The 72,089-nt window shown below is 46.8% G+C and overlaps 1 long non-coding RNA gene and 1 pseudogene across 1 annotated transcript; both read right to left on the reverse strand.

The window, feature by feature from the left end:
• Positions 1-17,927: 17,927 nt before the first annotated feature.
• On the reverse strand, positions 17,928-19,403 carry LOC123935801 (annotated as a pseudogene).
• Positions 19,404-31,289: 11,886 nt separating this feature from the next.
• LOC123935909 lies at positions 31,290-47,457 on the reverse strand. Its single transcript, XR_006817036.1, has 3 exons — positions 47,448-47,457; positions 36,241-36,244; positions 31,290-31,326 (listed from the first exon to the last, which is right to left on the reverse strand). It is a non-coding gene; the product is annotated as an uncharacterized LOC123935909 (long non-coding RNA).
• Between the last annotated feature and the right edge of the window lie 24,632 nt (positions 47,458-72,089).

Consider the following 72,089-nt stretch of genomic DNA (forward strand, 5'->3'; position numbering starts at 1 on the left):
CTCAGCGGATATCAGCAATCATCAACATAGTTTAACAGAGTGACTACCGGGTTGGAGGTTCTGTACTCACACAAATCTTCATGTCCGCCTCATCGACAATAGTGGGTGAATTCTAGAATCCTTGGGGAAGTCTTGTCCAGGTGAGCTGGCCTTGGAACCATTCCTGTGGGTCGGACCATTCAAAAGCAAAGAGGGGCTGAGATTCCCTTGCTTAAGATATGCTGAAAAATGCATCTTTGAGATAAGCAATGAAGAAAATTCTGCTCCTGTGTCCACAAAAAATCAATTGATTTCCCCCACACTTCAATTTTACCCAAGGTTTGGAGAGGGGCTCTGAACTATGGCCCTTTCAGTCTCTGGTGGCCAGCATTGCCCTCTTCCTTTAGGGGCACTCCCTGGCCCAATGTACTTTTTCCTTACAGTAAGCACAGTGATCTGAATCTAAGTCTTCCTGCCTGTCTTCTCTGTGCTTAGGCTTTTCCTCCCAGTTACCATCCCCTACCTAGCTCATGTAATGCCAAAACCTTCCTTCCATGAATCCCTGGTGTTAAACATCTTTTCTGCTATTCCCACTAACTCAGATTCTTTCCTTCAAATCCTTCCATTTTCTGAAGTTTCCTCCCTATATCTGGGGCTGACTGACTGGCAAAAGCAAGATTGTCTAAACGAGCTGTCATACAACTTCTCTGAAATTTACCTCAAGTTGTCTAGCTTAGGTAAACAAACATTTACTTTTACATCTCTGTAAGTTACAGATAACTTAAGAAAATTTTCCCTAGTCTGGAAGAGCAAACATTATAGAACCAGTAATGTTTAAAATAAGACAAAAGGTCAATCTTTCAGTTCATCTAGTCCCATGTTTCTAATTCTGGTTTAGTCTGAATGAAGCTTTTATTCTGGAAATTCTTACCTATTTCAGTTCCAGGATTTTAACATATCAAAGATCTGTCTTTGTCCTGAAAGTCTTCCCATATGAATTCCCTTTAAGGCGGAAGTCATACAAGAGAATTTTTAGAAGGCAAATTTATGAATGAATTAAGCACAAAACACGTTCACCAACAGATTTCAAAAGCACAAACCCAGTTCCAGCAACCAACACTCTAGCATTTTATCCCATTTGGCTAAGACGTAGAAGTCCAAAAATTTAATTCAATTTGTCATCCAAGCAACCCTTCACAGTTTCAGGTTACCAAAGAGTTTGAGAGCTACTTTAACAATTATGCATTAAAACACTGAGACAGACAATTAATCATCAGTTTAGTCATCTCTTTGTTAACAGATTTCACATTCCACCTGGGCCTACTACACCATGCTTTCCAGCCAGAAAGAGGGAGGGGCTAGGCAGTCCACATCAGGACACAGAAGACAGGAAGTCCCTGAAACAAAGGGAGTTTAGGCAGCTGCTTGGGAATATTCTTTAAAGTCTCTGTCTCTAGTTAGACTAATCTCAGTTGGCTCCAGTCATAGCCCTTAACACACGAAGTGAGTGAGGGAGAAGCCCCCCATCTATTATAAGGAACAGAGAGACGAAAGTCAGAGTCCCCTTACTCTCTGCTTGCCCCATTCCTTCAATCACACTAAACAACACACACACACACACACACACACACACACACACACACACACACACACACACACACACACACACAAGACAAAGACAACTGCAGGCCCAGCAGTCCTGCCTCTGGTGGGGATTTTCTAGGGGGACTCAAACCAACTGACTGCCTATGGTGGCTTGAACCCACTGGCTGCCTTAGGGTACCACGAATGCCCTGGTGACAGCTTAGGGGGACTCTAAAGCCCTGAAACAGTGGGGGACTCGATCCCCCGGTGACCGCTTAAGGGGACTCAAACCCCCAGAGACCACCTAGGGTGACTGGAACCACCAGAGTCTGCCTAGGGGGACTCAAACCTACTGGCAAGCCCCAGACCGCCCAGGGTGACTCAACCCCCAGGCAATCCCCTGAACACCGAGGGGGACACAAACTGCCTGATGATCCCCTGACTTCCCAGGGGCACTTGAACTCCCTGGCGATGCCCCAGTGGAGAGAAGAGGCGTCCCCACACCCACTCCAGCCCTGCGGAGCTTGGTGGCTTCCAGCTTCTCCCCGGTGGGCCATACACTGGAGCTCCACAACCAGACAGGATCCCATGTTCATACCTCTGGAGGCTTTTCCCAGAAATTCTGATCCAGGCTCAGTTCTTGTCGTTTAATCCTGAATGAGCCCCCAGTGTTAGGGTCTGTAATCAAAGGAACGAGTCTGATACAAAGTGAAGGTCAAGCAAAGCTTTCTTTTGTGCCAAGCATAGAGAATCAAACTGACCGGTCAGGGCCATCTCTTGCAAAGATGCGACTCCTCCCTACCTCACAGACTAACTTTTATAGGGTAAAGGCCATGTGGTTGAGCCTGGCTACACACAGGTGGCCAATGAGATTACAATCCACAGAGAAAACTGCAAAGTCTTGTTAGGTCACACACGGGTGGTCAACTGAATTACAATTCACCCTAGTAGATATATGCGTGCCCCACTGATTAGATGTCTCTAATGGCCTGACCCACCCTTGTACCTGGGCTTTGTTACCTGGGAATGGTAGCTAGGGAGACAGTATGCACGCCCCAATGATTGGCTCTCTCTACCTGGCCTGATCCACCCTTGTATCTGGGCGTTGTAAGTAAGTTCCTCTGGGAGAGGGAGGGACAGTCTAAGTTTACTGCATAAGATCAATCTAAACTTACTGCATAAGGTCAATCTAAGTTACTGCATAAACAACAAAATGGCTCCCTCTGATTAAGTAGGCCCTTTTAGTTAGGGTAAGGGGTGAGGTGATGGCAAGCCCAATCTGCAGACCCTGAGGACAGCTCCCAGTGATTTGAAATTCAGGTGGCTGGGAGGTAGTAGTGCAGGATTTTCTGACTCAGTGGTGTGTCTAGGAGGGCAATGGAATGTAGGGGTGGCCTCATGGGGCCATGGGAGAGTCTTCCTCTCTGGGGATACTGTCCAGCTCCCTAGAGTTAGGTGTCTTTCTGTGGGAAGGGACGAGTGCTGTTTTCTTTCTCAAGGGTCCCGCCCAAACAGGGATTCCAGAGATGGGTTCTGGGTCCCGGTGCCTGGATAATCCCACCGAGGCTTAGGATTTCAGCCTAGGGGCATGGCAGGTCCTATATGGGGGCTACTGGTCCAGCTCCCGAGGGGGCTTGTTTGAAAGCGAGCTGAGGCTGAGGGTGACAGTGCCTGTTTGTGCTCAGGGCAACCCTTCTGAGTGGGCATGGTCTCATGGGCCATGCAGCTGGCTCCACTCTAAGGTTTTGACACCCATTCCAACAGCCAGGTTTCCTGCCATGGGGAAGGAGGAGTACACTTTTGTGCTTCAGTTACTCCCATAGGCAGGGATTTGACCTAAGGTCTGGTGACAGATGCCTGAATACCCAGGTTGGGTAGAGATGATGGTCTCGGATCATGGCAGGTCCCACCTGCAGGATATGGGGCCTGCTATCTGGATGGCTGACTGAAGGTCGGGGCTCAGGCTGTGTCAGACAGAGCATTAGTGCACAGTGTGGCCCATGATATTGGGATGCCTTCGAGGACCGTGCAGGTGGATTCTCATGTGGGATATCTGGGCAGATCCATAGGGAACTTTTTTCTGGTGGGCAGGCAGAAGGCTGTGTCATGTCTCCAGAATGAACAGTCAGGAGGGCTTGTGGACCAGGAGTGTGAGGACGGAAGTCTGACAACACAAACTATGGTTCAGTTCAGTACCAAACGTGTGGCAGTTCCAATGTGCAGCAGCTGATTCGAGATCTCCAGCACCTGAGTAAGTGCAAGTGTCAGATGTCCACTCACACTGGAGTTTGTCTATGATGACCGACGAATGGAAGGGTGGCCTCATGAGGCCATGGTTGTTTTCCCACGCTGGGGCTTGTGATCTGCTCCAAACAGCAAGGTGTCCTTCTGCACTAAAGGGGGCATCCAGTTAGATGGCCCAGGGTCCCCCATATGGAAATATTGGATAGCAGAACTTCAGCATGGATTCTTGGAAAGCCCACCTTTCATTACCGTTGCAGCCGAGGAACATGACGGTTTCGATCTCCTGGCTCTGGGGCGAAGTGCCAAGGGGGTGAGTTTACAGGGATTCTCATGCTGATGGTTCACAATGCTGGTTTGTGTCCAGGGAGACCTTAAAATGTGGCGGTGGCTCAGGGAGCCTGCAGGATTCTCCTACCCGGAAAGTTTTACACAGCTCCAAATAGCAAGCTTCCCATGTTGAGGTGAGAGGTGTTCTGTTTTTTGCCTCAGGAACACCCATATGCTTGTATTCGAAAATAGGCCTATGACAAGTATTACCTGGAAACAAAAGCTAGGGTTCAGATTAGCACCTCGGGGTAAGTCTGGTTCAATCATCTGTCTCTGGGGACAGTATCATACATTCGCTCAGGCTGGGGTTTGCAACTATAATGGGTCTTGAATGATGGGGTGGCCTCATGAGGCCATGGACGATTTCCCACTCTGGGGGTTGTGAGCTGCTCTAAACAGCAAGGTTTCCATCTGCCAGACAGGCGAGTCCTGTTGGATGGCTCAAGGATGCCCCATATGGAAAGATTTGCGAGTACGGTTCTAAGGATAGATGCTTGGAAACCGCACCTCGCATTCCCATTGGCTCCTAGAGACAAAGCAGATTTGATCTGCTGGCTGTGACCGAGCTCCCCAGGGGGCTGAGTTCAAATGGACTCTCTGAGGATGGGTCATAATGCGGGTTTGTTTCCATGGAGACCCTGGAATGTGGTGGTGGCTCAGGGTCCCTGAAGGTTTCTCCTACCCAGAGGGTTTGACACAGTTCCAAATAGCAAGGTTCCCCTCTGGAAAAGAGAGGTGTTGTATTTTGTTCCTCAGGAAACACCAATATGCTGGTATTCGAGAACAGTCCTCTGAAGAGAGATGCCTGCAAACCTAAGCTAGCGTTCAGATTAGGGCCTAGGCCCCTGTCTGGTTCAATCCTCTGTCTCTGGGGACATCTGTCTGGGAGTCTGAGTAGAGGGAGTGGCTCAGGCTTTGTCAGAAAGCACCTATTGGTCCAGGGATGACTACACAATTGGGATGACCTCGGGGACCTTGTATCATTCTCCAATCTGTAGAGTTGTGTCAAATGGAATGGGCACAGTTTCCTCGAGAGGGCCGGCATAGTCCTTCGGTGTGCCTCCAGAGGCCCCAACCTGGAGGGTGTGTGGGTCAGGGCTGTGGGGATAGAATTCTGAAAACACAAACTCTGGGTAGGTTTCAGTTTGAGGGTATGGCAAGCCCAATCTACCGACCGTGAGGGAAGTGCCTCAGGAGAAGATATAGGGACAAGCAGTAGCTCAGGCTTTTGTCTCTGGATTTTGTGTTAAGGATGGCCATGGAATTGAGGTGTGGCCTCATGGGCCTTGGATGATTCTCCCTTTCTGGGGATTTGGCCTGGCTCCCAAGAGTTTGGGGTCATTCTGTGGGAATGGCGGGGTCCTGTTTTCTGTCTCAGTGGTCCCTCCAAGTGAAGGATTCCAGAGCAGATCCCCAGTTACAGATGACTTGGTAAACCTCACCTTTGGATAGGATTGGGGCCTCGGGGCATGGCAAGCCCGATATACAGGCTGTTGTTCCACTACCAAGAGACCTCATTTGAAAACAGGGCTCAGGCTGAGGGTCACAATACGTGTTTGTGCCCAAACTGGCCCTCAGGCATGGGTGTGGCCTCATGGGCCATTGCAGGTTTCTCCTACTTTGAGTGGTTGACTTTGACGCCCATCCCTACAGCAAGGGTTCTTTCCATGGGGTGGAGGAATTCTGATTTGTGCATCAGGTTTCCCCACGTACAGGGATTTGAATAAGGTCTAGGGACAGATGCATGAAAACTCAGGTTGGGAAGATATGATGGCCATTGGCCATGGCGGAACCGACTCCTTCATATGTGGCAGGCTGTCTGGGTGTCTGACTGGAGGTCTGGGCTCAGGCTGTGTCAGAGAGAAAAGTGCACAGGGAAGCCTAGGAATTTGGGGTGCGGTTGAGGGCCATGCAGGTTGATCCCCATTTGTGGTTTCTTGGCAGCCCTATAGGGCACTTTTTTCTTCTTGTGTACAGGCAGAGTTCTGCGTTGTGGATCGAGAATTCCCAATCTGGAGGGCGTGTGGGCCACGAGTGTGAGGACTGAAGACGGAAAACTCAAGCTAGGGTTACATTTTGGGTTGAGGGTTTGGCAGGCCGACTCTGCAGAGGCTGAATCAAGATATCCAGGATCTGAAGTAAGGGAGAGTATCAGACGTTGGATCAGTCTGGAGTTTGCAACCATGACGGCCCCTGAATGGAGGGGTGGCCTCATGAGGCCATGAAGTTTTTCCCACTCTGGGGGTTGTGAGCTGCTCCAAACAGCAAGGTTTACTTCTTCAGGACAGGGAGTCCTGTTGGATGGCTCAAGGCTGCCTCATATGGAAAAATTCCAGAGCATGGCTCTAAGGATTGTTGCCTGGAAACCCCACTTCACATTCTCATTGGCTCCTAGGGACAAGGCATATTCAAGCAGCTAGCTCTGGGGCGAGGTCCCCAGGGGACTGAGTTGAAATGGACTCTCATGCTGATGGGTCATAATGCAGGTTTGTGTCCATGGAGACCCTGGAATGTGGCCGTGACTTAGGGGCCATTCAGGATTCTCCTACTCTGCAAGTTTGACATCCATCCCAACAGCACGTTTTCCTGCCATGGTGAAGGACGAGTACTGTTTTGTGCATCATGTTCCCCCATAGGCAGGTTTTGAGATAAGTCCTGGGGACAGATTCCTAAATACCCAGGTTGGGTAGGGGTGACGTCCTCTGGTCATGGCACATCCCATCTACTGGATATGCGGCCAGCTATGTGGGTGGGTGACAGAAGTCGGGGCTCAGGCTTTGTCAGACTGAGGATTAGTGCATAGGGCAGCCTATGAAGTTGGCGTGCGGTTGAGGGCCATGCTGATTCATCCTCCTGTGTGGTATCTGGGCAGCCCCATAAGACACTTCTTTCTGATGGGCATGTGGAAACCTGTCTTGTGGCTCTCGAATTCCCAAACTGGAGGTCTTCTGGGCCAGAAGTGTGAGGATGGAAGTCTGAAAACACAAGCTAGGGTTAGGTTCAGGGCCGAAGGCATGGCAGTTCCAATGTGTAAAGGGCTGATTCGAGAAATCCAGCACATGAGTAATTGCAAGTTGCAGAGGTTCGTTCATGCTGGGGTTTGTGTCCATGATGGCCAAATAATGGAGGGGTGTCCTCATGAGGCCATGTAGGTTTTCCCATACTAGGGCTTTTGAGCTGCTCCAAACAGCAAGGTTTCCTTCTATGGGACAGGCTGAGTCCTGTTTGATTTCTCCAGGGTCCCCCATATGGAAAGATTGGAGAGCAGAGCTCTAGGCATGGATCCTGGAAAGCCCACCTCACATTAGGATTGCAGCCTAAGAACATTACAGGTTCAATCTGGTGGCTCTGGGGCTAAGTACCAAGGGGGCTGAGTTGACATGGAGTCTCATGCTGATGGGTCACAATGCTGGTTTGTGTCCAGGGAGACCATGGTATGTGGATGGTGGCTCACCAGCCATGTAGGATTCTCCTACACTGAGGGTTTGACACAGCTCCCAAGAGCAAGGTTTCCTTCTGGGGACAGGAGGGGTTCTTTTGTGTGGGTCAGGGACCACATGTTGGAGCATATGTTGGTATTTGAGAACAGGCCTCTGGAGAAAGATGTCTGAAAACTTAAGCTATGATTCCAATGAGGTTCTAGGGGCATGTCAGTGTAAATCTTCTGACTCTAGGCCCAATTACCCAGATGTCTGCCTGGAGATGGGTACTCAGGTTATGTCACAGTGCGCATTTTTGTCCAGAGGGCCTAGGAAATTGGGGTGGACTCAGGGGCCTTGCAGGTTTCTCCTAATCTAGAGGGTTTGAACAACTGTGACAGGCAGAGTTTCCTTCAGGAGGGCAGGCACAGTCGTGCAGTGTGGTTGCACAGGCCCTTGGTGGAAGTCATGTGGGCCAGGGCTTTGGGGACAGAAGTCTACAAACACAAACTCAGGTTAGGATTAGCAACGAGGTGATGGCAGGCCCGATCTGGAGACTCTGAGGGAAGCTCCTCGGGATCTGAAATAAGGGCTAGTGGGAGGTGGTTGCTCAGGCTTTTGTCTCTGGATTGTTTAGTCTAGGATGGCTGGGGAATGTAGGCCCCTCATCGGGCCATGGAAGATTCTCCCTCTATGGGGATTTGTCCAGCTCCCAATAGTTTGGTGTCATTCTGTGGTAAGGGAAGAGTCCTGTTTTCCACCTCAGGGTTCCCCCCAAAACAGTGATTCCAGAGCCAGGCTCTGGGTCCGGATGCTTGGAAAACCCCCCGAAGGATAGGATTTAGGCCTAGGTGCATGGCAGGCCCAGTATAGGGTTCCTGGTCCAGCTCCCGAGGGAGCTTGTTTGCAAACGTCCTCAGGCTAAGGGTCACAATGCCTGTTTGTGCCCTGGGTGGCCCTCATGAGTGGGCGTAGTCTCAGGGGCCATGCCGCTGGTTCCCACTCTGAGGGTTGGACACTCATACCAACTTCAAGGTTTCCTGCCATGGGGAAGGAGGAGTACTCTTTTATGTTTCAGGTTCCCTCATAGCAGGGATTTGAGCTAAGGTCTGTGGACAGATGCCTGAATACGCAGGTTGGGTAGAGATGATGGCCACGGACCATGGCAGGTCCCACTTGCGGGATATGGGGCTCGCTATCTGGGTGGCTGACAGGAACTCTGGGCTCAGGCTCTTTCAGACAGAGCATTAGTGCACAGGGCAGCATATGATATGGGGGGGCCGTCGAGTGCCATGTTGGTGGATCCTCATGTGGGGTTTCTGGGCAGAACCATAGGATATTACTTCTTTCTGGTGGGCAGGCAAAAGTCTGCGTTGTGGTCCTAGAATTCCCAGTCTGGAGGGCTTGCGGGCCAGGAGTGTGAGGACAGAAGTCTGAAACAGAAGCTAGGGTTAGGTTCAGGGCAGAGGTCACGACATTACCAATGTGCAGTGATGGGGTCCGTTATCAATGGAAGAAGACTGAGATGAAGTTAATGTTTTGCAAAGCCTTATTCTGTGCCAAGCATTGAGTCTCTCTGGCTAAGAGAGCCCTAATAGTTAAACAGGTTATAACATTAAATCGGCCCTAACATGCAATGGCCAATTCGAGACCTCCAGCACCTGAGTAAGGGCGAGTGCCAGCTGTTCACTCACGCTGGAGTTTGTGTCCATGATGGCCAACTTATGGAGGGTTGGCCTCAAGAGGCCATGGAGGTTTTCCCGCGCTGGGCCTTGTGAGCTGCTCCAAACAGCAAGGTTTCCTTCTGCGGGGCAGGGGGAGTTGTTTTTTATGGCTCCAGTGTCCCCATGTGGGAAGTTTTGATAGCAGAGTTCTCTGCATGGATGACTGCAAAGCCGTCCTCGTGTTACCACTGCAACAAAGGAACATGGCAGGTTCGATCTGGTTGCTCTGGGGCTAAGTACCAAGGGGACTGAGTTCACATGAAATCTCATGCTGATGGGTCACAATGCTGGTTTGTGTCCTGAGATATATTAGAATATGGCAGTAGCTCAGGGGCCATGCAGGATTCTCCTACCCCGAAGGTTTGACACAGCTCCTAAGAGGAAGGTTTCCTTCTGGGGATAAGAGTTGTGATGTGTTGTGTTTCAGGGATCACATGTTAGACTGTATGTTGGTATTTGATAACAGGCCTTGGGGACAGATGCCTGCAAACCTAAGCTAGTTTTCCGATAGATCCTAGGGGTATGTCAGGTTTGATCTTCTTCTCTGGGACCTTTTACCTGGGTGTCTGCCTGGAGGTAGGTGCTCAGGTTGTGTCAGAGTGTGCATTTTTGTCCAGAGTGGCCTATGAAATTGGGGTCGGCTCAGAGGTCTTGCAGGTTTCTCCTAATTGGTAGGCTTTGGACAATGGGGATGGGCAGAGTTTCCTTTGGGAGGACAGGCACAGTCCTGCAGTGTGGCTCTGGAGGCCCCATCATGGAGGACATGTGGGACTGGGCTTTGGGGACAGAAGTCTGCAAACACAAAGTTGGTTTAGGGTTAGGGCTGAGGTGATGACAGGCCCAATCTGTAGCCCCTGATGTGAGCTCCATGGGATCGGAAATTGGGCACAGTGAGAGGCGGTAGCTCAGGCTTTTGTCTGTGGACTGTGTGTCTAGTATGGCTGCGGAATGTTGGGGTTGCCTCATGGGGCTACTGAAGATTCTCCCTATCTGGGTATTATGCTCAGCTCCCAACAGTTTGATGTCGTTCTGGGAGAAGTTAAGAGTCCTGTTTTCCATCTCAGGTTTCCCCCCAAAACAGGGATTCCAGAGACAGCCTCTGGGTCCACGTGCCAGGAAAACCCCACTGAGGGTTAGGAAATGGTCCTTGGGGTTTGGCACCATGGCCTAGTATTTGGGCTCCTGGTCCAGCGACTGAGTTGGCTTGTTTGAAAATGGGCTCAGGCTGAGGTTTACAATGTGTGTTTGTGCCCAGCGTGGCCCTCATGAGGGAGCGTGGTCTCATGGGCCATGCAGGGGGCTCCCACACAGAGGGTTGGTCACGCATTCCAACAGAAAGGTTTTCTGCCATTGGGAAGGAGGAGTAGTACTCTTTTGTGCATCAGATTCCCCCATAGGCAGGGATTTGAGCTAAGTTCTGGGGACAGATGTCTGAAAACCCAGGTTGGGTAGAAATGATGGCCTTGGGCCATGGCAAGTCCCATCTTCTGAATATGTGGCCAGCTATCTGGGTGGCTGACAGGACATCGGGGCTCAGGCTGTGGCAGACAGAACATTAGTACACAGGGTAGCCTATGTAATTTCGGTGCCCTTGAGGGCAGTGCAGGTTGATCCTCATTTGAGTTTTCTGTGCATTCCCATATGCCACTTTTGCCTTCTGAAAGGCAGGCAGAGTGCTCTGTTGGGGCTCCAGAATTCCCATCGTGGAGGACTTGTGCCCCTGGACTCTGGGGACTGAATACTGGAAACACAAGCTAGGGTTAGGTTAGGGCCTAGGGCACAGCAGTCCCGATCTGTAGAAGCTGAGGCGAGATCACAGGCATCTGAAATAAGGGGGAGTGTCAGACATCTCCTCAGGTTGGAGTTTGTTTCCCTGAGGGCTGCATGAGGTAGGGGTGGCTTCATTAGGACATGGAATTTTTCCCAGTCTGGGAGGTTAGACAGTTCTAAACAGCATGTTTCCTTCTGCAGGACAGTGGGAGTGCTGTTTGATGGCTCAGGGCCACCGTATGGAAATATTCATGAGCAGAGTCTATGTACAGATGTCTGAAAACCCCACCTATGGTTCCCATTGCAGTCAAAGGATATGGCAGGTCCTACCTGCTGGCTCTGGGACGAGTGACCCAGGGGGCTGTGTTGGAAAAGAGTCTCATGCTGAGGGTCACAATGCGGGTTTGTGTCCAGGGTGACCTTCGAATGTGGAGGAGGCCTCAGGGCCCATGCAGGATTCTACTACCCTGAGGATTTGACCTAGCATCAAATAGCAAGGTTTCTGATGGGGCCAGGAGTTGTTGGGTTCTGTGGCTCAGGGATCCCCCAAATGTTGGTATTTGTGTCCAGACCTCTGGGGACAGATAACTGAAAACATAAACTAGGATACAGATGAGAACCTAGGAGCATGTCAGGTTAAATCTTCTCTCTCTGGGGCCATCTACCTCAGTGTCTGATGGGAGGTTATTACTCATGGTGTTTCAGACTGCGCATTTTTGTCCAGCGTGTTCTTCAAATTTAGGTTGGCCTCAGCTGCCTTGCATGTTTCCCCTATTCTTGAGGTTTCATGAAGCTCTAAAATGCCCAGATTCCTTCTGGAGTGCAGGCACAGTCCTGTGGTGTGACTATGAAACACCCAGGCTGGAGGGTTTGTGGGGCAGGATTCTGGTGACAGAAGTCTGAAAATGATAAGTAGGGTTAGGATTAGGGCCGAGGATATGGCAGGCCCGATCTGCAGACACTGAGGAGAGCCCCACAGAATCTGAAATTAGGGTGAGTGTGAAGTGTAAGCTTAGGCTTTTGCCTCTGGTTTTTGTGCCTAGGATGGCCACGGAATGTAGGAGTGGCCTCATGGGTCCATGGAAGATTCTACCTCTTTGGGGTTTTGCTTAACTCAAAATAGCACGGTGTCATTGTGGGGGAAAGGAGGAATCCTGTTTTCTGATTCAGGGTGCCTCTAAGGAGGGATTCAAAAGCAGGACTCTGTGTGTGGGTGCCTGGAAACCCAAACTTGGATTAGTCTTTGGGCCTAGGGTCATGGCAGACCTCATATGTTGGCTCTAAGTCAACTAACAGAAGGGGTTTAGTTGAAAACGTGGCTCAAGCTGGGGATCACAATGCTGGTTTGTGCCCAGAGCAACTCTCAACTGTGGGTGGGGCCTCAGGAGCCATGAAGGTTTCCCATACTCTGAAGGTTTTAACCCATGCCAATAGCAGAGTTTCTTGCTGCGGGGCAGCAGGACTTCTGATTGTGGATCAGGTTTCCTAAATGTAGGTATTTGATACCAGGCCTCTGGGGATAGATGCCTATAAACCCATATTGGGTAGAGATGATGGCCTAGGGCCATGGCAGGCCCTACCTGCTGGATATGCGGCCAGCTTTCTGGGTGTCTGATGGGAGGTCTGGGCTCAGGCTGTGGCAGACAGCACATAAGTGCACAGGGCGGCCTATGAATTTGAGGAGCCCTCGAGGGCCGTGCAGGTTGATCCTCATTTGGGGATTTTGTGCAGTCCAATAGGCCACTTCTGCCTTCTGAAAGGCAGGCAGAGTGCTGTGTTGGGGCTCCAGAATTCCCAATCTGGAGGGCATGTGCAGCAGGACTCTACAGTATGGCAGGCCCATCCTGGGGAGGCTGAGGTGAAATTACTGGCATCTAATATAAGGCTTAGTGTCAGATGTCTGCTCAGGCTGGGTTTTTTTTTCTATGTGGGCTGCCTAATGTACTGGTGGCCTCATGAGGCCATGGAATTTTCCCAGTCTTGGGGTTGGACAGCTCCAAACAGCAAGGTTTCCTTCCTCACAGGGGACTGCTGTTTGATGGCTCAACGCTCCCCCATATGGAAAGATTCAAGAGCAGATTCTAGATATGGATGCCTGAAAAACCCACCTAGGGTTCCCATTGGAGATGAGAGATATGGCAGGTCCTATCTGCTGGCTCTGGGGCGTGCTACCCAGGGGGCTCTGTTGAAAAGGTGTCTCCTCTTGAGGGTAACATTGTGGCTTGTGTCCAGGACGACCTTCGAATGTGGCATTGGCCTCAGGGGCCATTCAGGATTCTACTACCCTGGGGTTTTGACACAGCTCCAAATAACAAGTTTTCCTTCTGGAGACAGGAGGTGTTGTGTTCTGTGTCTTGAGATGCCTCAACTGTTGGTATTCGAGAGAAGGCCTCTGGGGACACATGCCAGACAACCTAAGAGTGGGTAAAGATTAGAGCCTAGGGTCTGTCAGATTCAATCTTCTCTCTCTGGGGCCATCTATCTGGGTGTCTGATGGGAGATAGTTGCTCAGGATGTGTCAGATATGCATTTTTGTGCAGAGCGTCCTATGAAATTGGGGTGGCCTCAGGGGCCTTGCAGGTTTCTCGTATTTTTGAGGTTTCTTGAAGCTCTAAATGGCCCAGCTTCCTTATGGAGGGTCGGCAGAGTCCTGTGATTTGGCTCTGGAATATCAAGGCTAGAGGGTTTGTGGGGCAGGACTCTGGGGACAGAAGTCTGAAAACACAAACTCTAGTTAGGATTAGGGCTGAGGGTATGGCAGACTGGATCTGCAGACCCTGAGGTAAGCCCCTTGGGATCTGAAATTAGGACGAGTGTGAGATGGAAACTTGGGCTTTTGCCTCTGGTTTTTGTGTCTAGCATGGCTGAGTAATGTAGGGGTGCCCTCATGGAGCCATGGAGATTCTCCTTCTTTGAGGGTTTTGCACAGCTCCAAATAGCATTGTAATTGTGGAAAAAAGGCAGAATCTTGTTTTCTGATTCAGGCGTCCACATTAGGAGGTCATCAAGAGCAGGGCTCTGTGTGTGATTATCTGGAAATCCAAACTTGGGTTAGGACTTGGGCCTAGGATCATGAAGGCCTCAGAGGCTGGCTCTAGTTCGAGCTACCAAGGGGGCTTAGTTGAAAATGTGGCTCAGGCTGAAGGTCACAATGCAAGTTTGTGCCCAGGGTGGCCCTCAACCATGGGTGGGCCCTGATGGGCCATGAAGGTTTCTCATACTCTGAAGGTTTTACACACATCCCAATAGTAAGGTTTCCTGCTGGGGGCAGGACAACTTCATTTCCTGGATCATGTTCCTCCCTATGGAGTGATTTTAGACTGGCCTCTGTGGACATGCCTATGAACCCAGGTTCGGTAGAGATGATGGCCTAGGGGCATGGAAGGTCTGATATGGTGGATAGATAGCCAGCTACCTGGGTGGCTGACAGGAGGTCGGGGCTCAGGCTGTGGCAGACAGAACATTAGTGCACAGGGCGGCCTATGAAATTGCAGTGCCATTGAGGGCCGTGCAGGTTGATCCTAATTTGGGTTTTCTGTGCCATTCCATAGGTCACTTTTTGCCTTCTGAAAGCAGGCAGCATGCTGTGTTGGGGCTCCAGAATTCCCAGTGTGGAGGGTTTGTGTACCAGGCCTCTGGAGACGGAAGACTGAAAACACAAGCTAGGGTTAGGGTTGGGGACTAGGGCACAGCAGTATCGATCTGCAGAGGCTGAGGTGAGATCACAGGCATTTGAAATAAGGGTGAGTGTCAGACGGCTGCTCAGGCTGGAGTTTGTGTCCATGAAGGCCACCTGATGTAAGAGTGGCCTCATGAAGACATGGAGATTTTCCCAATCTGGGGTTTGGGCACAGCTCCAAATAGCAAGGTTGCCTTCTTCAGGACAGGGGAATACTGTTTGATGGCTCAGGCTTCCCCCGTGTGGAAAGATTCGAGAACAGAGTCTATGTATGGATGCCTGAAAATCCCATCTAGGGCCCATTGGTGCCGAAGGACATGGAAGGTCCTATCTGCTGGCTCTGGGGTGAGCTCCCCAGGGGACTGAGTTGAAAAGGAGTCTGATGTTGAGGGTCACAATGCGGGTTTGTATCCAGGGCAACCTTCGAATGTGGCTGTGGTCTCAGGGACAATGCAGGATTCTACTACCTTGAGGTCTTGATAGAGCTCCAAATAGCAATGTTTCCTTCTGGGAATTAGAGGTATTGTGTTCTGTGGCTCAGGGAACCCCCAAATGTTGGTATTCGAGACCAGGCCTCTGGGGACAGATGTCAGAAAACCTAAGCAAGGGCTCAGATTAGAGCTTGGGGGCATATTAGCTTCAATGTTCTGTCTCTGGGGCCATCTGCGTGGGTGTCTGACAGGAGGTTATTGCTCTGGCTGTGTCAGACTGGGCATTTTTGTCCATGGCGTCCTACAAAATTGAGATGGCGTTAGGGGCTTGCAGGTTTCTCCTAAACTTGAGGTTTCTTGAAGTTCTATAAGGCCCAGCTTCCCTGGGGAGTCCAGGCACAGTTCTGTGGTATGGCTATGGCATACCTAGCCTGGAGGGTTTATGGGGCAGGAATCTGGGGGCAGAAGTATGAAAGCACCTGCTGAGGTTAGGATTATTGCCAATGGTATGGCAGACCTGATCTGCTGGGCCTGCGGCGAGCTCCTATGGATGTTACATTAGGGTGAGTGTGAAGTGGAAGCTCAGACTTTTGCCTCTTGCTTTGGTGTCTGGGAAGGCTGTGGAATGTAGGGGTGGCTTCATGGGGCCATGGAAGATCCTCCCTCCTTTGGGGTTTTGCACAACTCCAAATTGCATGGAGTAATTGTGAGGGAAAGAAGGAATCCTGATATCTGTTTCAGCGGTCCCCATAAGGAGGGATTTGAGAGCTGGGCTCTGTGTATGAGTGTCTGGAAACCCACAATTGGGCTAGGATTTGGGCCTAAGGTCATGAAAGCCTAGGGTCATGGCAGGTCCGTTCTTGGGGGTAGGTGGCCAGCTACCTGGGTGGCTGAGAGGAGGTTGTTACTCAGGCTATGACAGTCAGAACACTAGTGCACAGGGTGGCCTATCATCATGTGGGTTTTTTGTGGAACCCCATAGGGCACTTTTCCCTTCTGGTGGGCAAGCAGAGTGCTGCATTGTGGCTCCCGAATTCCCAATCTGGATGGCTTGTGGGCCAGGAGTGTGAGGACCGAAGTCTGAAAACACAAACTAAGGTTACTTTTAGGGTAGATGGCTCAGCAGTCCCAATCTGCAGAGGCTGAGGCAAGATCTCCAGCATCTGAAGTAAGGGCGAGAGCTGGACTTTGCTCAGGCTGGAGTTTGTGTCCATGAATGGCCGCTGAATGGATCAGTGGCCTCATGAGGCCATGCAGGTTTTCTCAATCTGGGGGTTGTTTGTTGCTGCAAACAGCAAGGTTTCCTCCTGCAGAACAGGTGGAGTCCTGTTTGATGGCTCAAGTGTCCCCTTATGGAATGATTTGAGAGCAGAACTCTATTTTTGGATGCCTGGAAACCCCACCTCGAACTTCCACTGGCGCCTAGGAACTTGACAGGTTGGATCTCCTGGCTCTGGGGCTAGACACCGTCCAGCTCCCAATAGATTGGTGTCATTCTGGGGGATGTTAGTCTCACTTTTTTCTGTCTCAGTGATCCCCTAAGAAGAGGGATTCCAAAACAGGGTTCTGGGTATGGGTGCCTGGAAATCTCCAACTTGGGTTAGCATTTGGGCCAAGGAGAACGGCAAGTCCGATATGCGGGCACATGTTCTGGCTACTGAGGGCCTTATTTGAAATGGGGGCTCAGGCTGAGGATCACAGTGTGTGTTTGTGCCAAGGCTGCATTCAAGAGTGGGCATGGCCTCCTGGGTCATCCAGGTTTCCTCTGTTCTGAGGGTTTTACACCCTTCCCAACAGCAAGGTTTCCTGCCACGGGGAAGGAGGAGTTCTGTTTTCTGCATTAGGTTCCACCATATGCACAGGAATCTGAGATAAGGTCTATGGACAGCTGCCTGAAAACCAAGATTGGGTAGAGATGATGGCCTAGGGGCCATGGCAAGTCCATTCTGCTGGATATGTGGCCAGATCTCTGGGTTGCTGATGGGAGGTCTTGGCTCAGTCTGTGTCAGACAGAGCAGTAGTACACAGGGAGGGTTATGGTATTGGGGTGTCATGAGGGCAATGCAGGTTGATCCTCATTTGGGGTATTTGAGTAATCCCATAGGGCAGTTTTTTCTTTTGCTGGGCAGGCAGAGTGCTGCGTTGTGGCTCCAAATTTAGTGTGCAAATTGTTCTTTCTATTGGGAGGACTACTTGATAGTCAACTTGTAATTGTCATAGTTTTCCAGGTCTTAGCTCTTGAGTTGGGGTTATATAGGAGTCAAAGTTTAGGTCTTCATAATCTGTGTACTCATAAGTTCAGTATCATTGGTAACCCATAGTTTTTGTGGTCAAGGAAGGATTATTGATCTCATCTATAATATAGAGGATTTGTTGTGAAGATAAAGCAATTAAAATTAAAGTAATAGCAGGTAATATCATTCATATCATGTTCTTGAGCGTCTATAGTGCAGGTATGTGTTAGTTTAGTAATTAGTATTAATGAAATGATGTAGACAGCAAGAGAGCTGATTAGGAATATGATTATTAATGTATGGTCAAGGAAGTGTAATAGTTCTTCTATAATAGGGGAGGTTGCATCTGGAAAACCTATTTGGAAAGGGTACGCCATAGAGATATAAAGGACTTCCACATATAATTTGACTTTGACAAAGTCGTGTAATTTTTACTAATATTTCTTTATTGAGAAAGATATAGTGGCTATGATATTGGCTTGAAACCAATTCTAGGGGGTTGGGTTCAATTCCTTCCTTTCTTATTTTGGTAATACTTAGTCTGGCTCTTCGTATGTGTGATATGGACGAGGGCATCTATGTAATCATTCAATGTTTGTTGAAGTAAGTTCTCCTATTATCACCTCTTGTTGGGATGTGAAGGTTTCTCAGATTATGAAGATTATTAATATTACTGCCGTTAATGAGATAAATTAACCCATGGAAGACACCATGTTTCATGTATAAGAATCTGGATAATCGGAGTATCGTCGAGGTATTCCTGATAGGCCTAGGAAATGTTGAGGAAAGAATGGTTCATTTACTTCTACAAATATAATTGAAAAGTGGATTTTTGCTCAAATATCATTTAGTGTGTAACCTGTGAATCAATGGACAAACTCACCTATGATTACAAACACTGCCCCCATTGAAAGGACATAATGGAAATGTGCTACCATGTAGTATGTATCATGAAGAACAATATCTAATGATGAGTTTGATATTACAGTACCTGTTAAACCACCCACGGTGAATAGAAAAATAAACCCTAGTGCTCATACTATAGCTGGCAATCATTTAATATTCCCTCCATGTAGAGTGACCAGTCAGCTAAATACTTTTACTCCCATTGGAATTGCAATGATTATAGTAGCTGAGGTGAAGTACGCTCGTGTGCCAATCTCCATTCCTATGATAAACCTGTGGTGGGCTCATACAATAAATCCTAAGAAACTGATAGATATCATTGCTCAGGCTATTCCTATGTAGCTGAATGGTTCATTTTTTCCTGAGTAATAGGTTACAACATGTGAGATAATTCAAAATCCTGGCAGAATTAGAATATATACTTGGGATGTCTAAAAAGTCAGAATAAGTGTTGATACAGAATAGGGTCTCCTCCTCCAGCTGGGTCAAAGAAGGTAGTGAGTAGTATGGTAATACCAGCTGCTAGAACTGGTAATCATAAGAGTAGAAGTACAGTTGTGATCAGGACAGATCATAAGAATAAAGGAGTTTGATATTGTGATATTGCAGAGAGGTTTATGTTGATAATGATAATAATAAAGTTAATGGTTCCTAGGATGGATGAGACACTTGCCAGATGTAGGGAGAAGATTATTACGTCTATGGATGCTCCTGCATGTGGTAAATTTCCTGCTAGAGGAGGGTACACAATGCATCCTGTTCCTGCACCTGCTTCTACGATAGATGAAGCTGGAAGGAGAAGAAAGGAGGGGGGCAGAAGTCAAAAGCTTATATTATTTATTTGTGGAAATGCTATGTTGGGCGTGCCAATTGTTAAGGGTACTAATCAGTTTCTGACCTCCAATCATAATTGACATTACTATAAAGTTATAGTTATATACTATATAATTATTGCAAATGCATAGGAGGTTAAAATTACGTTGTAGATTTGGTCATCTCCTAGTAGTGCACTTGGTTGGCCCAATTCAGCACAGATTAATAGGCTAAGAGCAGTGAATTAGTACAATTCCAGCTCATGCACCAAATAAAAGGTAAAGGGTCTTCATGATTTATGGAGAATAATTATCACTTTATGAACATAGGTAAAATGGCTGATAAAGGCATTAGACTGTAAATTAAAGAATGGGGATTTTAGTCCTCTTTTTGCCAAGCTCTGTGGTGAAATATCATGTTGAATTGCAAATTCAAAGAAGCAGCTTCGACCCTGCCTGGGCTTCTCCCAACCTTTTTTTTTTTTTTTTTTTTTTTTTTTTTTCTTTGCAGCAAGAGAAGTAGTTTGAAGCCAGTTGACTAGGGTATTTATTTATTTATTTATTTTTATTTGTTTATTTTCAGCATAACTGTTCATTGCTTATTATAATTTAATTTAATTTATTTATTTTCAGGGTAACAGTACTCGTTGTTTTTGCACCACACCCAGTGCTCCATGCAATATGTGCCCTCTCTATTACCCACCACCTGCTTCCACAAACTCCCACGCCCTGCCCCTTCAAAACTCTCAGGTTGTTTTTCAGACTCCATAGTCTCTCATGGTTCATCTCCCCTTCCAGGTTCCCTCAACTCCCTTCTCCTCTCCATCTCCCCACGTCCACCGTGTCTTTGATATGCTACACAAATAAGTGAAACCATATGATACTTGACTCTCTCTGCTTGACTTATTACGCTCAGCATAAACTCTTCCAGTCCCGTCCACGTTGCTACAAAAGTTGGGTATTCATTCTTTCTGATGGAGGCATAATACTCCATCGTGTATATGTACCACATCTTCCTCATCCATTCGTCCGTTGAAGGGCATCTTAGTTCTTTCCAAAGTATGGCGACCATAGCCATTGCTGCAATAAACATTGGGGTACAGATGGCTCTTCTTTTCACTAAATCTATATCTTTGGGGTAAATACCCAGCAGTGCAATTGCAGGGTCATAGGGAAGCTCTATTATTAATTTCTTGAGGAATCTCCACACTGTTCTCCAAAGTGGCTGCACCAACTTGCATTCCCACCAACAGTGTAAGAGGGTTCCCCTTTCTCCACATCTCAAAGATTGCTTCCTGTCTTGCTAATTTTGGCCATTCTAACTGGTGTAATGTGATATCTCAATGAGGTTTTAATTTGAATCTCCCTGATGGCTAGTGATGATGAACATTTTTTCATGTGTCTGACAGCTATTTGTATGTCCTCATTGGAGAAGTGTCTGTTCATATCTTCTGCCCATTTTTTTGATAGGATTATTTGCTTTGTGTGTGTTGAGTTTGAGGAGTTCTTTGTAGATCTTGATTATCAGCCCTTTGCACTGTCATTTGTGAATATCTTCTCCCATTCTGCGGGTTGCCTCTTTGTTTTGTTGACTGTTTCCTTTGCTATGCAGAAGCTTTTGATCTTGATGAAGTCCCAGAAGTTCATTATCGTCCTCACTATCATTTTTATTTTTTTAGCTTTATTTTATTTTTTCAGTGTTCCAAGATTTATTATTTATGCATCACACCCAGTGATCCATGCAATACATGCCTTCCTTAACACCCAACACCAGGCTCACCCAATACCCGACCCCTCCCCTCCAAAACACTCAATTTGTTTTTCAGAGTCCACAGTCTATCATGGTTTGTCTCCCCTTATGATTTCTCATGTCTTCCTTCTCCTCTCCTTCTCCCAGTGTCCTCCATGTTATTCCTTATGCTCCGCAAGTGAAACTGTATGATAATTGACTCTCTCTGCTTGAGTTATTTCAGTAAACATAATCTCCTCCATTTCCATCATGTTGATATATAAGTTGGGTATTCATTCTTTCTGATGGGGGCATAATATTCCATTGTATATATGGACCACATCTTCTTTATACATTTGTCTGTCTGAAGGGCATCTTGGATCTTCCCACAGTTTGGTGACTGTGGCCATTGCATCTATGAACATTGGGGTACAGATGGCCCTTCTTTTCACTACCTCTGTATCTTTGTTCATATCTTCAGTAGTTAAATTGCAGGGTCATAGGGAAGCTCTATTTTTAATTTCATAAGGAATCTCCACACTGTTTTCCAAACTGGCTGCACCAACTTTCATTCTCACCATCAGTGGAAAAGAGTTCCCCTTTCTCTACATCCTCTCCAACACATGTTGTTTACTGTCTTGTTAATTTTGGCCATTCTAACAGGTGCAATGTGGTATCTCAATGTGGTTGTGATTTGAATCTACCTGATGGCTAATGATGATGAAGATTTTTTTCATCTGTCTGTTAATTATTTGTATGTCTTCATTGGAGAAGTGTCTGTTCATGTCTTCTGCCCATTTTTTGACAGGATTATCTGTTTTTTGGGGTGTTGAGTTTGAGAAGTTCTATTTTTTTATTTGTTTATTCTCAGCATAACAGTGTTCATTGTTTTTGCACCACACCCAGTGCTCCATGAAGTACGTGCCCTCCCTATTACCCACCACCTGTTTCCTCAACCTCCCACCCCCCCCGTCCCTTCAAAGCCCTCTGGTTGTTTTTCAGAGTCCATAGTCTCTCATGGTTCATCTCCCCTTCCAGGTTCCCTCAACTCCTTTCTCCTCTCCATCTCCCCACGTCCACCGTGTCTTTGATATGCTACACAAATAAGTGAAACCATATGATACTTGACTCTCTCTGCTTGACTTATTACGCTCAGCATAAACTCTTCCAGTCCCATCTATGTTGCTACAAAAGTTGGGTATTCATCCTTTCTGATGGAGGCATAATACTCCATTGTGTATATGTACCACACCTTCCTTATCTATTCATCTGTTGAAGGGCATCTTGGTTCTTTCCACAGTTTGGCGAATGTGGCCATTGCTGCAATAAACATTGGGGTACAGATGGCTCTTCTTTTCACTACATCTGTATCTTTGGCGTAAATACCGAGTGCTATTGCAGGGTCATAGGGAAGCTCTATTCTTAATTTCTTGAGGAATCTCCACACTGTTCTCAAAAGTGCCTGCACCAATTTGCATTCCCACCAACAGTGTAAGAGGGTTCCCCTTTCTCCACATCCTCTCCAACACCCATTGTTTCCTGTCTTGCTAATTCTGGCCATTCTAACTGGTGTCAGGTGGTATCTCAATGGAGTTTTAATTTGAATCTCCCTGATGGCTAGTGATGATGAACATTTTTTCATGTGTCTGATAGCCATTTGTATGTCCTCATTGGAGAAGTGTCTGTTCATATCTTCTGCCCATTTTTTGATATGATTATCTGTTTTGTGTGTGTTGAGTTTGAGTTTTTTATAGATCCTGGATATCAACGTTTTGTCCGTACTGTCATTTGCACATATCTCCTCCCATTCCGTGGGTTGCCTTTTTGTTTTGTTGACTGTTTCCTTTGCTGTGCAGAAGCTTTTGATCTTGATAAAGTCCCAAAGTTCATTTTTGCTTTTGTTTACTTTGCCTTTGGCGACATATCTTGAAAGAAGTTGCTGTGGCTGATATCGAAGAGGTTACAGCCTATGTTCTTCTCTAGGATTCTGATGGATTCCTTTCTCATGTTGAGGTCTTTTACCCATTTGAGTTTATCTTTGTGTACGGTGTAAGAAAATGATTGAGTTTCATTCTTCTACATATCGCTGTCCAGTTTTCCCAGCACCATTTATTGAAGAGACTGTCTTTTTTCCATTGTATATTTTTTCCTGTTTTGTCAAAGATAATTTGACCATAGAGTTGAGGGTCCATATCTGGGCTGTCCAATCTGTTCCACTGGTCAATGTGTCTGTTTTTAGGCCAGTACCACACTGTCTTGATGATCACAGCTTTGTAGTAAAGCTTGAAATCGGGTAACATGATGCTGCCAGTATTGTTTTTATTTTTCAACATTTCCTTAGCAATTCGGAGTCTCTTCTGATTCCATACAAATTTTAGGATTATTTGCTCAAGCTCTTTGAAAAATACCGGTGGAATTTTGATCGGAATGGCATTAAAAGTATAGATTGCTCTAGGCAGTATAGACATTTTAACAATGTTTATTCTTCCAATCCAAGAGCATGGAACGGTCTACCATCTTTCTGTGTCTTCTTCAATTTCTTTCATGAGTATTCTGTAGTTACTGGAGTACAGGTCCTTTACCACTTTGGTTAGGCTTATTCCCAGGTATCTTATGGTTCTTGGTGCTATAGTAAGTGGAATCGATTCTCTAATTTCCTTTTCTGTATTTTCATTGTTAGTGTATAAGTAAGCCACTGATTTCTGTACATTGACTTTGTATCCTGCCACGTTACTGAATTGCTGTGTGAGATCTAGTATTTTGGGGGTGGAGTCTTTGGGGTTTTCCATATAAAGAATCATGTCATCTGCGAAGAGGGAGAATTTGACTTCTTCCTTGCCAATTTGGATACCTTTTATTTCTCTTTGTTTTTTGATTGCCGTTGCTAGAACTTCTAATACTATGTTGAGCAAGAATGGTGAGAATGGGCATCCTTGTCGTGTTCCTAGTCTCAACGGGAAGGCTGCAAGCTTTTTCCCAATGAGGATGATATTTGCTGTAGGTCTTTCATAGATAGATTTTTTGAAGTACAGGAATCTTCCCTCTATCCCTATATTTGAAGAATTTTAATCAGGAACGGATGTTGGATTTTGTCAAATGCTTTTTCTGCATCAATTGAGAGGACCATGTGGTTCTTCTCTCTTCTGATTGATTTGTTCTATCACATTGATTGATTTGCGAATGTTGAACCAACCTTGCAACCCAGGCATGAATCCCACCTGGTCATGGTGGATAATCTTTTTAATGTGCTGCTGGATCCTGCTGCTAGGATCTTGTTGAGAATCTTTGCATCCATATTCATCAGTGATATTTGTCTGAAATTCTCCTTTTTGTTAGGGTCTTTGCCTGGTTTGGGGATCAGCGTAATGCTGGCTTCATAGAAAGATTCTGGAAGATTTCCTTATGCTTCAATTTTTTGGAACAGTTTCAGGAGAATTGGTGTTATTTCTTCTTTGAAAGTTTGGTAGAATTCCCCAGGGAATCCATCAGGTCCTTGGCTCTTGTTTTTTGGGAGGTTTTTGATCACTGCTTCAAACTCATTAGTAGATATAGGTCTATTCAGGTTGTTGATTTCTTCCTGGTTCCATATTTGGAGTTTATAGTTTTCCAGGAATGCATCCATTTCATCTAGGTTGCTTAGCTTATTGGCATATAACTCTTGGTAATAATTTCTGATGATTGTTTCTATTTCCTTGGTGTTAGTTGTGATCTCTCCCTTTTCATTCATAATTTTATTAATTTGGTCTTTCTTTTCTTTTGGATTAGTGTGGCCAATGGTTTATCGATCTTATTGATTCTTTCAAAAAACCAGCTTCTAGTTTCATTGATACGTTCTACTGTATCTCTCGTTTCTACCTCATTGATCTCTGCTCTAATCTTGATTATTGCCCTTCTTGCGTGTGGAGTTGTTTGATTTGTTGTTGATTCTCTGGTTCTTTAAGGTGTAGAGACAGCTGGTTTATTCTGGATTTTCCAATTTTTTTGAGGGAGGCTTGGATGGCTCTGTATTTCCCCCATAGGACAGCCTTTGCTCTATCCTATAGGTTTTGGACCTAAGTGTCTTCATTCTCATTGGTTTCCATGAATTGTTTAAGTTCATCTTTGATCTCCTTAAGCATTCTTAAGCAAGGTGGTCTTTAGCTTCCAGGTGTGTGAGTTCCTTCTGAAATTTTCCTTGTGATTGAGTTCCAGTTTCAGAGCATTGTGATCTGAGAATATGCAAGGAATAATGTCAGTCTTTTGGTATCGGTTGAGTCCTGCTTTGTGACCCAGTATGTGGTCTATTCTGGAGAAGGTTCCATGTGCACTTGAGAAGAATGAGTATTCTGTTGTTTTAGGGTGGAATGTTCTGTATATGTCTATGAGGTCCATCTGGTCCAATGTTTCATTCAATGTTCTTATTTCTTTATTAATTTTCTGCTTCGATGATCTGTCTATTTCTGAGAGAGGCGTATTAAGATCTCCAACTATTATTGTTTTCATATCAATATGACTCTTTACCTTGTTTAATAGTTTTCTTATGTAATTGGGTACTCCCATATTGGGGGCATAGATATTCACAATTGTTAGATCATCTTGGCTAATAGTCCGTTTAAGAATTATGTAGTGTCCTTCTGTATCTCTGACTACAGTCTTTAGTTTAAAATCTAATTTATCTGATATGAGAATCGCTACCCCGGCCTTCTTTTGAGGCCCATTGGCATGAAAGATGCTTCTCCATCCCTTCGTTTTCAATCTGGGTGTATCCTTAGGTTCAAAATGGGTCTCTTGTAGACAACATATGGATGGGTCCTGTCGTTTTATCCAATCTGCAACCCTGTGTCGTTTTATGGGTGCATTTAGGCCATTCAACATTGAGAGTGATTATTGAGAGATAGGTTTTTTTTGACATCATGTTGCCTTTGAAGTCTTTCTGTCTGTAGATTGTTTCTATATTTCTGTTCAATGATATTCTTAGGATTTTTTCTCTTTTATAGGACCCCCCCCCTTAATATTTCCTGCAGTGTTGGCTTGGTGGTTGCATAGTCTTTTAAGCTTTGCCAGTCTTGCAAACTCTATCTCTCAATCCATTTTGAATGTCAGTCTTGCTGGATAGCGTATTCTTGGCTATATGTTCTTCTCATTTTGTACTCTGAATATGTTTTGCCAGCCCTTCCTGGCTTGCCAGGTCTCTGTGGAAATGTCTGACGTTATTCTAATAGGCTTTCCTCTGTATGTAAGGAGCTTCTTTGTCCTAGTTGCTTGTAAGAGGGTCTGTCTTGAAACATAATTCCTCATTTTAACTATAAGGTGTCGCAAGGACTTTTGATAATCTAAAATCTTGGGAGTAAATCTCTGCCTCTAGTACATGAACGTTGTTTCCATTGGTGAGATTCGGAAAATTTTCATAGACAACTTCTTCCACTATATCTTCTAGACTTCTTTCTTTTTCCTCCCCTTCAGGGATTCCAATAATTCTGACATTGGAACATTTTATGGCATCATTTATTTCCCTGATTCTGTTTTTGTGGCTTCTGAGTTATTTGTTCCAGGCTTCCTCCTGATCCTTTCTCTCTATCTGTTTGTCCTCCAGATCACTAATTCTATCTTCTGTCTCAGTTACCTTAGCTTTAGAGAATTTAGATTAGATTGGAACTCATTGAGAGCATTGTGAACATCATCCCTGGTGGCTTTCAGTTCTGCCCTAATTAATTCTGTTTGGTCATCCATGGCATTCTCCAACCTAGCTATTGCCTGTATAATATATTTATATATATTATATATATATTATATATATATAATGTATGTATGTATGTATATATTATGTATATTATATATATATATATATATATATATATATATATATATATATATATATATAATTGTTATTCTGAATTCCTTTTCTGACATATTGTCTATGTCGATAGCCATTTGCTCTTTTGCCGAAGGTCCATCCTCGGTATTTTTCTTCAGTTGGGTATTCCTCCTCCTAGTCATTTTGGTAAGAGATGACTGAACAGATGCAGCTGGATGTATCGATTGTGGGGCAGTCAAGGTGCACCCTGGAACACTTCTGTGCAATCAAGCTTCCCCACCCAATTGAGAGAAAAAAGAAAAGAAAAATAAATAGAGAAGAAGAAAGAAAAAAAAGGAAAAGAAAAAAGGAAAAAGAGAGAGAGAGAGACAGGAAAAAAAGGGAAGATAAAAGAGAAGGCTCAGCCCAAATTTGCCCCAAGGTTAGATTTATGAAGTATAAAAACAAAAACAGACAAACAAAAAGACTGAAAAATGTATATGACAGGAGAAATATATATATATATATATATATATATATATATAAGCAAAAAAAAAAAAAAAAAAGGGAAGAACCTCATCAGAAATAACCCCAAGTATAAGATTTATATATTATCAGGACAAACACAAATTCACAGAAACACTTGCAGAAGGAAAAATTGGGAGAATGGGTATAAATTTTCAGTATGGGCGAGGAAGATTATTTTGATTCTTCCTGGTTGTATCTGGACGTTTTTGTTAAGGGACTCAACATTCCTAAGTTACAGCGGGATTAAAACTGGTTTGCCTATAGGCGTAGCATTGATTGGGGAAAGGGGATTACCTTGAAGTTTAACTCTATATGTATAGTAGAAAATAAAAATTAAAAAAGAATAAGCTAGACTAAACTAAGTTAAAATTTAAAAAGAATTAAAAAGAATAGAAATGCAAAAGAAAAACACGGGTGTATGTATCAAAAAGTTCAGGTTAGAAGGTTATTAATGAATTTGATGTACTGGACATCTCAGTGTGATGGTAAATAGGTTAAAAATTATCTGTATGTATTAAAAAAAAAAGAACCAGAATATTGGTAAAGAGTAAAAATGAAAGTTGTACTTATGAAGTAGTGGTGGTTGTTCTCTTGTAGTCTTCTTTTTTTTTTTTTCTTCCTTCCTGGTTGGTTTTCTGGGGGAGGGGCCTGCCACCTGAGTTTTCATACAGTGATGTTCCCTGAGTTAGGTCCTTCCGCTCCCCTCAAGGGGGTGGGCTCTGAGGAAACTGTTTTTTTTCAGGCTTTTGTTCTCTTGGGGGTTTATGTTCTTTCATCTACTTTCTCTCGCCTTGACAGCTTTTGATGGTTTTTGAAGTTTTAGAGGAGAGCAAACTGCACCCCGACCTCCCTCTCAGAGAGAAGCCTCAGAATGCTCTGCAGAGCTGCTGGCAGAGTCGGTTCTGAGTCATGGTCCCTGTGGATGCAGGAGCTCCTCATTGTACCCAATTCCAGGGCAGCAGTGGCTGTCTAGGCAGCTCCAGACCACCATAGAGGTTCCAAGCTGAGATCGCACACTGTGATTTTCCTGCTGTCCCAGGCTGGGAATGTCTGTTTTTTCCAGATGCCAGAGCTCCCGGCTAGCACCTACGAGCACCTGTCCCAAGGGAGGTTGTGGGATGCTCACGTTTCAGGATTGCCATCTGGCCAGGCTCCCAGCCCCTCATGGGAGCCAGACCCCACTTGTTTTCAGGCATGCTGGAGGCTCAGGCGCACTGGCAGCTCAGGGACAGAGACCTGATTTCTCAGCCACACTCTCTCTGGCTCAGCACCAGGGGAGGCTGTCCTGGGTCCCTGGACTTAGGTCCCTGTCCCTAACCGACCAGATTCCCACTATTTCCTGCCCCCTACCCCCGCGATCCTTTGCTCTTTGTTTTTTGAGTGCTTTCAACCAGACTCCAAGTTAATGCTGGTCCCCAGATGTAGGGCACTCTTGTATTTGTGTATTACTTTCCTATTGGTCGCCTCTGGTGGCTCCCTCCCCCTTTTGTTTATCTTCCGGTATCAGTCTGATGTTCCCACACTGCTTTACCTGCCACTGGCTTCTTCTGCTTCTGTAGAGATCCAGACGTGTATAATTCTGATCTCAGGCTGATTTTATGGGTAGTCGGAGTTCTTTGGTAGGTAATCAGCTCACTTTAGGGTACAGGTTGAAAGGGAGCCTCCTCCTACTCCTCCACCATCTTGACTCCCCCCTTGACTAGGGTATTTAACTGCTAGCTAAAGTTTCATGGGATGATAACCCACCAGTCTAGAAAGGGCTTAGCTTAATTAAAGTGATTTGTGTTCAGTAGATGTGAGATACACTCTTGCAGTCCTTAAGGCGAGATTCAGGTGTTAAGTGAACTGCACTTACTTAGGACTTTGAATGCCCTTGGAGTTTTTAATTTAAACTTCTAGAACAGTGTTAGTATTATTGGGATTAATGGAAGTAATATGGTCAAAGTTACAATTAGTGGGGATAAAAGAATTTCGATTATTTGTTTTCGAATTGCCATTTTATTTTTATGGTGATAACAGAGGGGAATATAGTTAGTGCTATTGCGTGTTTTAACCAAATATAAAAGTATAGGTTTAGTAGGGCTGTAATTGCTATAAATGTTGATATAACAATTATATTGCTTTTTGTGAATTTGTGGATGATTATTCATTTAGGGATGAATCCTGAGAGGGGAGGTAGGCCTCCTAGTGATAATATGATTGTTAGGATTAGTGAGGTAATTAGTGGGAGTTTGTTTCATATATGACATAGTGATAGTGTGGTTGTAGATGAACTGAGTGTGAACAGTATGAATGTTCCAAGTGTTATTGTAATGTAGATGATGAGGTTTAATATTATTATGGTAGGGTTATATGGTGTTACAGCAATCATTCATCCTATGTGGGCGATTAATGAGTATGCTAGGATTTTTTGTAGTTGTGTTTGGTTAAGACCTCCTCAGCCTGCCGCTAAAATGGATATAATAACTATGGCTACAAATAAGTTTTGATTTATAAATGGAGAGATTTGGTATAGGACCAATAAGGGGGAGATTTTTTGTCAGGTTAGAAGAATTATTCCTGATGATAGTGTGATTCCTTGGGTTACTTCAGGTACTCAGAAGTGGAAGGGTGATAGTCCTAATTTTATTGCCAGAGCTACTCTTATTATGTTTGATGCGATTAGGTTAGGGGTATTTAGTATTGTTCATTGTCCTGTCAATAGTAAGTTAATAATACTTCCTAATATTAAGAGTATAGATGCAGTGGATTGGATAAGGAAATATTTTGTTGACACTTCTATGGTTCATGGATTGAATTTTTTTATTAAAATAGGGATAATAGCTAGTATATTTATTTAGAATCCAATTCAGATTGTCAGTCAGTGAGAGCTTATTAGTACCATAATGTTTTCTGAAATGACAGTTGATATAATGATAGTAAGGATGGGAGGTTTAATTAGTACAGGAAGGGGATAAACCAACACTTTCAGGGCATGGGCCCAATAGCTTATTTAGCTGACCTTATTGTAGAATTTGATGTGAGTTTGGTAGCACGAAGATTTTTGAGTTCTTAGGATTAAGTTCAATTACTATAATTCTAGAAATAAGAGGGCTTGAACCTCTATAATCAAAATAACTCTTTTGTCAGACATATTTCTTATGTTGGGGAGGAATACTTGCTGTTATAATGGGTAAGGCTACATGTCATATGCATAGGGCTAGTGTCAGGGGGAGAATTTTTTTTCATAATAAATGTATGAGTTGATCATAACGGAATCATGAATAGGATGCTCGAATTCATATGAAGGAAGTTGTTAGTAGAAGTGTTTTTATAAACACTTTGATGGAGTATTGTTACAGTAAGTATGGGGTGTGGAATGCACCAAAAAACCAGGATAGTTGTAAGGATATTCATTATAATGATGTTGGCATATTCAGCTAGGAAAAATGGGTTAATTGTCTGGCTGCCTATTTGATGTTGAATCTGAAAACTAATTCTGATTCTCCTTCTGTTAAGTCAAATGGGGGGCAGTTGGTTTCTGCTAGGGTTGAGATAAATCATATTACAGCTAGGCGTCATGTGGGGAGGATTAGTCATAGGTGTTCTTGTGTAGTAATAAGTGTGGATAGGGTAAAAGAGCCATTTATTAATAGTACTGATAGGAGGATAATGGCTAGTGTGACTTCATAGGAAATTGTTTTGGCTACAGCTCGAAGGGTCCCAATTAGGGTATATTTTGAGTTTGAGGCTCATCTGGACCATAAAATAGAGTAAACAGCTAGGCTTGATATTGCTAGTATGAATAGGATTCCTAGGTTTATATTGATGAGAGGGTAAGGTATTGGTAATGGGGTTAATATGGTTAGGGCTAGTGTTAGGGCAAGGATTGGGGCTACTACAAATATAGTGATAGATGATGGTAGGGGTCATAAACATTCCTTAGTGAATAGTTTTATGGCATCTGCAATTGGTTGCAAGAGGCCATAGGATCCTACAATGTTTGGGCCTTTACATAGTTGTATATACCCTAGGATTTTCATTACACTAATGTTAGAAAGGCTACAATAAGTAGGATAAGTACAATTAGTGAAATGATATTAATTACAAACATAATGTTAGGAAGAAGACTTGAACCTCTGAGAATAAAAGTTTAAGTTTTATGCAATTACTGGACTCTGCCACCCTAACAAGCCCTATCTCTAGGGCTATGGAATGAAGGTGGACTATTTAGATTAAGATTATATCCTCTATTAGTCCTAAGATATTCTGATAGAATAGACCTTACTTCTCTTGTCCTTTCATACTGGGAGAAGTTGTTGTAATAGATAGAAACCGACCTGGATTGCTCCAGTCAGAACTCAGATCACTTAGGTCTTTAATTGTTGAACAAACGAAACTTTAGTAGCTGCTGCACCATTGGGATGTCCTGGTCCAACATCGAGGTCATAAACCCTATTGTTGATGTGGACTCTCAAATAGGATTGTGCTGTTATACCTAGGGTAACTTGTTCCGTTGATCAAATTTCTTGAATCAATAAATGATACTATATTTTGACTGGTTTTTATATTTGTATCACTCGGAGGTTATTTTATTCCCTGAGGTCACCCCAACCTAAATTGTTAATCCATTAATAAGATTGAATTATACCTAACTGGTGATTAAATATACTTATTATAGACTAGTTAATTGAAGCTCTGTAGGGTCTTCTAATCTTATTAGTTTATTCCCGCCTCTTCACAAGAAGGTCAATTTCACTGATTGGAAGTAAGAGACAGTTAAACTCTCGTGTGGACATTCCTACAAGTCCTTATTTACAGAACAAATGATTATGCTACCTTTGCATGGTCAAGATACCATGGCAGTTTAACTAGTGCCACTGGGCAGGCAGTGCCGCCAATACTGGGCATGCTGGAGGTGATGTTTTTGGTAAGCAGGCAGGGGTTGTGTTTGATGAGTTCCTTTTACTTCTTTTAATATTTCCTTGTTGCATACCTGTGTTGGGCTAACAATTGGTTTGCTAAGTGTTTTATTAGTAGTTTATTTTTATCATGTTGTTAACTATCAGTGGGTATTTGTTGACTGTTATAAGCTTATGCAAGGAGAAATGTTTCTTGTTACTCATAGTAGTATTAATAATAAAGTGTTATTATTAAATAGATTAGCCCAGTAGTATGTTAGGAGTTGATTTAAGATTTTTGGAATTAAGAGGTTGGGTTGTTGAGCTTGAATGCTTTCTTAATTGGTGCCTGCTCTTAGGCCTACTATGGTTTTATTTAACTTTACTCTCAAAGTAAAGTTGTATCCTTATTCTAAAAAGCTGTATCTTTTTGGTTATATTTTAAATTTACATTATAATTTTGGGAGTTGTTGGGTGAATTTAAAGTTGAACTGGGATTCTATTCTGGGCAACCAGCTATCACCAGGCTCATTAGGCTTTTCACCTCTACATATAAATCTTCTCACACTTTTGCAACATAGATGAGTTTAACCCTATGGTTTGTTCATAGGCATCTCATCTGGTTTGGGGGAAGTTAGTTAAATTATTATTATTAAATTATCGCTAAATTATTCTAGCTAGCTCATTATGAAAAAGGTATAAGGGGTGATCTTTGCTGTTTATCACTTTATACATTCTTTCATCATTCCCTTATAGTACTTTATAGCTCCAAGTAAAATTTATATCTCCTATACTATAATGATGTAATTGAATGTTTTGACTAGAGGCTTATTGCATTAGGTGAGTTAGTGGTTGGTTGGGTTAGTTTGGTTCAATGTGGTCAATGGTGTATGAAATCTTCTGGGTGTAAGCCAGATGCTTTAATTAACTACACTTTGATTTATCCAAGCACATTTTCCAGTATGCTTACCTTCTTATGACTTATCTCCTCTTGAGTTGATTTAGTCTGTATTATGTAGTGTTTGCTTGAGAAGGGTGATGGGTGGTGTGTGCATGCTTCATGGCCCTATTCAATTAAGCTCTCTATTCTTAATTTACTACTAAATCCACCTTTAGTTATTAGGTTTCATAAAAAAATTTGTGAACATATTCTTGATTAGAAAATTCAGCCCATTTCTTCCCACTTCATGGGTTACACTTTGACCTAACTTTTTAATGTATAATTATTATGCTTACTTTTCTTCCTTTTGAGGATTTGCTGAAGATGGCGATATATAGATTGAGTTAGCTAGAAGTGGTAAGGTTTATCGGGGTTTATTGATTATAGAACAGGCTCCTCTAGAGGGATGTCAAACACTGCCAAGTCCTTTGGGTTTTAAGCAGTTGCTAGTAGTTCTCAGGAAGATAATTTTGTTGTACAAATTATTTATGTTTAAGGCTGAGCATAGTGGGGTATCTAATCCCAGTTTGCGTCTCAGCTATCATGTGGTCAGAAATAATAAAGTCACTTTCATGGTATATTTTATGTTAATAGTAGCTTTTTATGGCCTGGTTAAATTTTAACTTTAGTGTGATGGAGTACTTAACATGCTTTACCCTGTGCGCCTATTAATTTGGGTTAATCGTATGATCACAGTGGCTGGCATGAAATTTACCAACTCTTAATGTTAACATGACTTAGTCAAACTTTCGTTCATGGCTTAATTTTTGTCACTGCTGTATCCCGTGGGGGTGTGGTTGAGAAAGGTGTTATGAGCTACTTATTTAGTGTGCTTGATACCCGCTCCTTTTAATCGGTTCAGGGATTTAGAGGGTATTTTCACTGGGAAGTAGAGACTTGCATGTGTAATTCTGTTAATAATCAATAGGAAGGCTAGGACCAAACATTTAAGTTTATGGAGTCTTATGACTCTTCTAGGCATTTTCAGTGCCTTGATTTATTTAGTTAATGTATTTAGGCACGTTAGTTTAATTATTAGTATTAAATGTAAGGTGCTGGGGGGTATTAGAGATGGGGTAGTACATCTATAGATAGCTTTCTTGAATAGAGTATTCTGGGCAAATTTGCGATAGAGATTAATATACAGAGTATCAGTATAAATAGCTTATTACATATGTTGCATGTGCTTAGTTCTGTTTTGGGGGTTTGGCAGGACAATTTTAAGTGTTTATATACTTTTGACGTTACGGGGAGGATAAAGGCGGTTTGATTTAGCTAGTTTTTATCTGTTGAATATGCATACATGTGTACGTGTGTACGTGTGTATGTCCTGTAACTATTGACTGAACTGCACCTTATGGTTGTGCAATGCAGATAAATGATGATGATTAAGCCCAGCTACTAGTTATTTGAATGCGACTCTTTTACATCCATAGCTGAGTGATACGAGCCCCCACCCCCCAAAAAAATTTACAAAGTACCAAATGCATCACCCCACAGTTATGTGTGATCATAGGCTGATTAGTCATTCGTCCATTGAGATGTCCCATTTGAAGGGTTAGTAGGATTGGATTGAGGACTATCATGGCCCTAAAGTAAGAACAAGATGCCAGTATAGTTTTACTGTAGAAACCCCCACATTCGATAGGCCTGGAGTGAGAAGAGTTACACATCATACAAGGATTGATGGTTTCTTGAGGCCTGGTATCAAGCTCGTGGTCTAGGTGAGGTACATGTATGTCAAATCAATCATAGTATGTACATGCTTATATGCATGGGGCAAACCATTAATGCACAATATACATAGGGGTGGGGGAAAATACATACTGGGGAACACAGTAGGCTTTTAAATATATGAATTGAAATAATGGGATGAGGAAATCAGGGAGTAGTTTAGCTAGAATATCAGCTTTGGGTGCTGATGGTGGGGCTATTACTTCTTCCTTGAGTCTTAGGGAGATGGATTTCTCCATTTTTGGTTTAAAAGACCAAAGTAATTAATATACTACAAAGACTCTTCATTTTAACAAATTCTTGATAATGCTGATAGTTGTTTTTAGAATTGGAGGATTGTGGAGTAAAGGATTGAGGCTAATTGACCAATGGTGATGAAGGAGTGTTCTACTGGTTGATCACCAATTCATGTTAAGGTATGGAGATCAGCTACTAGTAATCAAAATAGGCACTGGCTTAGTGGACAGAATATCATACCTCATTGTGTTGAAGTATGTAATAGTGGGATAATGGCTAGGACTAGAATGGAGAAGACTAGTGCTAGTACTCCTCCTGGTTTATTAGGAATGGATCATAGGTTTGTGTATGCAAATAGGAAATATCATTCAGTTTTGATATGGGGTGGTGTATTAAGTGGGTTCGCAGGGATGTAGTTATCAGGGTCCCCAGTAGGTCAGGTGAGAATAGTACTAGTATTATGAGTACTAGAATTAGGAATAGGGCACCTAGGCTGTCTTTAAATGTGTAGTATGGTTGTAATGGAATTTTGTCCGAATCAGATGGGATTCCAGAAGGATTGTTGGATCCTGTTTTGTGAAGAAATAATAGATGAATTGCTGCTAGTGCAGAGATGATGAATGGTAGGATAAAGTGGAAGGCAAAGAATTGTGTTAAGGTGGCTTTGTCTGCCGAGAAAACTCCTTAGATTCACTCTACAAGATTGATTCCAATGTATGGGATGGCTGATAGTAAGTCCGTAATTATGGTTGCGCCTCAAAAGGACATTTGTCCCCATGGTAAAATGTAACCTATGAATGCTGTTGCTATAACTGCAAATAGTAGGATAATGCCAATGTTTCATGTTTCAGGGAATATGTAAGATCCGTAGTGTAGGCCTCATCCTACACATAGGAATAGGCAGATGAAGAATATGGAGCCTCCGTTGGCATGTATATATCGGATAATTCATACATAATTGGCATCTTGACAGATGTATATAACTGATGAGAAGGCTGTGATTGTGTCTGATGAAGAGACACCAAATCCCTAGGGAAATGTTGAAAAAGAAAAACAAAACTGGGGGCATCACGTTACCCGATTTCAAGATTTACAACAAAGCTGTGATCACCATGACAGAATGGTACTGGCATGAAAACAGAAACATAGACCAGTGGAACAGAGTAGAGAGCCCAGATAAGGGCCCTTAACTCTATGGTCATATAATCTTTGAAAAAGCAGGAAAAAATGTACAGTGGAAAAAAGACAGTCTCTTCAATAAATGGTGCTGGGAAAGTTGGACAGTTATATGTAGAAGAATGAAACTCGACCATTCTCTTACACTGTACACAAAGATAAACTTAAAATGGATAAAAGACCTCAATGTGAGACAGGAATCCAACAGAATACTAGAGGAGAAGATTGGTAGTAACCTCTTCGATATCAGCCACAGCAACTTCTTTCAAGATATGTCACCAAAGGCAAATGAAACAAAAGTGAAAATGAACTTTTGGGATTTCATCAACATCAAAAGCTTTGAACAGCAAAGGAAAAAGTCAACAAAACAAAGAGGAAACCCATGGAATGGGGGAAGATATATGCAAATGACAGTACAGACCAAAGTTTGATATTGAGGATCTATAACGAACTTCTCAAACTCAACACACACAAAAGAGATAATCATATCAAAAAATGGGCAGAATATAAGAACAGAAACATCTACAATGAAGACATACAAATGGCTATCAGACACATGAAAAAATGTTCATCATCACTAGCCATCAGGGAGATTCAAATTAAAACCACATTGAGATATCACCTTTCACCAGTTAGATTGGCCAAAATTTGCAAGACAAACAAAGTGTGTTGGAGAAGATGTGGAGAAAGGGGAACCCTCTTACCCGGTTGGTGGGAATGCAAGTTGGTGCAGCCACTTTGGGGAACAGTGTGGAGATTCCTCAAGAAATTAAGAATAGAGTTTCCCTATGACCCTGCAATTGCACTACTGTGTATTTACCCTAAAGATATAGATTTAGTGAAAAGAAGGGCCATCAATACCCCAATGTTTATAGCAACAATGGCCACGGTCGCCAAACTGTGGAAAGAACCAAGATGCCCTTTTATGGAGGAATGGATAAGAAAGATGTGGTCCATATACACTATGGAGTTTTATGCCTCCATCAGAAAGGTTGAATACCCAACTTTTGCAGCAACATGGACAGGACTGGAAGAGATTATGCTGAGCGAAATAAGTCAAGCAGAGAGAGTCAATATCATTTGTGGAACATAAAAAATAACATGGAGGACATGGTGAGATGGAGAGGAGAGGTGAGTTGAGGGAAATTTGAAGGGTAGGTAAACCATGAGAGACTATGAACTCTGAAAAACAACCTGAGGGTTTTGAAGGGCAGGGGATGGAAGGTAGGGGGAGCCAGGTGGTGGGTATTATGCCGGGCACGTAATCCATGGAGCACTGGGTGTGGTGCAAAAAGAGCGAATTCTATTATGCTGAAAAGAAATTAAAAAATTAAAAAATATAGAGTGGCACATAGGGGAAGAGGAAGAAGTAATGAAAAGTGTTCAGAGTGGGATAAAGAAAGGAAATCTCTTCTCTACAGAAGAAAGCCAATAATAAATGTAGAAGGAATGATTGAATTAGAAAATAAAATTTTGTGGGACGCCTGGGTAGCTCAGTTGGTTAAGCAGCTGCCTTCGGCTCAAGTCATGATCCCAGCGTACTGGGATCGAGTCCCGCATCGGGCTCCTTCCTTGACAGGGAGCCTGCTTATCCCTCTGCCTGCCTCTCTGTCTGCCTGTGCTCGCTCCCTCTCTCTCTCTGAGAAATAAATAAATTTATAAAAATATTTAAAGAAAATCAAATTTTGTAACCCCAACGTAAAAACCAATTCAGGGAAAAATCACTAATGTATGCTAAAGTTATTAGGTTGATCAGGAAGAGAAACCTTACCTGCTACCAAAGTGTTAACCCCACAGATGTTAACCCCTTAGCAATGCAAACAAGAAAGTATATCTTTAAAATCTGACTGTCAGTGTGCCTGGATGGCTCAGTAGGTTAAAGCCTCTGCCTTTGGCTCAGGTTATGATCTCAGGGTCCTGGGATCAAGTCCCACATCGGGCTCTCTACTCAGCTTGGAGCCTGCTTCCCCCTCTCTCTATGCCTGCCTCTCTGCTTATTTGTGATCTCTCCCTTTGTCAAATAAATAAATAAAATCTTTAAAAAAAGGAAAGGTGTTTAACAACAGGGATGCACAGGAGGATGAAAAATAGACAAAAAAATCTGGTTAAGGTTTTGGCATTACAAGAGGTAGGAAGGAGACGGGGGGAAAGAGGTCAATGGAAAAGGGAAAGGCAAGTAGGGGGTGGTAATTGGAAGGAAAACCTAAGTACAGAGGAGGCAGGCTGGAAGCCTTAGATTTAGATCAATGCACTCATTGTAAGGGAAGGATATTGGGCCAGGGTGTGCCCCAAAAGGAAGACAGCAATGCTTGCCACCGGAGACTGAAGGGGCCGTAGTTCGGAGCCACTCCCCAAGCCTCAGATAAAAATTAAACTGGAAGGGAAATCAATTGATTTTTTGGTGGACATGGGAGCCAAATTTTCATCGTTACTTAAGCCTATGTGAAAACTATCTGGAGAGGAAGTCTGGGTATAAGGAGCAAATGGTACAGAGAGACATAAATGGACAACATAGATTACTTTAAATTTGGCCTCAGGAGTAGTTAAACACCAATTTTTGGTCCTCTGTAATGCCCCAAATAACTCGATGGGAAGAGATCTCCTCCACAAGTTACGGGCTGGCATTCAGTTCTCAGAAGGAGACATGACTGTAATTTGGGGACTACCCACTGTGCAGCAGTATGGTAGTAGTAGATGAATACCTTCTTTAGGAGCCAGTCTCAAAACCAGAGGTGAGAAAGGGGGTGATTCTTCACCAAAACCTACAGATCGAGTTTCCCAAAGTCTGGGCAGAAGGGAATCCCCCCTCCCCAGGGCTTGGCCAAGGGACAGCTTCCCATGGAGATACAATTAAAAGTGATGGCTACGGCTGTACACGTCCAGCAGTACTCCCTCCTTGGGAAGCAAAGGAAGGGATCAGAAAACACAATAACTGGCTCCGGGTCAACGGGATCCTAGTTACTTGGAAATCTCCATGGAACACACCTTTGCTGCCTGTCAAAAAGGCCGAGACTGGGGTGGACTGACAGGATCATGACTTGCGGGAAGTTAATAAATGGGTTGAAGATATCCACCCCACAGTGTCTAACCCCTATACCCTCCACTCCCTCCTGGGCCCCAGAAGAACTGTGTATACCATCTAAGATCATGACCCATCAGCATGGGACTTCCTGTCAACTCAGCCCCTGGAACTTCACCCCAGCAGCACCAGATCAAAACTGCCATGTTCCTGGGATGCAGTGGTGACCTGAGTTGGGATTTCCAGGCATCCAAGAGGAGAGCTCTGCTATCAAACCTTTCCATATGGGGACACTGGAGTCATCCAACCGGACTCCACCTGTCCTGCAGAAGGAAACCGTGCTGTTTGGAGCAGCTCACAAGCCCCAGTGTGGGAAAACTTCCAAGGTCTCAGGGGCACACCACTGCATTAGACATCCATCATGGACACGAACTCCAGCGTGAGCAAATATCTGACACTCGGCCTTATTAAGGTGCTGGAGATCTCAAATCAGCCACTGCACAGTGGAACTGCCATGCACTTGGCATTGAACTGAACCGTACCTTGTGTTTTCAGACTTCCATCCTCACACTCCCGGCCTGCAAGCCCTCCAGATTGGGAATTCTGGAGCCACAATGCAGCCCACCAGAAAGAAGAACTGCCCCATGGGTCTGCCGTGAAACCCCACGTGAGGATCCACCTGTGTGGCCCTCGATGACACCACACTATCAAAGGCTGCCCTGTGCACTAATGCTCTGTCTGACACAGCCTGTGCCCCAACCTCCCATCAGTCACCCAGGTAGCGGGCCCCATATCCTGCAGTTGAGACCCTCATAGCCCGAGGCCATCATCTCTACAAAACCTGGGTATTCAGGCATCTGTCCCCAGACCTTAGCTCTAATCCCGGCTTATGGGAGATCCTGAAGCACAAAAGAGTACTCCTCCTTCCCCATGGCTGGAAGCCTTGATGTGTGGTGTGGATGGGAGTTAAACCTTCAGAGTTGGAGTCAGCTGCATGGCCCATGAAACCACACCCACCCATGAGGGCCGCCCTGGGCACAAACATGCTTTGTGACCCTCAGCCTGAGCCTGCTATCAAACAAGCTATCAAACTTGCTCGTTCAGGAGTCCACATGTCAGACATGCCATGGCCCTAAGCCCAAAACCTGACCCTCGGTAGGGTTCTCCAGGTACCCTGACCCAGAACCCATCTCTGGAATCCCTGTTTATGCGGGACCCCTTGGACGGAAAACAGCACTCTTCCCTCCCGCCAGAAAGACACCAAACTTTGGGAGCTTGGCAGAATCCCCACAGAAGAAGAATCTCCCATGGCTCCATGAGGCCATCCCTCCATTCCATGGCCATCCGAGACACACAATCCCGACAGAAAAGCCTGTGCTCCCTCCTCCCAGTCGCCCTAATTTCACATCTTGTGGAGCTGCTCTCAGGGTCTACAGATCGGGTCTTCAGTCACCTCGCCCCTAACACTTACCACAGTTTGTGTCTGCAGAGTTTAAGGGCCTACTTAGTCAGAGGAAGCCATTTATTTGGTTATTCAGTAAACTTAGGTTGACCATCTGCAGTAAACTTAGGTTGACCCTGCCCCTCCCAGAGGAACTTATTTACAAAACCCAGATACAAGGCAGGTCATGCCAGATAAAGACAGCCATTCACTGGGCTGTACATATTATCTTCATAGCTACCAGCCCCAGGTAGCAAAGCCTAGATACAAGGGCGGGTCAGGCCAGATAGAGACATCCAATCAGTGGGGCAGGAATATATCTACTAGGGTTAATTGGAATTCAATTGGCTGCCCGTGTGTGATCTAAGATGACTATGCAGTTTTCTCTGTGTATTTCAATCTCATTGGCCACCTGTGTATAGCCCAGCTGAACTACCTCTATAAAACTTAGTCTGTGAGGCTGGGAGTGGTCACTTCATTGCAAGAGATGGCCTTGACCAGGTAAGTTTGATTCTCGATGCTTGGCCCGAAATAAAGTTTTGCTTGACCTTCGCTTTGTATCAGTCTCGCTCCTTTGATTAGGGACCCTAACACTGGGGACTCGTCCAGGATCAAACAAGGAGACCTAAGCCAGCATAAGAATTTCTGGGAATAGCCCCCGGAGGTAAGATCATGGGATCCTCTGTGTCTGGTCACGGAGCTCCAGGGTATGGACCACCAGGGAGAAGCTTTTTGCAGCCATGCTCCCCAAGGCTGGAGTGGATGCGGGGATGCTCCTTCCCTCCACTGGTAGATCTCCAGGTTGTTAGAGTACCCCTGGGCGGTGAGGGTGTTCAAGTCAACCACCATTTCAGGGGGTTAGAGTCTCGCTGAGTGGTCAGCAGGGGGTTCGAGTCCCCCACAGTATCAGGGGGCTAGAGTCCCTTTAAGCTTTCACCGGGGTTTTGAGTCTCCTGCCATTTCTGGGGGTTAGAGTCCCCCTGAGCAGTCACCAGAAGGTTCATGTTCCCACAAGGCCATCAGGGGTTTCGAATACCCCTAGAAAATCCTCACCAGTGGAGGGAACACTGGGCCTGCAGTTGTCTTTGTCTTGTCTTTCTGTTGTCTGTTGTGTTGTTTGCTGTGATTAAAGGAATGGGTCAAGCAGAGAGTAAGGGGACTCTGACTTTCATCTCTCTGTTCCTCATAATAGATGTGGGGCTTCTCCCTCACACGTTTCGTGTGTTAAAGTGTTCATGACTAGAGCCAACTGGGGTTAGTCCAACTCGAGACAGAGACTTTAAGGAATATTCCCAAAGCAGCTGCCAAAAGCCCCTTTGTTTCAGGGAATTCCTGTCTTCTCTGGCCCAATGTGGACCGCCTAGCCCCTCCCCATTTCTGGCAGGAGAGCATGGCTTCTGAAGTGGACTGGGCCCAGGTGGAATGTGAAATCTGTTAACAAAGAGATGACTAAACTGATGGTTAATTTTCTGTCTCAGGGTTTTAATGGGTAATTGTTAAAGTAGCTCTCAAACACTTTGGTAACCTGAAACTGTGAAGGGTTGCTTGAATGACAAATTGAAGTAAATTTGTTGGACATCTAAGTCTTAACCAAATGGGATAAAATGCTAGAGCGTTGGTTGCTGGAACTGGGTTTGTGCTTTTGAAATCTGTTGGTGAAAGTGTTTTGTGCTTAACTAATTTGTAAATTTACCTTCTAAGAATTTTCTTGTAAAATGACTTCTGCCTTAAAGGGAATTAATATGGGAAGACTTTCAGGATAAATACAGGTCTTTGATATGTTGAAATCCTGGAACTGAGATGGGTAAGAATTTACAGAAGTAAAAGCTGCATTTGGACTAAGCCAGAATTAGTAACATGGGAGTAGGTGAACTGAAAGATTGTAATGTTGTATCTGTTGATGTTTTGTCTTATTTTAAACATCAATGGTTCTGTAATCTTTTCTCTTCCAGACTAGGGAAAATTTTTCTTTTTTTTTTAAAGATTTTATTTATTTATTTGACAGACAGAGATCACAAGGAGGCAGGGGCAGGCAGAGAGAGAGAGAGGAGGATGCAGGCTCCCCGCCAAGCAGAGAGCCCGATGTGGGACTCGATCCCAGGACCCTGGGATCATGACCCGAGCCGAAGGCAGAGGCTTAAACCACTGAGCCACCCAGGTGCCCCTAGGGAAAATTTTTCTTAAGTTATCTGTAACTTACAGTGATGTAAAATTAGTCATTCACACACAAATCAAGGTATTCGATTCTTTCTATCTGAGCCCTCTGAAACCAAAAGGTCTCATCAAGTATCCTTTCTTCTATGGCAATCACTCATTTCCATAAGTTCAATAAGAATCTGTTCTCCTTGTAACAGGACACCATTGGAAACACTGCTTATTTTACCACGGCTTTGACTGGAATGTCATATTTGAAAAGACTCAGATATGACAAGACAGCTTAAAGGAACTGAGGTTGACTTCATAAAACCCGGAACTGTAAAGGACTCTGGAACAGTTGGCCTGGTACCTTGCTTACAGAGTTCCTAGCAGTCAGACCAGGTGTGTAAAGGATGTTACTTCCTGGCAGGTGCAGGAACCTCAAGATACTTTGGAGACCTCAGGAAGAAGAATTCGCCCAAATCAACAGGTATTGCAGTCAGGTCTGATGGCAAGTATGTAGCTTGGCTTCTGGCCTGGAGAGGCAAAAATAAGTTCAACTCGAGATTCCTTATGAGATGTTCGAGGAAAGCAGATTCCAAAAGATTTATATGATCACTCACTGTTCTTGCTGAGCTTATGTAAATAATTAGGCCAAGTTTGTTAAAACTGGACATGTTTTTCAAATAAATTAGTCCTGATTTGTCTGAATCTGGATACAAGGTTTATTTTAGAGAGAAAAATTATTTTTTAATAACACACCATTATGGATGTTAAATTCTAGATTTGATTGTATTTAAATGTTTGTTTACCTGAGCTAGACAACTTGAGGTAAACTTCAGGGAAATTGCATAATAGCTCATTTAGACGATCTTGCTTTGCCAGTCAGTCAGCCCCAAACATAAGAAACATAAGAAAATTGAAGGATTTGAAGGGAAGAATCTGACTGAGTTAGTGGAAATAGCAGAAAAGGTGTTTAACAACAGGGATGCACAAGAGGAAGAAAAAGACAAAAGAAAAAAGTGGTTAAGATTTTGGCATTATATGAAGCGGGAAGGAGGCAGGGGGAAAGAGGTCAGTGGAAAAGAGAAAGGCAGGTAGGGGATGGCAAATGGAAGGGAAAACCTAAGAACAGGGGAGGCAAGCTGGAAGACTTAGATTTAGATCACTGCACTTAATGTAAGGGAAAAGGACATTGGGCCAAAGAGTGCCACAAAAGGAAGACGGCAATGCTGGCCATCAGAGAATGAATGTGCTGTGGATCAGAGCCCCTCCCTGAACCTTGGGTAAAAATTAATGTGGAGGGGAAATCAATTCAATTTTTGGTGGACACAGGAGCCCAATTTTCATCATTACTTAAACCTATGTGAAAACTATCTGGAGAGGAAGTCTGGGTATAAGGAGCAAATGGCACAGAGAGACATAAATGGACAACAGAGAGGACTTTAAATTTGGCCTCAGGAGTTGTTAAACACCGATTTTTGGTCCTCTGTAATGCTCCAAATAACCTGATGGGAAGAGATCTCCTCCACACGTTATGGGCTGACATTCAGTTCTCAGAAGGAGACATGACTGTACTATGGGATATCCCACTGTGCATGTGCTTATGGAGGCAGTAGATGAATACATCCTTTTCCAGCCAGTCTCAAAACCAGAGGAGACAAAGGGGGGAGCCTTCTGCAAATATGACAGATCGAGTTTCCTGAAGTCTGGGCAGAAGGGAAGCCCCCTGGCTTGGCCAAGGCACAGCCTCCAGTGGTGGTACAATTCAAAGCAACAGGTATGGCTTTTTGGGTCTAGCAGTACTACCTCCCTTGGGAAGCAAAGGAAGGGATCAGAAAATGTGTTAACCACCTCCGAGGAGACCCCAATATAGTTCCATGAAATTCTACATGGAACACACCTTTGTTTCCCATCAAAAAGGATGTGACAGGGGAGCACTGGCCCGTTCAGGTCTTGAGGGAAATTAATAAATGCGTTGAAGATATCCACCCAAATGTGTCTAACCCCTAACCCTAATCTCCCTCCTGGGCCCCAGAAGAACTGTGTATGCTGGCTTTGATCTCAAGGATGCATTTTTCTGCATATCTTTAGCAAAGAAATCTCAGCCCCTTTTATTTTGTGTGGTCCAACCCACAGAAAGGACTCCAAGGCCAGCTCACCTGGACAAGACATCCCCAGGATTCACGAATTCACCCACTATCTTCAATGAGGCCCTACATGAAGATTTGCATGAGTACAAAACCTGCAATCCAGGAGTCACTCTGTTACACTATGTTGATTACTTGCTGAGAGCTGCTGAGGACTACGAGTCATGCTTGCAGGGGAAAAGAGCTGTCTTACAGACACTGCAGGAGAAAGGGTATTGGGAGTCAGCCAGGAAAGCACAGCTCTGTCAGATCCATGCCACTTATCCAGACTTTGATCTCCACAAGGGAGTGTGCTCACTGTCTGAGACCAGGAAACAGGTGATCACACAATACCCATACCTCACCACATCCTGACAAGTGAGGGAGTTTCTTGGAACGGTGGGCTACTGTAGGCTGTGGATACCGCAGTTTGCGGGGATTTCCCGACCTCTCTATGACCTGGCAAAAGGGTGGCTCACTATGATAGTGTGGACAGCTGAGGCTGAAGGAGCATTTCTGGAATTACAAACAGCCTTACTGAGTGCCCCAGCATTGACCATCGCAGATGGTACCAAACCCTTCCACTTGTATATGGATGAAAAAGCAGGGGTGGCCAAAGCAGTTTTGACTTGGACTCTGGGGCCTTGGCAAAGGCTAGTAGCTTATCTTAGCAAGAAACTACATCAAGTAGCAGCTGGGTTCCCCCCTTACCTCCACATAATTGCTGCCTGGGCCCTCCTGGTCAAGGATGCAAGTAAATTGACTTTGGGTCAAAATCTCATCTTGACCATCACTCACGCTATCGAGGGCCTTCTCCAGACACCACCCAACCGATGTATGATGAACGCCTGAGTGACGGGGTATCAGGCCCTCCTCCTCAATGAACCAAGAGTGACCTTCCAACCCACAGTGGTGCTAAATCCAACTACGTTGCTGCCAGAGGAGCTGGATGAGGATCCGCACAATTGCGGGAAGGTCCTAACCCAAGTCATAGGAGTAAGGCCGGACCTCAGAGACATTCCCTTTCTGGATGCGGAGATGACTCTGTTCACAGACGGAAGTAGCTACCTGGCAGATGAAAAGAGGTATGCGGGGGCTGCAGTGGTTTCCCCTGAGCTGGAACTCTGGATGGCAACTGTCACATGGAACATCAGCACAAAAAGCGGAGCTGATGGCACTCACCAAAGCACTCCAGATGGCCAAAGGTAAAACCACCAACATCTATATGGACAACAGGTATGCCTTTGCTACTCTCCATATACCTGGGGCTATTTATAAAAAAGGGGCCTATTAACAGCAGAAGGGAAAGGAATTAAAAACAGAGGAGAAGTATTGGCGTTCTTCCAGGTTATTTGGCACCCAAAAGTGGTAGACGTTATGCATTGTCCAGGACACTAAAAGGGGATTGAACTGATTTCAAAGGAAACCAATTAGCAGATAGAGTCACAAAACCAGCAGCCCAAGAAACAGTTCAAGAGCTGGTTACACTTGCAGCTCCAGCCCTACCAGAAAAACTGGACTATTCAGAGGAAGATTTAAATATTTACAAAAATGGGCTAAACTTACTATTAGGGGGATGGGGTTAAGACTAAAACAGGAAAGTGAATTCTTCCTCGGAGATTAGGTAAGAAGTTAGTATACCAGATACATCAGGGTACTCATTTGGGGACAAGAAAACTCAAAGAACTTATAGGAAAGAAGTTCCAGGTTTCTAAATTAGGGGGCATGGTTCAGGATATAGTTGATAGATGTTCTCTATGCCATGCGTTAATGTGGGAGGAACTAGAATGGGAAGAGGGCAAAGAGAAAGAGGTATGGAACCAGGAATTCATTGGGAAATAGATTTTACAGAGATGAACCCCAGGAAATATGGGAACAAGTATATGTTAGTTTTTGTAGATACCTTTTCAGGCTGGGTAGAGGCTTTTCCACCAAACATAAGACAGCGTGAGTGGTAGCCAAAAAGCTATTAGAAGAAATAATTCCTAGGTTTGGGCGGCTTCTCATGATCAGGTCAACAGCCCTGCATTTGTGAGTTCAGTCTCACAGGCATTGACCAAGGCCGTGGGCACTATTTGGAATCTATATTGTGCCTACCGGCCCCAGAGTTCCTGGAAATTAGAGAAAAGGAACTGGACTCTTAAAGACACCTTAACAAAGCTAATTCTGGAGACTGGTTGTAGATGGGTGGATCTCCTTCCTTTCGCTCTCCCCAGGGCATGATGTGCACCCTACTTAAACAAGGTGACCCCATTTGAGATAATGTCCAGGAGACCACCCCCACCCTGCCCTCGACTACAAGAGGTTGTCCTAGCAGAAATGACTGTCATTTCATACTGCATTACAGTCTATCTTAAAAAGAAATCACACAGGTATCCAAATGCCCCACACTAAGATGGAGACGGAGGTGGAACCACATCCTTACCAACCCGGGGACTTGGTTTGGATATGTCGCCAGCAAGTGTTAAACTGGGAGCCTCGACAGATGTGATCATTTACTGTCATCAAGACCACCCACACTGCAATAAAAGTAGAAGGCATCAAGACTCCACCCCCAAACTACTAGAACTCATACAGCAATTCAGTAAGGTGGCAGGATACAAAGTCAATGTACACAAATCAGTGGCTTTCTTATACACTAACAATAAAAATACAGAAAGGGAAATTAGATAATCGATTCCATTTACTATAGCACAAGAACCATAAGATACCTGGGAATAAACCTAACCAAAGAGGTAAAGGACCTGTACTCAAGGAACTACAGAAAACTCATGACAGAAATTGAAGAAGAGTGGCGCCTGGGTGGCTCAGTGGTTTGGGCCTCTGACTTCGTCTCAGGTCATGCTCTCACGGTCCTGGGATCAAGCCCCGTGTCAGGCTCTCTGCTCAGCAGGGAGCCTGCTTCCTCCTCTCTCTCTCTGCCTCTCTGCCTATTTGTGATCTCTGTCTGTCAAATAAATAAATAAAATCTTTAACAAAGAAGAAATTGAAGAAGGCACAAAAAGATGGAAGACCGTTCTATGCTCTTGGATTGGAAGAATAAACATTGCTAAAATGTCTATACTGCCTAGAGCAATTTATACTTTTAACGCCATTCCAATCAAAATTCCACTGGTATTTTTCAAAGACCTTGAGCAAATAATTCTAAACTTTGTATGGAATAAGAAGGAATTGCTAAAGAAATGTTGAAAAACAAAAACACATTTGGCAGCATCACGTTACCCGATTTCAAGCTTTACTACAAAGCTGTGGTCACCAAGACAGTGTGGTACTGGCATAAAAACAGACACATTGACCAGTGGAACAGAATGGAGAGCCCAGATATGGACCCTCAACTCTATGGTCAAATAATCTTTGACAAAATAGGAAAAAATATACAATGGAAAAAAGACACTCTCTTCAATAAATGGTGCTGGGAAAACTGGACAGCGATATGTAGAAGAATGAAACTCAACCATTCTTTTACACCGTACACAAAGATAAACTCGAAATGGATAAAAGACCTCAACGTGAGACAGGAATCCATCAGAATCCTAGAGGAGATCATAGGCAGTAACCTCTTCGATATCAGCCACAGCAACTTCTTTCAAGATATGACTCCAACGGCCAAGGAAACAAAAGTGAAAATGAACTTTTGGGACTTCATCAAGATCAAAAGCTTCTGCACAGCAAAGGAAACAGTCAACAAAACAAAGAGGCAACCCACGGAATGGGAGAAGATATTTGCAAATGACAGTACAGACAAAAGGTTGTTATCCAGGATCTATAAAGAACTCCTCAAACTCAACACACACAAAACAGATAATCATATCAAAAAATGGGCAGAAGATATGAACAGACACTTCTCCAATGAAGACATACAAATGGCTATCAGACACATGAAAAAATGTTCATCATCACTAGCCATCAAGGAGATTCAAATTAAAACTCCATTGAGATACCACCTGACACCAGTTAGAATGGCCAGAATTAGCAAGACAGGAAACAATGGGTGTTGGAGAGGATGTGGAGAAAGGGGAACCCTCTTACACTGTTGGTGGGAATGCAAGTTGGTGCGGCCACTTTGGGGAACAGTGTGGACATTCCTCAAGAAATTAAGAATAGAGCTTCCCTATGACCCTGCAATTGCACTGCTGGGTATTTACGCCAAAGATACATATGTAGTGAAAAGAAAAGCCATCTGTACCCCAATGTTTATTGCAGCAATGGCCACATTCGCCAAACTGTGGAAAGAACTAAGATGCCCTTCAACGGGTGAATAGATAAGGAAGATGTGGTACATATACACAATGGAGTATTATGCCTCCATCAGAAAGGATGAATACCCAACTTTTGTAGCAACGTGGACGGGACTGGAAGAGATTATGCTGAGCGAAATAAGTTAAGCAGAGAGAGTCAAGTATCATATGGTTTCACTTATTTGTGGAGCAAAGCAAAGAACACGGTTGACATGGGCAGATGGAGAGGAGAGGGAGTTGAGGAAACTTGGAAGGGTAGATGAACCATGAGAGACTATGGACTCTGAAGAACAACCAGAGGGTTTTGAAGGGGCGGGGGTGTGGGAGGTTGAGGAGCCAGGTGGTGGGTAATAGGGAGGGCACGTACTGCATGGAGCACTGGGTGTGGTGCAAAAACAATGAACACTGTTACGCTGAAAATAAGTTTTTTAAAAAAAAGTAGAAGACATCACGGCCTGGATTCATGCAGGTCACGTCAACCGAGACAAAAACAAGGACGCCCCCCAGAGATGGAAACCACAGCCAATGGAGCCTGCCGACTGTGGACTAAAGCTAAGACTCAAAAGGCTATGAGTTTATTGTTGCTCCTATTGCTATGAGTGTATTTTTGTTCCTATTTTTACCTCTTTATGTAAAGTAAAGGTGGGAAATTAGGTGAATGAAATTAGGAAAAATGGAAAAGGTTATACAAAGTAGTAAATGCCTAACTCTCCAGCCAACTGTGCACTAGTGTCATTTGTACAAAAGAAAACTAGAGCAATAAAAATGTTAGTCTTACATGTTCAATATAAGTTAGACATAAATGCTCGATAAAACATAGAACTGGCTGAAAAGTAAAGGATTTGACTAATCTCCAAAGAAATGTGGGGAATGTAAGGACCTACATAATCAGATGGAGCCATTTTGTTGTTTATGCAGTAAACTTAGATTGACCCGATGTAGTAAATTTAGATTGACCCTGCCCCCATCTCCGGAACTTACTTGCAAAGCCCAGATACAAGGGTGGGTCAGGCCAGGTAGAGACATCCCATCAGTGGGACACGCATATATCTACTAGCCTGAACTGTAGTTCAATTGGCCACATATATGTGACCTGACATGACTGTGCAGTTTTCTCTGTGTACTGCACTCACATTGGCCACCTGTGTTTAGCCCGGGTAACATACCTCTATAAAAATCAGTCTGTGAGGCTGGGAGGGCTCACCTCTTTGCAAGAGACAGCCTTGACCGATCAGTTTGATTCTTGGTGATTGACGCGAAAAAAAGGTTTGCTTGACCTTCTCTTTGTATCAGTCTCACTCCTTTGATGATGGACCCTAACAGTGTTCTGTTTGGTGCCTCAGTAAACCCCCATATGCTGGTACTTGAAACCAGGCCTCTGAGGAGAGAAGTCTTGATACCAAAGCAAGGGTTCAGATTAGGGCCTAGGATCCTGAACAGTTCAATCTTATGTCTCTGTGGATCTCTGTCTGCGTGTCTGAGTGGAGGAAGCAGTGCACTTTGTGTCAGAATGCCCCTGTTTGTCCAGGGCAGACTACATGATTGGGCTGACCTCGAGGGAGTCAGAGGTTTCTCCTAATATGTAGGGTTGCGGCCAATGGAATGGGCAGAGTTTCCGTGGTGAGGGCAGGCACAGTCCTGAAGTGTGGCTCCAGGGAGAGTATCCTGGAGGGTGTGCGGACAAGTGCTTGGGGGCAGAAGTCTGAAAACACAAACTCGGCTTCAGTTTGGGGCCAAGGATAAGGCAGGCCCGATCTACAGACCATGAGGGGATCTCCTCAGGATATGAAATAAGGGCAAGTGTGAGGCGGTTGCTCAGGCTTTTGTTTCTGGATTTTGTGTCAAGAATAGCTGCAGAATATAGGGGTGGCCTCATGGGCCATGGAGGAGGCTCCCTCTCTCAAGAGCTGGGGGTCATTCTGTGGGAAGGGAGGAGTCCTGTTTTTGCCTCAGGGGTCCCTCCAAAAGACGGAATCCAGACCAGAGCCCTGAGTAGGGGCGAATAGGAAACCCGACCTGTGGTTAGGATTGGGGGACTAGGGGCATGGCAAGCCCCATATGCGGGCTCTTGATCCAGTCACTGAGAGGCCTTTCCTGAGCTTGGGGCTCTCGCTGAGGGTTATAATGCGTGTTTGTACCCAAGGCTGCCCTCAAGCATGCACATGGCCTCATAGGCCATGCTGATTTCTCCTACCCTGAAGGTTGGACACCATGCCAACAGCAAGGTCTCTTGACATTGGGATGGAGTAGTTCTGGTTTCTGCATCAGGTTCACACCTGTGCAGTGATTGGAGATAAATTCTAGGTTATGAAGCCTGAAAACCCAGGTTGGGAAGAGATGAAGGTCTAAGGCCATGGCAGGTCAGATGTGCTGGGTGTGTGGCCAGCTGACTGGGTGTTGGTCGGGAGGTCCGTGCTCAATCTGTAAGAGACAAAGTATTAGTGCCTAGGGTAGCCTATATCATTGGGTGCTGTCGAGTGGCATGCAGGTTGATCCTCATTTGTGGTTTTTGGGCAGCTCCATAGGGCAATGATTTTCTTCTGATGGGCAGGCAGAGTGCTGCATTGTGCCTCCAGAATTCCCAATCTGGAGGGCTTGTGGGACAGGATTGTGAGGACGGAAATCTTAGAACACAATCTAGGGTTAGGTTTCAGGGCGAGAGCATGGCAGGCCCACTCTGCAGTGGCTGAATCAAAAATCTCTTGCATCTGAATTCAGGGTGAGGACCAGACGTTGACTGGGTTTGGAGTTTATGTCCATGATGGACTATTCATGAAGGGGGGGTTCATGAGGCCATGGAGGCCACACTCTGAGAGTTGTGAGATGCTCCAAACCACAAGGATTCATTCTGTGGGACAGTCGAGTCCTGTTGGATGGTTGCAGGTTTCCCCATGTAGAGAGATTCGAGAGCAGGATTCTAAGGATGGAATCCTGGCTACCCCACTTCACATTCCCATTGTCTCAAAGCGACAAAGGAGGTTCGATCTGCTGCCTCTGGGGGAGTCACCCGGGGGGCTGAGTAGAAATGGACACTCCTAAGGGTGGGTCATAATGTTGGTTTCTGTCCATGGAGACCTTGGAATGTGGCAGTGCCTCTGAGGCCCTGAAGGATTCTCCTAACTGGAGTCTTTGACACAGCTCCAAAGAGCAAGTTTCCCAGGGGAAGACAAGAAGTGTTCTGATTGGTGCCTCAGGAAACCCCCATATGCTTGTATTTGAAACCAAGCCTCTGAGGAGAGACGTCTAGAAACAAAAGCAAGGGTTCAGATTAGGGCCTAGAGGCCTGTCCTATTCAATATTTTGTCTCTGGGGATATCCGTCTGCCTGTCTGACTGGAGGTAATTGCTCAGCTTGTGTCAGATAGTGCCTGTTTGTCCAGGGTGGCCTACACAATTGGGATGGCCTCGGGGACCATGGAGATTTCTCCTCATCTGTAGGGTTGTGGACAATTGAATGGGCAGAATTTCCTTGGAGAGGGCAGGCATAGTCCTCTGGTGTGGCTCCAAGGGCCCCAGCCTGGAACGTGTGTATGCCAGGGCTGTGGGGACAAAAGTCTGAAAACAGAAACTAGGCTTAGGTTTGGGACCGAGAGTATGGCAGGCCCGATCTAGAGATGGTGAAGGGAGCTCCTTGAGATATGAATGAAGGACTAGTATGAGGTGGTTTCTCAGGCTTTTGTTTCTGAATTTTGTGTCAAGTATGGCTACGGAATGTAGGGGTGGCCTCATGGCCATGGACGAGTCTCCCTCTCTGGGAATTTGGCCCAGATCTCAAGAGTTTGATGTCATTCTGTGGGAAGGGAGGAGACCTGTTTCTGCCTCAGGTGTCCCTCCAAAAGAGGGATTCCAGAACAGAGCTCTGGGTACTGGCGACTGGAAAACCCGAACTGTGGTTAGGATTCAGGGCCTAGGGGTATGGGAAGCCCCATATGCGTGCTCCTGGTCCAGCCACTGAGAGGCCTTACTTGAGCATGGGGCTCACGCTGAGGGTCCCAATGCGTGTTTTTGCCCATGGCGGCCCTCAAGTATGGGCATGGCCTCATGGGCCATGCTGGTTTCTCCTACCCTGAAGGTTGGACACCATGCCAGCAGCAAGATCTCTTTCCATGGGACTGGAGGAGTTCTGATTTCTGCATCAGGTTCACCCCTGTGCAGTGATTGGAGATAAGACCTAGGTTCTGAAGCCTGCGAACCCAGGATGGGAAGAGATGATGGCCTAAAGCCATGGCGGTTCCAATGTGCTGTGTGAGCAGCCAGCTGTCTGGATGACTGTCTGGAGGTCCAGGCGCAGGCTGTTTCAGACAAAGAACTTGTTCCCACGGCAACCTAGATAATTGGGGTTTAGTCAAGTGGCATGCAGGTTGATCCTCATTTGTGTTTTCTGGGCATGCCCATAGGGCAAATTTTTTCTTCTGGTGAGCAGGCAGAGTGCTGCAATGTGTCTCTGGAATTCCCAATCTGGAAGGCTTGTGGGCCAGGAGTGTGAGGATGGAAGTCTGAAAACACAAACTAGGGATAGGTTTCGGGGCGAGGGCTGAGCAGGCCCAATCTGCAGAGGTTGAATCGAGATCTCCTGCATCTGAAGTCATGGTAAGAGTCATATGTGGGCTCAGGTTGGAGTTTGTGTCCATGATGGCCCCTTCATGAAGGGGGGTGCCTTATGAGGCCATGGAGGTTTTCCCATGCTGGGAGTTGTGAGATGCTCCAAACTGCATGGATTCCTTCTCCGGGACAGTTGAGTCCTGTTGCATGGCTCAAGGATGCCCCGTACAGAAAGATTGGAGAGCAGGGTTCTAAGGATGGATGCCTGGACACCCCATGTTGCATTCCCATTGTCTCCTAGCGACAAGGCAGGTTCTATCTGCTGGCTCTGGGAGAGCTACCCAGGGGGCTGAGTTGAAATGGACTCTCCTGAGGATGGGTCATAATGTGGGTTTGTATCCATGGAGACCTTGGAATGTGGCGGTGCCTTGGGGGCACACAGCTCCAAGGAGCAAGCTTCCCATGCACAGACGAGAGTTTTTCTGATTGTTGCCTCAGGAAACCCCCATATGCTGCTATTTGATACCAGGCCTCTGAAGAGAGAAGCCTGGAAACCAAAGCAAGGGTTCAGATTAGGGCCTGGGTGCCTGTCAAGTTCAATCTTCTGTCTCTGGGGATATCTGTCTGCTTGTCTGAATCGAGGTAGTTGCTCAGCTTGTGTCAGATGGTCCCTGTTTGCCCACAGTGGCCTACATGATTGGCATGACCTCGGGGACCTTGGAGGTTTCAACTCATCTGTAGGGTTTTGGCCAATAGAATGAGCAGAGTTTCCTTGGAGATGGCGGGCAAAGTCCTGCAGTGTGGCTCCAGGGTCCGCAGCCTGGAGGGTGTGTGGGTCAGGGCTATGAGGACAGAATTCTGAAAACACAAACTCGGCTTAGGTTTGGGGCCAAGGGAATGACAGGCCTGTCTGAGAAGGGTGGAGTCCTGTTTTCTGCCTCAGGTGTCCCTCCAAAAGAGGGATTCCAGAGCAGAGCCCTGGGTATGGGAGACTATAAAACCTGACCTTTGGTTAGCATTGGGTACGTAGGGGCCTGGCAAGCCCCACATGTGTGCCCTTGGTCCAGCCACTGAGGGGCCTTACCTGAGCCAGGGCTCACGCTGATGGCCACAATGTGTGTTTGTGCCCAAGGCGGCCCTCAAGCATGGGCATGGCCTCATGGGCCATGCTGGTTTCTCCTACCCTGAATGTTGGGCACCTGCAAGGTTTCTTGCCATGGGACTGGAGGAGTTCTGATTTCTGCATCATGTTCACCTCTGTGCAGTGATTGGAGATAAGGTGTAAGTTCTGAAGCCTGAAAACCCATTGGGAATATGAGGTCCTGTATGTTGCCCTGGTAAGCCAGAGGAACTTACTTGCAAACCCCTGATATAGGGGTGTGCCAGGCCGGATGGAGGCTTCCAGTCATTGGGACTCGCATTTATTTACTATGGTGAGTTGAATTCTCATTGGCCACTTGTGTGTGGGCCAGGCTCAACCACCTCTCTAAAAGTTAGTCTATGAGACTGGGGTGGGTGAGTAGTAGGAGGACTTTGAATAACTGTTGGGATAGCTGTTAGAATAGGAGTTGGGAGAGCAGTTAGTTAGTCATTGTGAGAGCCGTTAGGGTAGTCATGGGAGTAATAGTCGTTGGGAGCAGTGCCGCCATGAGCAGCCTCGCCACTCCAACCGGCGACCCCACCGCAAGCGGCCTCACTGCCCGAGCCGTGGCCCCACCATGAGCCACCTTGCTGCCCGGAGCTGCAGCCTGGCTGTGAGCGGCCTCACTGGAACAACCTCGCCAGAGTAGCATTATTCTTGGGAGCGGCGTCATCGGCGTGCGACCTCATCAATGAGTGGCCTCTTCCAGAGCAGCCTCGTCTGGAGCGGCCTCATCTGGGGAGTAGCCTCATCGGCATGTGGCCTCATCCTGAGTGGCCTCGTCTGGAGCAGCCATGTCTGGAGCAGCCTCGTCAGCATGCAGCCTCATCGTCGAGTGACCTCATCTGGAGCGGCCTCGTCTGGGGAGCGGCCTCATTGGCAGTGGCCTTGTCAGGGTCGTCATTGTCGTCTCTTCATAAGACACGGCCACTACCGTTTGGTTTGTTTTCTGATGCTTGGCACGAAATAAAGCTTTGCTTGACTTTCGCTTTGCATCAGTCTCGTTCCTTTGACCACAGACCTTAACAGTAGGGGCTCATCCAGGATCAAATGACGAGAACTGAGCCAGCATTGGGATTTCTGGGAAAAGCTTCTGGAGGTATTGGGATCTTGTCTGTCTGTCTGGTTGGGAAGCTCAAGGGTATAGCTCACTGGGGAGAAGCTGGTCGTGGCCATGCTCCCCAGGGCTGGAGTGGATGTGGGGACGCCCCATCCCTCTGTTGGTAGATTGACATGGGGTTTGAGTCCCCCTGGATGGTTGGGGGTTTTGAGACCCCCTAGACAGTGGGGGTTTTCAAGTCCCCCTCGGCGGTTGGGGAGTTCGAGTCCCCCTAGGAGGTCAGGGGATAAAGAAATCCCCCACAAGGGGCAGGTTCTGGGTAAGAATTGTTGGGCCTGCAGTTGTCTTTGCCTGGTTCTTTTGTTGTCTGTTGTGTTTGCAGGGGACCAAGAAAGTCCCCAACAGCAGCAGGCTCTGGATGGGGGTCGCTGGGACTGTGGTTTTCCTTGTGTTGTTTTTTGTTCTGTTGTGCTGTTTGTTGTATTTGGAGAAATGGGAAAAGTGGGGAGTAAGGGACCTGTGACACACCTAGATCTTGTTCTCAAACATTTCAAGAATTTTCAAACTAAAGCCATTCAGTCAGATGACAAGGTTTACCCAGGAAAACTGAAAACACTCTGTCAATTAGAGTGGCCCACTTTCTCCACAGGGTGGCCACCGGAAGGAACGTTTGCCTTGGCTCAGATCTATTCTACCCTGAGTAAGGTCTTCGATCTACATTGAGACCCAATACTGTACATTGTGTCCTGGCAATATCTGGTAGAAGAGCGACCATCATGGCTCAAGTTCCACCTTCCCCCTGCTAACGAAAACATCTCTCTCCCTCTAAGGCAGGTCAGAGCACCAAAATTAGAATGGACCGATGAGGGAGAACCAGGGAGGAAGGCTGTCCTACCTCCATCAGATGGGGAGGATGTGGAATCCCCCCCCCACTACCTGTCCCCTAAATCTGACTCTCAGTCCCGAGATGCCTTTACCAGTTCGCCTCACACATGGTAGGGGTCCACCTATGGGACCACTAAGGAGAGAGACCTTCCTGGTCTTTCCCCTTTCCTCTATCCCCCTCTGCCTCCCTTTACCTCAGTGGTAATGTCCATGCCAATGCTGCCTCTACCGGATGGGAGAGGGCAGCCCCACTTAAGCCATATCCCTTTCTCCTCTTTTTTTTTTTTTTGTTTATTTACAGCATAACAGTGTTCATTGTTTTGGCATCACACCCAGTGCTCCATGCAGTACGTGCCCTCCCTATTACCCACCACCTGGTTCCTCAACCTCCCACACCCCCGCCCCTTCAAAACGCTCTGGCCATCCCAGATGTAACCAAGCCCTTCCACTTGTATGTGGATGAAAAAGTAGGGGTGGCCAAAGGAGTTTTGACTCAGACTCTGGGGCCTTGGCAAAGGCCAGTAGCCTATCTTACCAAGAAACTAGATCCAGTTGCAGCTGGGTTCCCCCTTTGCCTTGGCATAAATGCTGGCATGGCCATCCTGGTCAAGGATGCAAGTAAATTGACTTTGGGTCAAAATCTCATCAAAACCACCACACATGCTATCGAGGGCATTCTCCGGACTCCACCAGACAAATGGATGATGAACGCCTGAGGAACAGGGTATCAGGCCCTCTTCTTCAATGAACCAAGTGTGCTAAATCCAGTGACACTGCTGCCAGAGGAGCTGCCTGACCATCCACAGGACTGCGGGGAGGTCCGACCCAAGTCGCAGGGATAAGGCCGGATATCCAAGACATTCCCCTCTCGAATGCCAAGATGACTCTGTTCACAGATCGGAGTAACTATATGGTCAATGGAAAGAGGTATGCAAGGGCTGCAATAGTTTCTCCTGAACAGGAGCTATGGACAGCAGCCCCAACACATGGAACTTCAGCACCAAAAGTGGAACTGATTGCACTCACTAAGGCACTGCAGATCGACAAAGGTAATACCACCGATATCTCTACTGACAGCTGGTATGCCTTTGCTACTCTCCATATACATGGGGCAATTTATAAAGAAAGAGGCCTATTAACATCAGAAGGATTAGGAATTAAAAACAGAGGAGAAATATTGGCTCTCCTCCAGGCTATTTGGGACCCAAAAGAGGTGGCCGTTATGCATTGCCCAGAACACCAAACGGGGACTGATCTGATTTCAAAAGGCAACCAATTAGCAGAACAAGCCACAAAGCAAGCAGCCCGAGAAACAATGCAAGAACTAGTTACACTCCCAGGTCCAGCCCTACCAGTAAAACTGAACTATTCAGAAGAAGATTTAAAGTATTCACAGAAAGGGGTTAAATTGGACTGTGAAGGGGAACTGGTCTAAGACTAAAGCAGGAAATATAATTCTTCCTTGAAGACCTGGTTAGAAGTTAGTAGAACAGATACATCAGGGTAATCATTGGGGGATATGCAAACTCAAGGAGCTTATAGAGAAGCAGTTCCAGGATTCTAAATTAGGGTGTATTGTTCAGAATGTAGTTGATAGATGTGCTCAATGCCAGGCAGTTAATGTGGGAAGAACAAAAATGGGAAGAAGGAAAAAAGAAAGCAGTAAGAAACCATGAATTTATTCATAAATAGATTTTACAGAGATGAACCCCAGGAAATATGGGAACAAATATATGTTAGTTTTTGTAGATACCTTTTCAGGCTGGGTAGAGGCTTTTTCACCAAACATAAGATGGCAGAAGTGGTAGTCAAAAACCACTAGAGGAAATAATTCCTAGGTTTGAGCTTCCTCTTGCCATCAGGTCAGACAATAGCCCTGCATTTGTGAGTTTAGTCGCACAGGTATTGACCAAGGCCGTGGGCACTAATTGGAAACTACATTGAGTCTACTGGCCCCAGATTTCTGGGCAAGTAGAGAGAATGAACCAGACTCTTAAAGAGAACTTGACAAAGTTAATTCTGGAGACTGGTGGTGGATGGGTGACTCTCCTTCCTTTCACCCTCCTCAGAGCATGATGCACACCCTATTTAAGCAAGGTGACCCCATTTGAAATAATGTCTGGGAGACCCGCCCCCCACCCCCCACTATGTCCTCAGCTACAAGAGGTTGCCCTAGCAGAAAGGACTGATCAGTCTGTACTCCAGTCACTTGCAGGAATTACAGTCTGTCTTTAAAAAAGCCCATGCAGAGATCCAGACTGCCCACACTGGGAAGGAGACAGAGGTGGAACCACACTCTTACCAGCCCGGTACTTGGTTTGGATATGTTGCTATCAAGTGGGAAACTTGGAGCCTCGCTGGAAGGGACCATTTACTGTTATCCTGACCACCCCCAAGGCAGTTAAAGTAGAAGGCATTAGGGCCTAGATTCATGTGGGCCACATCAAACTAGCCGAGGATGAGGACACCCCCCAGAGATGGAAGCTGCAGCCGAAGGACCCTGCTTACCATGGACGAAAGCTAAGACTAAAAAAACTGTGAGTTTATTTTTGCTCCTAATGTTAACTGTTTATGTAAAGTATAGGTGGGAAATTAGATGAACGGAGTTAGGAAAAATGGAAATGGTTATACAAAGAGTTGAATGGCTAACTCATCAGCCATCTATGCAATACTGTAACTTTTTGGATCCTGTATTATAAACGCCCTAATGTCTTTGTACCAAAGAAAATTAGAGCGATAAAAATGTTACTCTTACATGATCAATATAACCCCCTTACAACAGGAGAACATAGAACTGGCAGAAAAGTCAAGGATTTTACTAATTTCCAAGGAAAAGGGGGGAATGTGAGGGCCTGTATGAGGCCCTGGTTAGGCAGAGGAACTTAATTGCAAACCCCAGATGTAGGGGCGGGCAGACCAGATGGAAACATCCAAAGAGGGGGGCATGTATATATTTACTGTGGTGAGTTGAAATCTCATTGGCCACCTGTGTGTGGGCCGGGATCAACGACCTCTGTTAAGGTTAGTCTGTGCAGCTGGGGTGGGGGAGTAGTAGGAGGAGTTAGAATAGTCTTTGGGATAGCCGTTAGACCAGCCATTGGGAGAGGCATTAGGGTAGTCACCCGAGTAATAGTCATCCGGTGCAGTGCCGCTGCGAGCGGCCTCCCTGCATGGAGCTGGGGCACTGCCACGAGCAACCTCGCTGCCCCGAGCCGCTGCACTGCCAGAAGTGGCCTCGCTGGAGCAGCGTCATTTCGGGAAGTGGCCTCGTTGGCATGCGACCTCATGGGCGAGTGGTCTCATCGAAAGCAGACTCGTCTGGGGAGAGGCCTTGTTGGGAGTGGCCAACTGGGAGTGGCCTTGTGGGATCATCATCATCGCCTCTTCATAAGGGACGGCCCATACCGGTTAGTTTGGATTCTGATGCTTGACATAAAATAAAGCTTTGTTTGACTTTTGCTTTGAATCAGTCTCCTTCATTTGATCACTGACCCTAACAGGAAGAGATGACGGCCTAAGGCCATGTGGGGTGCGATGTGCTGGATATGCGGGCAGCTGTCTCAGTGTTGGTCAGGAGGTCTCGGCTCAGGCTGTATCAGACAGAGCATTAGTGCTCAGGGAAGCCTATATAATTGGGGTGCAGTCGAGTGGCGTGCAGGTTGATCCTCATTTGGGGTTTCTGGGCAGCCCCATAGGGCAACGTTTTTCTTCTGGAGGGCAGACAGAATGCTACATTGTGGCTCCAGAAATCCCAATCTGGAGGGCTTGTGGGCCAGGAGAGTGAGAATGGAAGTCTGAGAACACAAGCTAGGCTTATGTTTCAGGGCGAGGGCATGGAAGGGCCACTCTGCAGAGGCTGAATCGAGATCTCCTGCATCTGAAGTCAGGGCAAGGATCAGACTTTGGCTCAGGTTGTACCTTGTGTCCATAATGACTCCTTCATGAAGGGGAGGGCTCATGAGGCCATGGAGGTTTTCCCATGCTGGGAGATGTGAGATGCTCCGAACCGCAAGGATTCCTTCTGCGGGACAGTCGAGTCCTGTTGGGTGGCTCCAGGATGCCCCATACAGAAAGACTCGAGAGCAGGGTTCGAAGGATGGATGCCTGTGAACCCCACCTCACATTCTCATTGTCTCCTGGCAACAAGGCAGGTTTTATCTGCTGGCTCTGGGAGAGCTACCCAGGGGGCTGAGTTGAAATGGACTCTCCTGAGGATGGGTTATAATGTGGGTTTGTGTCCATGGAGACATTAGAATGTGACGGTGGCTCAGGGACCCTGAAGTATTCTCCTAACTGGAGGGTTTAACACAGCTCCAAAGAGCAAGTTTCCCCTGTGGAGACACGAGGTGTTCTGATTGTTGCCTCAGGAAACCCCCATATGCTGCTATTTGATACCAGGCCTCTAAAGAGAGATGCCTGGAAACCAAAGCAAGGGTTCAGATTAGGGCCTAGGGGCCTGTCCGGTTCAATCTTCTATCTCTGGGGACATCCGTTAGCTTGTCTGAATGGAGGTAGTTGCTCAGCTTGTGTCAGATCACCCCTGTGTGTCCAGGGCGGCCTACAAGATTGGGATAGCCCAGGGACCTTAGAGGTTTCAACTCATCTGTAGGGTTGTGGCCAATGGAATGGGCAGAGTTTCCTTGGAGAGGGCAGGCATAGTCCTCTGGTGTGGCTCCAAGGGCCCCAGCATGAAGGGTGTGTACATCAGGGCAGTGGGGACAGAATTCTGAAAACACAAACTCGTCTTAGGCTTGGGCAGGCCCGATCTGCAGACCGTGAGGGGATCTCCTCAGGATATGAACAAAGGACGAGTGTGAGGCTGTTGCTCAGGCTTTTTTTCTCTGGACTTTGTGTCAAGGATGGCCATGGAATGTAGTGTTGGCCTCATGGGCCATGGATGAGTCTTCATCTCTGGAGATTTGGCCAGGATCCCAAGAGTTTGGCGTCATTCTGTGGGAAGGGAGGAGTCCTGTTTTCTGCCTCAGTTGTCCCTCCAAAAGAGGGACTCCAGGATGGAGCCCTGGGTATGGACGACTGGAAAACACAGCCTATGGTTGGGATTGAGGGACTAGGGTCATGTCATGCTGCATATGCCAGCTCTTGGTCCAGCCACTGAGAGGCCTTACTTGATCACAGGGCTCACGCTGAGGTTCAAAATGCCTGTTTGTGCCCAAGGCTGCCCTCAAGCATGGGCGTGGCCTCATGGGCCATGCTGGTTACTCCTACCCTGAAGGTTGGACACCATGCTAATAGTAAGTTTTCTTGCCATGGCGATGGAGGAGTTCTGATTTCTGCATCAGGTTCATCCCTGTGCAGTGATTGGAGATGAAGTCTAGGTTCTGAAGCCTGCAAACTCAGGTTGGGAAGAGATGATGGCCTAAGGCCATGGGGGATCTGATGTGTTGGGTGTGGGGCCAGCTGTCTGGGTGTCGGTTGAGAGGTTCGGGCTCAGGCTGTGTCAGAGCATTAATGTCCAGGGCATCCTATATCATTGGGGTGCAGTCGAGTGGAGTGCAGGTTGATCCTCATTTCGGGGTTCTGGCAACCACATAGGACAATGTATTTCTTCTGGTGGGCAAGCGGAGTGCTGTGTTGTGGCTCTGGAATTCCCAGTCTGGTTGGCTTGTGGGCCAGGAGTGTGAGGACGGAAGTCTGAGAACACAGACTAGCAATCGGTTTCAGGGTGAGGGCATGCCATGCCCACTCTGCAGAGGCTGAATCAAGATCTCCTGCATCTGAAGTCAGGGCGAGGATCAGACGTTGACTCAGGTTGTACCTTGTGTCCATAATGACTCCTTCATGAAGGGGAGGTTTTCCCACGCTGGGAGATGTGAGGTGCTCCAAACCGCAAGGATTCCTTCTGTGGGACAGTCGAGTCCTGTTGGATAGCTCCAGGATGCCCCATACAGAAAGACTCGAGAGCAAGCTTCTAAGGATGAAAGCCTGGGCACTGCACGTCATTTTCCAATTGTCTACTAGCGACAAGGCAAGTTCTATCTGCTGGCTCTGGGGGAGCTACCCAGGGGGCTGAGTTGAAATGGACTCTCCTGAGGATGGGTCATAATGTGGGTTTGTGTCCATGGAGACCTTGGAATGTCACAGTGGCTCGGGGACCCTGAAGTATTCTCCTAACCAGACAGTTTACCCAGCTCCAAAGAGCAAGTTTCCCCTGTGGAGACACGAGGTGTTCTGATTGTTGCCTCAGGAAACCCCCATATGCTGCTATTTGATACCAGGCCTCTGAAGAGAGATGCCTGGAAACAAAAACAAGCATTCAGATTAGGGCCTAGGGGCCTGTCCAGTTCAATCTTACATCTCTGGGGACATCCTTCAGCTTGTCAGAATGGAGGTAGTTGCTCGGCTTGTGTCAGATCACCCCTGTGTGTCCAGGGCGGCCTACAAGATTGGGATAGCCTCAGGGACCTTAGAAGTTTCTCCTCACCTGTAGGGTTGTGACCAATGGAATGGGCAGAGTTTCCTTGGAGAGGGCAGGCATAGTCCTCAGGTGTGGCTCCAAGGCCCCCATCCTGGAACGTGTGTGCGCCAGGGCAGTGGGGACAGAATTCTGAAAACACAAACTTGTCTTAGGCTTGGGTCCCAGGGTAGGGCAGGCCCCATCTATGGACCATGTGGGGAGTTCCTCGGATATGAACGAAGGGGAGTGTGAGGTGGTTGCTCAGGCTTTTATCTCTGGATTTTGTGTCAAGGATGGCCATTGAATGGCGGGGTGGCCTCCTGGGCCATGAATGAGTCTCCATACTTGGGGATTTGGCCCAGGTCCCAAGAGTTTGGGGTCATTTTGTGGGAAGGGAGGAGACCTGTTTTCTGCCTCAAGTCTCCCTCCAAAGGAGGGATTCCAGAACAGAGCCCTGGGTACGGGCCACTGGAAAACCCGACCTCTGGTTAGGATTGTGGGCCTAGGGGCATGTCATGCCCTCTATTCTGGCTCTTGTTCCAGCCACTGAGAGGAATACGTGAGCCCATGGCTGACGCTGAGGGTCACAACACATGTTTTTGCCCCAGACAGCCCTCAAGCATGGGCGTGGCCTTATTGGTCATGCTGCTTTCTCCTATCCTGAAGGTTGCACACCATGCCAACACCATTTTTTCTTGCCATGGGGATGGAGGAGTTCTGATTTCTGCATCAAGTTCACACCTGTGCAGTGATTGGAGATAAGGTCTAGGTTCTGTAGTCTGAAAAGCCAGGTGGGTAGAGATGACAGCCTAAGGCCATGGAGGGTGTGATGTGCTGGGTGTGGGGCCAGCTGTCTGAGTGTCGTTCGGGAGATCCAGGCTCAAGCTGTGTCATACAGAACATTAGTGACCAGGGCAGCCTATGTCATTGTTGTGCAGTTGTGTGGCGTGCACGTTGATCCTGATTTGGGGTTTCTTTGAAGTCCCATAGGGCAAAGTTTATCTTCTGGTGTGCAGTCAGAGTGCTGAATTGTGGCTCTGGAATTCCCAATCTGGAGGGCTTGTGGGCCAGGAGTGTGTGGCGGAAGTCAGAAAACACAAACTAGGGTTAGGTTTGAGGCAGAGGTCATGGCTGGCACAATCTGCAGATGCTGACATCAGGGCGAGTATCAGATGTTAGCTTAGGCTAGAGTTTGTGTCCATGATGACCCTTCATTAAGGGGAGGGGGCAACATGAGGTCATTGAGGTTTTCCAGCACTGGGGTTTGTGAGCTGCTTAATCCGCAAGTTTTCCTTTTGCGGGACAGTCGAGTCCTGTTTGATGGTTCCAGGACGCCCCATACGGAAAGACTCGAGAGCAGGTTTCTAAGGATGGATGCCTGGGCATCCCACCTCGCATTCCCTTTTTCTCCAAATGACAATTCAGGTTCGATCTTCTGGCTCTGGGCTACCCAGTGAGCTGTGTTGAAATGGACTCTCCTGAGGTTGGGTCATAATATGGGTTTGAGTCCATGGAGACCTTGGAATGTGGCAGTTGCTCAGGAGCCTGCAGTGTTCTCTGACCCAGAGGGTTTGAAGCAGCTCTGAAAGGCAAGCTTCCCATGTGGAGACGAGAGGGGTTCTGTTTGGTGCCTCAAGAAAGCCCCATATGCTGATATTGGCAACCAGGCCTCTGAGAAGAGATGCCTGGAAACCAAAGCTAGGGTTCAGATTACGGATGAGGGACTGTCCAATTCAATCATCTGTCTCTGGGGATATCGGTCTCGTGTCTGAGTGGAGTTGGTAGAACAGCTTCTGTCAGAATGCACCTGTTTGTATAGAGCAGCCCACACGATTTGGATGGCCTTAGGGGCCTTGTAGGTTTCTACTAATCTGTAGGGTTGTGGCCAACGGGATGGGCACAGTTTCCTAGGAGAGGCCAGGCACAGTCCTGAGGTGTGGTTCCAGAGGTTCCAGCTTGGAGGGTTTGTGGGCCAGGGCTGTTGGGCATAAGTCTGAAAACACAAACTTGACTTAGGTTTCAGACTGATGGTATCGACTTGCCATGTTGCCCGGCTGCAATGGTAATGAGATGTGGGCTCTCCAGGCATCCATGCAGAGAGCCCTGCTATCCAGTTTTTCCATGTGGGGGACCATGGAGCCATTCAAACGGACTCCTGCCTTTCCAAAGAAGGACACCTTATTGTTTGGAGCAGCTCACAAGCTCCAGTGTGGGAAACCATCCATGGCCTCTTAGGCCACCCCTCCATTCTTCGGCTCTCATGGACAGAAAATCTAGAGTGAGCAGACATCTGATACTCAGATGCGGGAGATCTCGAATCAGCTGCTGCGCATTGGAACTGCCATGGGCTCGGCACTGAACTGAACCATAGCGCTGTTAGGGTCTGTGATCAAAGGAACGAGACTGACACAAAGCGAAAATCAAGCAAAGTTTTATTTCGCGCCATGCATCAGAAACCAAACTGTATCAGAAACCAAACTGCATCAGAAACCAAACTGCATTAGAAACCAAAGTGACCAGTAGGTGCCTGAGTCTTGCTGGGGACCACCGCCTCCCAGTCGCTGGGGTCCCTCCTGGAGGCTCCCTGCCTCACCCTCACTGTACCACAGACCCACTCCTGGCATGGCTGCACCATTGGCTCTTGAGAGGCTGCTCCTGATGGCGGCACTGCCCGAGGCGGTGTGGCTGCTTGTGGCGGCGCTGCTGCTGATACTCTGGCTCAGGGTGGCATCACTCGCGGCAGCGCCACTGCCGCTGCTTCTCTGGGCGGTGCTGCTTGCTGTGGTGCCGCTGCCTGCTGCTGCTCTGGGCGGTGCCACTCGCATGGCACCGCTGCCACTGCTGCTCTGGTGCACGGGGTGGTGCCGCTCATGGTGGCGCCGCTGCCCCTGCTGCTCTGGGCGGCGGTGCTGCTCACGGCGGCGCTGCTGCCATTGCTGCTCTGGGCAGTGCACAGGGCGATGCCGCTCGAGGTGGTGCCTCTGCCGCTGCTGCTCTGGGTGGTGCTGCTCACGGTGGTGCCACTGCCATTGCTGCTCTGGGCGGTGCACAGGGCGATGCCTCTCGAGAATCAAACCGACCAGTCGGGGCCATCTCTTACGCAGAGGTGACAACGACAAGGATGCCACTCCCGATGACAAAGAGGTGAGGATGACAAGGACAACAACCCCGAAGACACAGACTCTGCTCCCCATGATGCCACTCCAGCAAGGCCACTCCCCGGACGAGGCCACACACTGGACGAGGCCGCTTCCAACGATGAAGAGGCCGCTCTAGACGAGGCCGCATGCCAACGAGGCCACTCCCCGGAATGACGCCGCTCTGGCGAGGCCACTCCAGACCAGGCCACTCCAGCAAGATCACGGCTCAGAGCAGTGAGGCCGCTGGCAGCGGGGCCGCAACTGGGGGCAGCGAGGCTGCTGGAGGCGGTGAGGCTGGTCATGGCGGGGCTGCGGCTCAGGGCGGCGAGGCCCCTGGCGGCGGGACTGTGGCTTGGGGCAGCGAGGCTGCTGGAGGCGGCGAGGCTGGTCGTGGCTGGGCTGCAGCTCAGGGCGGTGAGGCCCCTGGCGGCGGGGCTGTGGCTAGGTGCAGCGAGGCCCCTGGCGGCGGGGCTGCAGCTGGGGGGCGGCAAGGCCGCCGGCCGCGGTGTCGCGGCTTGGGGCGGCACTGCTCCCGATGACCCCGATGCTATCACTCCTATGACTACCCTAATGGCTCCCAAAGGCTACCCTAACGGCTACTCTAATGGCTATTCTAACTGCTATTCTAACTGCTATTCTAACTGCCATTCTAACTCCTCCCACTTCTCCAACGGCTATTCTAACACCTCCTACTTCTCCCCCCACCCAGCCTCACAGACTGACCTTTATAGAGGTGGTTGAGCCCGGCCCACAGACAGGTGGCCAATGAGAGTTCAACTCACCACAGTTAATATATGCATACCCCACTGATTGGATATGGCTATCTGGCCTGGCCCGCCCCTATATCCGGGGTTTACAGTTCCTCTGCCTAATCAGGCCCCTGCAGCGCATGTTTTCAGACTTCTGTACTCACACTCCTGGCACTCAAGCCCTCCAGATTGGGAATTTTTGGACCAAAACGCAGACTTCTACCTGCCAACCGAAAGAACAGGTGCCCTATGGGTCTGCCAAGAAACAATACATGAGGATCCACCTACACGGTCCTCGATGGCACCCCAATATCATAGGCTGCACTGTGCATTAAAGCTCTATCGGACACAGCTAGAGCCCCGACCTCCTGTCAGCCACCCAGATAGCGGGATGTAGATCCTGCAGGTTGTATCTGCCGTGATCCGAAGTTGTCATTTAAACAACGTAGGTATTCAAACATCTGTCCCCAGACTGTAGGTCAAATCCCTGCCTATGGGGGAACCTGAAGCACAAAAGAGTACTCCTTCCCCATGGCAGGAAACCTGGCTGCTGGGATGTGTGCCCAACCCTCAGAGTGGGAGCCAGCTGCATGGCCCCTGAGACCAAGTCCATTCAGGAAGGTCGCCCTGGCTCACACACCCTTCAGGTTGGGGCCTCCAGAGCCACACGGCAGGATGGGGCCTGCTCTCCCTATGGGAACTCCACCCCTCCCAGTTGCCTAAACCCTCCAGATTAGGAGAAATCTGCAAGGCCCCTGAGCCCACCCCAATTTTGTGGGCAACTCTGTACAAAAACGCCCAGTCAGACACACCCTAGGCACCTACCTCCAGGCATACACACAGGTCAATGGCCCTAAGTCAGAAGATAGAACACGACAAGCCCCTAGGAGCTCATTGGAATGCTAACTTAGCTTTTCAGGCATCTGTCTCCAGAGGCCTGTTCTGAAATACCAATGTATGTTCCAACATGTGGCCTCTGAGCCGTACAACAGAACCCCTCCTGTCCCCAGAAGGAAAACTTGCTCTTGCGTGCTGGGTCCAACCCTCATGGTAGTAGAATCCTGCATGGCCCCTGAGCCTCCAGAACATTCTAATGTCTCCCTGGACAGCAAGCAGCATTGTGACGCGTCAGCCTGAGAACCCCTGTCAACTCCTTGGAACATTGCGCCAGAGCCAGCAGATCAAAATTGCCTTGTTCCTCAGCTTCAATGGTAACGTGAGGTGGGCTTTCCAGTCATCCAAGTGGAGAGCTCTGCTACCAAATCTTTATATATGAGTGACCTTGGAGGCATTCAACTGGACTCCCCCTGTCCCGCAGAAGGACACCTTGCTGTTTGGAGCAGCTCACAAGCCCCAGCGTGTGAGAGCCTCCATGGCCTCTTGATGTCACCTATCCAATCGATGGCCAACATGGACACAAACTCTAGCATTAGCGGGCATCTGACTCTTGCCCTTACTCAGGTGCTGGAGATCTCGAATCACCCGCTGCACATTGGAACTGCCATGCACTAGACATTGAACTGAACCATAACTTGTGTTCTCAGATTTCTGTCCTCATGCTCCTGACCTGCAAGCCCTCCAGATAGGGAATTCTGGAGCCACTATGCAGCTCTCTGCTTGCCCATGAGAAAGAAGAAATTCCCTATGGGTCTGCCCAGAAATCCCACATGAGGATCCACCTGCATGACACTCGATGGCACCCCAATATCATAGGCCATCCTGGGAACTAATGCTCTGGCTGACACGGCCTGATCCCCGACCTCCTGTCAGCCACGCAGATAGCGGGCCCCATATCCTACAGGTGGCAGCTGCTGTGGCCCGAGGCCATAATCTCTACCTAACCTGGGTATTCAGGCATCTATGCAAAGACCTTAGCCCCATATCCTACAGGTGGCAGCTGCTGTGGCCCGAGGCCATAATCTCTACCTAACCTGGGTATTCAGGCATCTGTGCAAAGACCTTAGCTCAAAGACCCCCCCCCCTTGTGGGGGAACCTGAAGCAGAAAAGAGTACTCCTTCCCCATGGCAGGAAATCTGGCAGTTGGGATAGGTGTCCAATCCTCAGAGTGAGAGCCAGCTGCATGGCCCATGAGACCATGCCCACTGACGAGGGCCGCCCTGGGCACAAATAGGCATTGTGACCCTCAGCCTGAGCCCGCTTTCAAACAAGCCCCATCGTGAGCTGGTCAAGGAGCCCCCAGAGAGGGCCTGTCATTCCCTAGGCCCACATCCTAAACCTCGGTGGGCTTCTCCAGTCACCCAGACCCAGAGCCTGTCTCTGGAATCCCTATTTGGGCAGGTCCCCGATAACAAAACAGCACTCTTCCCTTCCCCCAGAAAGACACCAAACTGTCGCGAGCTGGGCAGAATCCTCAGAGTGGAAGAATCTTTCATGGCCCCATGAGGGCACCGCCACATTTAGTGGCCATCCTAGACACACCATCCAGATAGAAAAGCCTGCGCTACTTCCTCCCATCTGCCCGAATTTCAAATCCTAAGGAGCTGCCCTCAGGGTGTGCAGATAGGACTTGCCATCACGTCACTCCTAACCCTAACACAAGTTTGTTTCTGCAGAATTCTATTCCCAAAGCCCTGGCCCACATGCCCTCCAGGATGGGGCCTCCAGAGCCACACCGCAGGACTGGGCCTACCTTCCCATAGAAAATTCTGCCTGTCCCAATTGCCAAAACCCTCCAGATTAGAAGAAACCTGCAAGGCCCCTGAGCCCACTCCAATTCCGTAGGCCGCTCTAGACAAATATGTGCAGCCTGACACAACCTAGGCACCTACCTCCAGGAAGACATGCAGGTCCATGGCCCTCAGTCAGAAGATAGAACCTGACAAACCCAAGGACCTCATCAGAACCATAACTTGGGTTTTCAGGCATCAGCCCCCATAGGCCTGTCTTGGAATACCAACATATGGTCCAACATGTGGTCCCTGAGGCACACAACAGAACCCCTCCTGTCCCCAGAAGAATCTTGCTCTTGGGAGCTGGGTCCCAGGATAGGAGAATCCTGCATGGCGCCTGAGCCACCGCCATATTCTAAGGTCTCCCTGGACACAAACCAGCATTGTGACCCATCTGCCTGAGACTCCCTGTCAACTCAGTACCCTGGGCACTTCACCCCACAGCCACCAGATGGACAATGACTTGTTCCTGGGCTGCAATGGTAAGCTGAGCTGGGCTTTCCAGGCATCCATGTGGAGAGCTCTGCTATGCAATCTTTCCATATAGGGAAACCTGGAGACATTCAACAGGACTCCCCATGTCCCGCAAAAGGATACCTTGCTGTTTGGAGCAGCTCACAAATACCTGCGTGGGAAAACCTCCATGGGCTATTGAGGCCACCCTCCCATTCGTTGGCCATCATGGACACAAACTCCAATGCGGAGTGGACATTGGACACTCACCCTTACTCAGTTGCTGGAGATCTCGAATCAGCCATTGCACATTGGAACTTCCATGCACTCGGCACTGAACTGAACTGTAGCTTGTGTTTTCAGACTAACGTCCTCACCCTACTGGCCTGCAAGCCCTCCTGATTGGGAATTCTGGAGTCACTAGGCAACCCTCTGCCTGCCCACCAGAAAGAAGTGCCCTATTGGTCTGCCCAGAATCCTCACATGAGGTCTCACCTGCAGGGCCCTCAATGGCACCTCAATATAATAGGGTGCCCTGTGCACTAATGCTTGTCTGACACAGCCTGAGCCCCGACCTCCTGTCAGCCACCCAGATAAAGGGCCTCATATCCAGCAGGTGGCACCTGCTATGGACCACGACTGTCATCTCTATCCAACCTGGATATTCATGCATCTGTCCCCAGACCTAGCAAAAATCGCTGCTTTTGGTGGAAACTGAAGCACAAAAGAGTACTCCTTCATCCTCATGGCAGGAAACCTGGCTGTTGGGATGTTTGTCTAACCCTCAGAGTGGGAGCTACCTGCATGGATTATGAGACTATGCCCACTCAGGAGGGCTGCCCTGGGCACAAACAGGCATTGTGATCCTCATCCTGAGCCTGCTTTCAAACAAGCCCCCTTGGGAGCTGGACAAGGAGCCCCCAGAGAAGACCTGCCATCAGTTCCAAATCCTAAACCTCGGTGGGGTTCTCCAGGCCCCCAGGCACAGAACCCATACTAGAATCCCTGTATGGGTGGGACCATTGAGATGGAAAACAGCACTCTTCCCTTCCCCCAGAAAGACACCAAACTGTTGCAAGCTGGATAAAATCTGCAAGTGAAACAATCTCCCATGGCCCCATGAGGGTACCGCTACATTCAGTGACCATCCTAGACACACCCTCAAGATAGAAAAGCCTGCACTACTGTCTCCCATCCACCTGAATTTCAAATCCTGAGGAGCTGCCCTCAGGATCCATAGATCGGGCCTGCCTTCACCTCACCCCTGTCCCTCACCCGAGTTTGTGTCAGCAGACTTCTGTCCCCAAAGCCCTGGCCAACATACCCTCTAGGAGTGCCGCCAGAGCCACACTGCAGAACTGCATCTGCCCTCCCAAAGGAAACTCTGCCCGTCACACTTGCCCAAACCCTCCAGATTAGGAGAAACCTGCAAAGCCCCTGAGCCCACCCCAATTTCGCAGTGCACTCTGGACAAAATTGCACAGTCTGACACACCTTAGGCACCAACCTCCAGGCAGACACGCAGGTCAATGTCCCTGTGACAGAAGATTCAACCTCACTTGCCCCAAGCACCATATTGGTAACCTAGCTTAGCTTTTCAGGCATTTGTCCCCCAAGGCCTGTTCTGGAATACCAACATATGGTCCAACATATGGTCCCTGAGCCACACACAGAACCCCTCCTGTCCCCAGAAGGAATCCTTGCTCTTGGGAGCTGGGTCCAACCCTCATGTTAGGAGAATCCTGCATTGCCCCTAATCCACCGCCCCATTCTCAGGTCTCCCTGGACACCAACCAGCATTGTGACCCGTCAGCCTGAGAATCCCTGTCAACTCAGCCCCCTTGGAACTTTGTCCCAGAGCCAACAGATCGAACATGCCCTGTACCTTGGCTGCAATGATAACGCAACGGGGCTTTCCAGGCAACCATGCAGAGAGCTCTGATAT

The sequence above is a fragment of the Meles meles genome, chromosome Y, assembly GCF_922984935.1.
Source record: "Meles meles chromosome Y, mMelMel3.1 paternal haplotype, whole genome shotgun sequence".
Taxonomy (NCBI): domain Eukaryota; kingdom Metazoa; phylum Chordata; class Mammalia; order Carnivora; family Mustelidae; genus Meles; species Meles meles.